Genomic DNA, 70,673 nt, shown 5'->3' on the forward strand with positions numbered 1-70,673 from the left:
TTGCTCTATCACGCCTTATTATCTCCAGTTTCTCACTAAGCCTGACACTAAGCTGGCAGCCAGAAAGCCCCATCGAGCCTTCTACACCCATCTCTACAGCGCCAGGAGGATGCAGGTGTCCACGCTTGTCCAGCAGGCCCTTGACTCGCTGAGCTCTCTCCCCATCCCTTGGTTTTTATTATTTTTATATTTTTACATTTCCTCTCTGTGTGTGTGTGTGTGTGTGTGTGTGTGTGTGTGTGTGTGTGTGTCTGTGTGTCTGTGTGTCTGTCTGTCTGTCTGTCTCCGTAGAGATCAAATAGATCTCCTAGAATTGGAGCTATAGATGGTTGTGAGCCACCATGTGAATGCTGGGAATCAAACTCTGGAGAGACAGCCAGTGCTCTTAACCACCGAGTTGTCTCTCCAGCCTCTATAGTATTTATTTCTTTAGGTTAGAATACAAAAGTATTGGGTATATTCTCTCTCTCTCTCTCTCTCTCTCTCTCTCTCTCTCTCTCTCTCTCTCTGATTCCCACTGTCCTTAAGATCTTATCTCAGGCTGCAGAGGTGCTCAGTGGGAACGGGCACTTACCCCCAAGCTTCGCCCCCTGAGTTCGACCCCTGAACACACACAGTGGAAGAGAACTGGCTCCTGGAAGGTGTCCTTTGACCTTCAAACACCGTGGCACATGCCCTACCCCACTACACAAAATAAATAAAAATGAAAAAAAAAAACCTTTTCTACCCACTTCTGATTTCCCTTCTAACTCTGTGATCTACAAACACATACTTAAGCCCACAAACATACATATTTTAGTCTCTTCATGTGAAAGAAAAGACATGGTATTATTTGTACCCCTAAACCATAATTATTTCTTTCCTTTCTTTCCCTTTTCATATACGGTCTTATTACTTATGTAGCTTTGGCTGTCCTGGAAATGAAAGAGTTCCACTTGTTTCTGCTTCCTGAGCACTGGGATTAAAGCGTCTGCTACCACATCTGGCTGAACTATAGATTTTTTTTTTAAACAGCTTCATTGAGATGTAGTTCATACATCATATAGTCCACTTAATTAAAGTAGAAACAATGCTTTTAGCTTTGAGGGTTTGGTTGGGGTGGGGACCAAGGGAGTTGTTTTTTGTTTGGGTTTTTTTTTTAATTCAACTATGTAGGATACAGAAACTATCATCACTGTTCTTCATTAATGTTCATATTTTTAGGCTAGCTTTCTGTTTTGTCTAGTTTTGTTTTTGAAATGAGGTCTTCTATATATGGGGGCTGGACTTGAGCTCAAGACTATGGAGAATTACAGGTAGGGAACTTCCATCCATCTCTTTTATTTAAAAAAGGAAGTATTTATTTTATTTATGAGTCCACTATAGCTGTCTTCACTTACACCAGAAGAGATCCCATTACAGATGGTTGTGAGCCACCATGTGATTGCTGGGAATTGAACTCAGGACCTCTGGAAGAACAGTCAGTGCTCCTAACCACTGAGCCATCTCTCCAGCCTTAAGGGAGGTTTTTAAGAAGAAACTATGCACAGTAAAAGGCCTGTAAAATCTCTCACATGTTTTGAAACTAGACCTCATCAAGACAGGTGAGTGGGGGCTCTAGATTTAATCCCCAGCACCAGGAAAAATAGACAGAAAATGCCCTAAGATCTTCAAAATGTATTTGGTTTGTTTCAGGAAAGTTTTAGTGTTTGGATAGAATTGGAGTCTAGAAGAATCATGGTGGGGAAGCCCTGGATAATCTGATTCGAGGTATCTTCGTGCATCCTCTTTTCTATGATTCTCATCACACTCACTTGTAAATGGCACACACAGTGAAGTCAATACTGGGCTCTCCCTGCCCTTCCACCTACTTGTGCAGAACTACCTGCTTGGTCTTTCACAAACCCAAGCCAGATTCCTTCAGCTAGACTACCAGGGTCCCACCTCATGCCAGCTGGTCATATAAAGAAAAGGAAAGGAAAGGAAAAACAAAAACTAAACAAAAACAGTGGACCCTTGCCAATACTGTGGGGGCGCCCATCCTACTTTGCAACAAGCCGCAAAAACACCTCCCATTTGGCTGTGGGAGGGCTGGCTATAGGTTTCAGGGCTGAGCCAATGAAGTATCAGCCAAATCCGGAGTACGTTGCGCCAGAGCCAGGTGTGGGAGAATCCCCAAGCAGCCACACGGGTGGGATCAGGTTATGAGACATGGGTGTGGGCTAGGTGGTGAAGCATGAGAGGCAAGAGCAGGGAGTGCGGGTGGGGCCAGAGGTGGGCCAGGGTGGAGGAGGCAAAGAATGGGGCTCTGCCAGGGCTTGGACACAGTCCTCAGATTGATGGCAGTGGCTTAGAACCCCGTACAGGCCATAGTCGCCCCTGAGAATCTGAGACATACAGAGGAAAACAGCGGACATGCTCAAACGAGCTACAACTTCTACACAGGAGCTTTCTAGAACTAAGAAAGCCTATCTGAGGGTTAGGACTATGACTTGCTAGGCTAGATAAGTTAACAGAAAATTTTGAGGGAGAATAAATCTTAGAGCAGCATTAAGATCTTAAGAACGTGTTAAATAAGAGGCCAAGTTGGGAGGGCATGCTGGAAATCAAGGTCAAAGTCCATTTGTTCCCCAAATGCTTTGTTTTCAGGGGTTTTTTTAAATTTAACTTTTTATTTTATGTGCGCTGGTGTTTTGACTGCGTGTGTCCCTAGAACTGGCATTAGAGATAGTTATGAGCTGCCAGCATTTCAGTGCTGGGAATTGAACCTGGGCACTCACGGTTCAACTATGTAGGATACAGAAACTACCATCACTATTATCCACAGTCAGTTAACCCCTGCACTCTCTCTCTTTCCAGCCCACAGTTCTTGTTTTTGAAGGTGTTTGAGTTTGTGCAAAGTTGCAAACTTGTGGGCTTTTTGTTTTATGACGAGGTCTTGCTATGAAACCCAGGCGGGCTTCAAACTCTTGGTTCTCCTACCTTTGCGCCTCCAGGGTTCTGGCATTACAGGGCTAGAGTCAGCACGCACAGATATTTGGCTTACTTCACTGTCAACCAGTGGCTCCTTCTTTCCATGGATGGTTGTGTCCTTGGGAACCCACAGGTTTTTATTATTTGTTGGTTTTTCTACAGAATTGCTTGAGAATACACTGCAGAAACTAAAACAATTCATCCTTCAACACTTGAAATTCTTAAAAACCAAATTCTTGTTTGACCCCAATATAAAGCTCATGTGCTTCAAGTTAACATTAAAGCATTGGTATTATATAATATAGACCCCATATTAAAGTTACCCCAGTGAGTGTCCTATTAGCTGTATTCTTATCCCTCTGTCACATACACACACACACACACACACACACACATACACACACACACACACACACACACACACACACACACAGAAAGAGTTCCCGCTTTTGTTTTGTTTTTTTTTTTTTGTCTTTTGTTTTTGAAATAGGGTCTACATAACCCACACTGGCCTGAAACACATCACAGAACCTAAGCTATGCTCCTACCTTAGCCTCCCGACAGCTAGGATAACAGTCATGCACTACTCCACCGGGCTTGACCCATGACTTATTTTAAGATATTCATTCTTTGTTGATTTTGAATGATAAGAGCAGTAGAAATAGTGTGCATGGCTTTCCAGAGTTCCGAGCAATAAAATGTGTATGGTTTTTATTTTATTTTATTTTGGACAAGTCTCACTCCACAGTCCAGACACACTGGCATCAAACTCATGCCAATCTGCCTGTCCTGACCTCCCACGTACCAGGGTTACCAAAATGCCCCCACACCTGACTGCATTCTCCCCATAAAAAAGTAAACAAAACAAGATTTTACTACGTAGCTCAGGCTGGCTTTGAACCCACAATCTACTACTCAGATAGGATTGTAGTGTGCAGTCTCAGGGGTGGCTCTCAGTTCCCTTTCATCAAGAGCAGCACCTCAAGATTTCTTTTTGGTGTGGCACTGTTATTTTTTTTTTTTTTTAGCAGTGTGGACTGGATGTTTTGCTGAACCACCCCTCAGTTTGGCTGTGTCTGGTTGGATGCAGGTAGAACTTTTTTGGCAGGTGTAAGTGGTGTGTCCTTTCTCCATGAATCACACAGGTCAGTTCGTCCCTGCATCTGACCTTCAGGGTCCCCTTTGTAACCAGCATGATATCTGTGGGGCAGTAGCACCATGTTGATTGAAGGCCTCCAGCTACAGCAGGCACTGAGTGACCTGGTGGTGACCACCCAGCCCAAGCCATGCCTTCAAATTGTTTTCACAGGAAGGGGACAGATGGTAAACCAGGAGAGAACTCATGTCAAGTGGATGAGTCATTGAGAGAAGTATCAACTTCAGAGAAAGTGGCCTTTAAGGAGTTGAAAAAAAAAGCCAGTCATTTGTGGGGTGGCAGAGGTACCCCCTGGCCAAGCTCAGAGAGAAGAAGGAACTGAAGATGGACATGTGATGCTCTCAGGGAAAGAAAGGTGATAGCGTTTAATAGCAGCATGAACATGTAGTGTTTTAATATTGAGCACTCCCACTTTACATGGTTTAAGTCTCTGCATAGCTCTGTGACATAGGTGCTGGGTTGATGCTACAAAATTTGAAGCACAGAGACGTTGGGTCATTGGCTCAAATCAGCATCACTTGTAAGCTACGGAACTGGGACTTGAACCCGGATAGTTAGGTATATAAAGAGGGAACATGGTCTCATCTAGAAAACAGTGGTGGGGGTAATTAGAAGTCAGAACAACCTGGGTTGGGAGAGGAGATCCTTGTTGATAAAGAAATGGACAGGAGGGGGCTGGAGAGATGGCTCAGAGGTTAAGAGCACTGACAGCTCTTCCAGAGGTCCTGAGTTCAACTCCCAGCAACCACATGGTGGCTCACAACCATCTGTATTGGGATCCAATGCCCTCTTCTGGTGTGAAAAAAAAAATATGGACAGGAGAACAAGATAGTCAGGGACCCCAGGAAATCAAAGACTGTTCAAAGCTTGTATGTTCACCAACCCTTAGTCTCTCCTTCGAGGCCGAACTCCTCACTCCCCAGTTCTCCCTCCTCTCAAACAAATAAACAAAAATGCATATTTACAGTCTTAAATTATGTCCCACAAACGACTGGTTCAATACAAAGGGAAAAAAAACCAATAATTTTATGGGGAAACTACCCAGCGGACTCTAGTTTAACCAAGTAGCCTAAAAGATGACTCAGTGGGCTACCAGGGGAATTGGACGGGGAACTGAGAGGATAGGGTAGATCTAGTAGTAGACTGGTTCTGCATGGAAGTTCTCTGCCTCTTGGGGTTGAAGGCGGGGAAATCTGTGGATAGCAGGGTGGAGTCTAGAGGGGGAAAGAGGAGTGAGGAAGGGAGACAGTTTGAGGTGAGGATTCTTGGGTTTAAAGCAAATCAGCTCAGGGCCAGTATAGGAGGTCTTGGTGGTTGACACGAGGTGACTGGACTGAGGGGCGATGCTAAAAGCGGCGCTAGTCGAGGGCAAGGGCTCCTAAGGGGTGACCTGCGGGTGGGCAGGCAGACTACCACTCTGCTTGGCGGGTGGCGAGATCGCTGAGGGGGCGGGCGCCGGCCACAGTCCCCCGGCACTGTAGGGGGCGCTGTGGGCAGGGGCGGGCTGGGGCTGGGCGGTGGCCGCTCCTGGCGAGCTCGGCCCCTTTTCCGGGTTTCCTCCGCCTCCTCCTCCTCCCTCTTCGCCGCCGCCGCCGCCGCTGCCCCTCTCCCGGCCGGTGGCTGCCGCTGCCGCTGCCGCTGCCGCCACCACCGCCTCTGGGGGCCGCGAGCCGAGCGGAGGCCGCCGCGGAGCACGAACCCCGCCGTCCCGCCGGCTGCCGAAGGCCCCGGGCCGGCTTGGCCGGCGCCTCCCGCGCCCCCGGCCCGAGCGTCCGTCCGTCCGCCCGCCCCCGCGGGCCCGGCCTGGCGCGGACGCCCGCCGCCGCCGCGCTCCTCCTCCTGCTCGGGCGGTCCGCGGCCCGCCGCTTCCCGCGCCTGCCGCCCCGCGCTCCGCGCCGCGCCGCCGCCGCCCTCGGCGCCCCGCGGCGCCCCCCGGTCCCGCCCGCCATGCCCGGCCCGGCCGCGGGCAGTCGGGCCCGGGTCTACGCCGAGGTGAACAGCCTGAGGAGCCGCGAGTACTGGGACTACGAAGCCCACGTCCCGAGCTGGGGGTAAAGCCGCCGCCGGCCGCCCCCCGCGCGAACCGCACCTTGCCGGCCGCTCGGCCTCGGGGCTGGCAGGGAGGCCCGACCCCGGCCGCACGTGTCCCCGGCCTCTCCTGTCCGCCCGGCCTCGGTCCCCGGTCCCCGGCTCAGCAGCCGGTGGGGAGAAGCGTAGGGTCAGGGTGGGGGCGGCCCTTCCTCCTCACACTTTGGGCTTCCTATGGGATGGGAAGTCCATGTCTGTCCTCTTGAGCTGTTAAAATCTCTACCTTTTTACTTTCTGAAATGAGGCTGGGAGGGAGGAACATTTTGAACATGGCCCCCCTAGAGGGTGTAAAATGGGAGGCAGGTGCTGTGGAGCCCCGGGCAGGCGGGCACCCCAGTACTACCAGGGGGATACCTTGCTCAGTCCACTTAACAGGGCTCATAAGGCCTCATAGCTGCCTTTTCTCCCTGTGCTTAGAGTCAGTGAGGTTAAGAGCTCTGCAGAATGACGGGAGCCAAGCTTCTGTGTGGCTTTCATTTAGAGAATGAGTCGAGGTGTGATGTCAGGAATACTTTGATTAGCTGGACTTGGTGGATGGATGTATAGTGGACATACGCTTGCTTAATCCCAAATCCTGGCATTTATGTACAATATCTCTTGCCTTTCACAGTAATCAAGATGATTACCAACTGGTTCGAAAACTTGGTCGGGGCAAGTATAGTGAAGTATTTGAGGCCATTAACATCACCAACAATGAGAGGGTGGTTGTAAAAATTCTCAAGGTGAGTGTACTACAGCGGCATGTAACCTTTTACCCCCACAGGGCCAAAGGACCAGCTATTCCAGAATAAGCGGCTCCAGCTCTTGTGTATCTTCTGCAGCACTCCTACCCCATTTTTCCTGTGAGCTTTTGAGAAAATGTGCAGGCTGGTCTTAACGCTGACTTTGATAGGTCAGGAACACTTAAGGTGTAAATTCTGAACTTCTCAAACAAATATGTGAGAGGGGTTGTATCTGATATGAAACAAAGAGATGTTTGCAAGAAAGAAAAGCATTTGCATGTATCATGTCCGTGTAGGGCTCCTAAAATGTACTAGTTACTCTCTGCTCCCAGTTACTCCAGAAAGAAAGTTGTCCAAACAAAACATAACTGGGGTCTTCTCAGAGATAAGTTTAAAGCCAAAAATGCAGGGCAACTCCCCCCAGTTGATAGTTTTGTTTCATTTAGAAGTAAAGTTTCAGGTGGGCTGGATATAGCAAGCCATCACTAAAAGAGATTCGGGGCAACAGAAGAGTACATTTTAGCCCCTGAAATAGTAACCGGAACAAAACTGTCTCAGTGGCAAGACTAGCCCTCTCACTTTGATAATGATAGGGCTTTTGTTATCACTCAAATGAAGACATGATCTTAATGAGCATGAAGAGTCAGCCAAGTTTCTGTACAGGTGATTGGAGATTAATTAGTGCTTTGTAGGTTGTACAAGAAAGTGATCCTTAGGACCTGAGCGGTTCTTCATGGTTGTCAGGTCATTTAATGCATATGCATGTCCCCTTAGGATCTGAGCAGTTCTTCACGTTGTCAGATCACTTAACATGTATGTGTGTCACTCGTGAAAGAAAGACCGCTGGAGAGTGGTAGTACTTCACCTGATTTTCACAGTGCCCAGTGGAGGTTCCCTGAACAAAATGGATTGAAAAGCTCATGCCTCAGGGCAGTCCTCATTTAATTGTAGTGTAGATTTTAGCATCGTGTAAATCATCTTTCAAAAAAAAAATAGCTGCTGCTAACGTTCCTTACCATCCTAGCCTAGTGACAAGGAGCAGCACTGCTGCTGAGGCCGGTGATGCTGCCACTGCTGCCCAAGGCACTGGTACGAGGAGGAAGGAATGATGTGGAAGGCAGGGAGCTTGGCCCACTAAGTATGACTTGTACATAGGAGGTGTGTAGTTACGGATGGGTGTGTTTTAAGCAGAGAAATGTTTCCTTCAGGGAAACATTGCTGGAGGAAGCCATACAATTTCATTACTTACATAAATGCATTTTGAATAGAAGTTACTTCAGATGTTTTCCCTTTAAGGAATAAGCAAAACAAGCATTGTCAGGAACATCCATGTTCCGTTGTACATTTGGAGGATTGAATTTGCCACGTCTAAAGCAATTTAAGGGAAATGTCTCAATGTCTGTGCAATAGACTAAGTGCAGCTTCCTGAGGTGTGTTTTGAAGGGAACAGTGCTCAGGTGTTTATGAGTCCCAGTGTTTAGAGAAGCATAGTTATTACTAGTTTTTGATTGTTCTCGTAAAGATTCAGAGGTTGGTTGCTTGATAGTTTTTCCTCTGCTCTGAAGAGTCTCTGCATATATTTTACCACATCCAGTATGGAAGCTGCTTTAAATTATTTTTACAAATAGCCTAGGTACAGAGAGACGTACCTGCCATGGTGCTGTTTGAAATGGCCCTTCGCCAAAACTCTTCTTTCCGATTTCTTCATACCTCTGAGTGTTCATTTCAGCACTGGGCTGCAGGATCTTAGCACTGAACACAGTAAGTTTCAGGGTTCAATCATGAGGTTTGGGAAACCCTTTTTATGCTGTAGATCATGAGGTGTTTGGTTCTCAGAGGGCAGTCCGAACCCTTCTACTCCTTTGTCAAAGTCCTGTGGCATTTCTGTATAGATTTTATTTATATTTGAAGGATAGAGTAAGAAACCCCTAATTAATATTGTGGTTTTGTTCTTATAATGGATTTGAAGTATTATTTTTCAAAAAGAACAGAGACTTTATCCAAAAGTTATGCTTATTACTCAAATAAGTTCAAGTTAGGACTAATGCCTACTATTGTGATGTTTTGTTAGAGGAAGTTAAGCCCTTTGCAGTGCTAGCTGCTCAGTTTGGGGCAGTCTGGGAAAGGTTTGCTTCTCTTACAAGCCTGTAGTAGTTAACCTGCAGGGGGGACGAGTGTGCACTTGGTGACTGAGACACAGGGCACAGACTTTAGTGACACTTCATAACAGTTTTTGTCATTCTGCCACAATTGGATGCATAGTGATCATGGAGGGCTTTTATTTCATTTATCTTGCATGTAAGATCTCTAAGTATTTGATTCGTCGAGGTATGTTTGAGCCTATTAGAGGGCTTTATAAATTTAAAAAGCTGCTAGTGAAAGTTTTGTGATTTTTTTTTTTTTTAATAAGGTAATACTCTTACTTCTTTAATGTGTCTGTGAAAAAGTGAATTATGTGTGGAGGTCTGAGGTTAAATCTTAAAAACTTTCTAATGAATAGAGAAGTCATGCCTTTTATTCTTTTGGGGGGTGTCCAAAAAAATTGTGTTAATGAGAAAAGGAAATGATTTTTTTAAAGAATTTATTGATGCAACAAGGTAGAAGGCTACTTTAGTGTCAAAAGCAGTTGATTCTTTTGTTCCTCTCTAGTACTTAGAAAGGTGTGCCCAAAGTAAGATTAAAGCATCAGTGAGCACGGCTTGTGTGCATGGATGGCAGCTCTTCCTGGGGTCCTCAAGAGCTTTCAATTAAACTGCTGTTTCTTGAGTACTTGTCAAGAGCAATACTATTTTTTTTTTTTTTTTAAAAACAACCAAAGTGTTTTGAACCAGTGCTGCAGTGACTTAGAAATTCTCACATAAGGCTCCTGTTAGCAGCTTTATTTTACATTATAAACATATAAATGGCTGTCCATTGCGTTCCTCTCTCAAAATTCTTTTTTTTTTTTTTTTTTTTTTTTTTTTTTTTTTTTTTTGGTTCTTTTTTTCGGAGCTGGGGACCGAACCCAGGGCCTTGCGCTTCCCCAACCCTCAAAATTCTTGAGTAAGGCAATGGTAGTATTAAAATTTGTCTTAAACATGTCTAACATATTCATAGTTTTGTTTAATGTGTTGGTAAGACTAGGTGGTTGCTCACTGGTAGAGCACTAGCTAGCAAGCTTGAGGTCCTGGATCTCGTCCTTACCCTTCTTCCACCTCAAAACACGGCAAAAAAGAATAAAATTTTGTGTTCTTAAAAGGAAGATTGGCATTGATTACAGCTCTTTAATAGTGATTTAATGCTTGGCTGATGACCTTTGTTATATCCAAAGATTGTGTCTTAAGATGAAATGCTCCTTCCTCTGGGCCCTCTCTGTCTAAGGGTAGGTCTCTTACTTCATTTAAGCATGCGTACTGATATATCTCCATAAAGAGACATGTTAATAAGCTTTACTTTTTTGTGAATTCTAGTTTTAGCAAATGTTTCATAGTATATGAGAGATTATTAAAGGGTATTAATAACATACAGTGTTAGAAATTGTGTGTGAACTGGCCAGAGTTAGATGTAACGTTGACATTATAAGGACGTACGTAGAGAGCTAAGCAGAATCACAGAATATACCTTGTAGAGTGCAGACTGATTTCCTTAGGATCACAGACTCAGTGTGGCACTGTGAACAGGGATCTGTGTGTCGCAGAGGAAGTGGAGATGGTAGGTGGCTGACTTATCGGTAATTCTGAGTTGTCATGGAACAATAGAAGGGCATTCCCTGGAAGTAAGAGGGAACCGTCTCTGTTTGGAGTTACTCCTAAAGGGAATGGTTTAGAATTTGGGTTTAATGAAGACTGAATTTGAGTAAGTTCTGTCTTCGTTCCCGCAGAAGCATGCTTGCTGCTTTGTCTGCTCTCAATTTTAGGCCTTGGTGGTGGGTTTTATTGTATTTGTTTCCTACTTTTCTCTTTTTTTCCCTCTTGCTTGCTTGATTTGGGGGGTGGGGTTCATGTGTGGAGTCAGAGGATGACTTGCAGGTGGTTTCTCTCCTTCCCTACTGAGGTCCAAGGACTTGAACTCAGGTCGTTGGCAGCCAGGGCTTTACTTGCTGACATCTTGTTGATCCCTCACCAGTTTCTTTAGAGCAGTGGTTCTCAACCTCCCTAGTGCTGTGACCCTTTAATACAGTTTCTCATGCTATGATAACCTCCAGCCATAACATTTTTATTGCTACTTTATAACTGTAATTTTGCTACTGTTACGAATCATAATGTAAATATGTCTGTGTTTTCTGATGGTCTTAGGTGACACCTGTGAAAGAGTCATTTGCATCTCCTTTTTGACCTATAGTTTCTCTTAAGTCTCACAACAATTACTTGCCAGATTTTGGGGTGTATAGTTTAATCCCTTTAATACATTAGAGATAATATGAGTGTGAATCGTGTGTGAAGAGTATATAGTGATAGGAAGTGCCCATCCTTGTGTGTGGCTCAAGGCCTCATGAAGCATTTACAGCCTGGCTTATGGGAGTGCCATCTACCGATTCACAGTCTAAGCAGACTGTTAACCAGGTGAGAAGCAGAGCAGGACGTGAGCTCCACGCTGTTGGTTTCTATCCTCCGGCTCTTTTCCTCTCCCCTGTAAAACGGGATTCTATGATATAAAGGTAGAAGGGTGTGTGGCTCATGTTGTCATAATCTGTAGTGTTTTTCTTCCCAGAGTATGCCCGGAGAATAAGCGCCCTGAAAGTTAGATGTCAGGTCTCATACTTAGCTCTTTGATGCTTTGGATAAACTGTAGGAAGAGAATTAATTTACCTCAGAAGATTAAATGTGCTTAATAAGCTTGGTGCTGAGAGAGCAATATGATACAGTAATAACAATGTTACAGTTGAACTAATTGAACAATTTTAAAAGCAAAGCCAATAGTCAAAAGTGTTGTAACATTAACTTGGTGAGGTTAAAAGGCCTGCTCTACGCTTTGCAACACCCACCTATTCTATACATTGAATATAGCGTAAAATTTAACCACCGTAACCATTTTTAAGTGTTCAGTTTGTGGGATTAAATGAGTTCATAATGTTAGGACCATTGCAACCATCTATCTGCATAGCTCTTTTTTTTTTTCTTTTTCTTTTTCTTTTTTTCGGAGCTGGGGACTGAACCCAGGGCCTTGCGCTTGCTAGGCAAGCGCTCTACCACTGAGCTAAATCCCCAACCCTGCATAGCTCTTTTTATCGTATAAAACTGAAACTATACCCATTAAATGATGCTTCCCCAGTCCTCTGTCTTCCCAGCTCCTAGCAACCACCATTTGTTGTTTGGCTACTCAGGTATCTCATAAATGAAATCATAGATCTGCTTGTGACTGGCGTATTTGACTTAGCATGCTGCCTATATGCATATGATTCGGTTTCGGGTTGGCTAGGCACGCCTATAAGCCCAGCACTTCAGAAACTGAGATAGAAGGGCAAACCTAGGCTTCAGTATAAGACCCTGTTTCAAAGAAAACTAAAAAAGAAAAATTAATTTCCTTCCTTTTAGGGGATAAGTAATAGACTTTTATCTATCCATCAATGGCCAGCACTAAGCTGTTTCCACACGGTCACTGTGGTGACCTGAGCTGCTTTGAACACAGGTGTGCAAAGCCTCTTTGAGCACATGCCTTGCTGCTTTTGGGAATATATTCAGAAGTGCAATTGGTGATTTATATGGTAATTTATCTCCCTATTCATGTATAGATGGCATCTCTTAAGTGGCCTAGGCTGGCCTTGAACTTCCCCTGTACCAGTCCCACCACTGCTAGGATCACAAGTAATGTACCATCACACTGCTAATTCCCTTTTTAAAATTAGTTTCTTAATGCATGTTGTTGTTATTGGGATTTTATTCTTTGCCTTTAGCATCTTTTATTCTTTAGTTTTGAGAATAATTCCCCTCAAGGAATTGGTAGTGTGATTAGAATGATGAGACTTGAAAGATTAGAGGAAAAGTTGCTAGCTAATATTTTTATGTGGGTCAAATGTAGTGGTTTTCAAAGATGTATGCAAATGAGGACATCCATGCCAGCCTGGTTAAGCCTGTTCCGTCCTCCATCGTTCTTCATTCCTGGCACCCATTATCGACTATAATTCTTCATCGCAATGGATGGATGAAGGCCTTTGTTCAGCAGGCATTGGTTTGATAGTAAGATCAAAGTTGGTGGCCATATTATTTCCTGTCTTGCATTTATCAATCTAGTTGAACTTGGAAATAAATTTTAAAAGGGCTTTGCCTTTGATACTTTCTTTAATGGATTGAGGTCCTGGTCACATGCCATTGGTAAGCAGAAGTTGACAAGCAGAAATGCAGTTGATGCTGTTAAAATCCACGGCACTGGCTCTGAAGGAGTAAAGCTCTGTGCCGAGTAGGAAGGTAACGGGGTTTGCCGGCTTTGTGCAGTGTGTTACCAGCTTATGTTTTGCTGCAGTTTTTTTTTTGTTTGTTTGTTTGTTTTTTTTTAGATCTGGGCCACTTTGAACAAGGGTCTTCCAGATGGCCAGCACTGCCCTGCACGTGCAGAAAACCTTTTGAACAGACACTTTGTCCATTTTTCATTTTCTGAGCATACATCTAAAACATTTTAAATGTTAAACAAGATTTTTGTCCTTAAAACTTTGTGTTTTTCTTTGCTTAAAATATTTTTTTAGGGGGTTGGGGATTTAGCTCAGTGGTAGAGCGCTTGCCTAGCAAGTGCAAGGCCCTGGGTTCGGTCCCCAGCTCCGAAAAAAAGAAAAAGAAAAAAAAAATATTTTCTCAGCACACGTGGTAGTAATAACCTCTGATCCTGGCACTCCGGGGGCTGTGGCAGCAGGGTGGAGACTCAACCTTTTTTGCTGCTTTTTCTACTTTGAGTAGAATATTCAGTTCGGAAAACAGCTAAACCAATGCCATTTGAATCTTTGAAACAGATACCATCTGAATTACCTAGAAAAATGTCTGAGAGGTCTGGTAGCATGCTTGGTGATTTCTGCCTGGGGGCAAGCGGGACTGTACTCTGTACATGAGAGTCGAAGCATCTGTATTTCTGTAAAACTTTTAAAGGTGTCAGCAGTGTCAGAGGTGTCGCTCTTGTCTTCACTGGCCCTGCTGGTAGAATTAAAGGATCTTATTCACTCTCTAGGCTGTAATGGTTTGCGTCTGGAGTCTTCTTAGGCTTGGGCCAGTGTACGGAGCAGATGGGGCTACTTGCTGCCTTGGGCTTCGGAGGGGTCTGTCCTGGGCTGGGGGTCACTTTCTTTTCTGAGTCGTCTTGGTGTCTGGCAGCATTTGAGGACCCCAGCTGCTGTGGCTCCACTGGACCATTCCCAGTCTGGTCTGGATAGGTTTGGGCATCAAGGGTGCTTGGCTGCACTGTAAGTTCTCTCAGACCTGGTGAAGACAGTTCAGCCTTGTGCGTGTGAGGAGCTGCATGAGGCTGGAGAAAAAATGGACTACTTTATTGTTAAGGCAATTGTGGTGGCAGTGGCACCAAAGCAGCTTGTGTACTGGCTGTCCCTGTGAGTGGGCGCTGTCAGAAGCAGGAGGACTTTTTTGGTTGAAGATTTTGTCCCATAAATAGACCACACACAAACAGATTTATGTAGACAAGTATATGTTTTCAGATGTGTGTACATAAATATAGTATGCTTAACGTGTTTTTTAATGACCTGTTTGAGAGTAAATCACAATCATCCCTAAGTGTTTCAGTATTTTTCCTTAAATTGTGATTTCTCATATAGTTCTACAGTATCATGTTAAAAAGTAAGAGTTACCATTAACCCAGTACTGTTTCCTAGTCTGTGGTTTTATTTACATTTGCTAGTTCTTCACTCTTTACTGTAAGAAAATCACAGCTTGGAGTTTCATTCATTTTCTTCTTTAAATCTGAACTCGTCCAGAAGTTTTATGACATCGGCATATTTGAGACTTAGAAGCTACTTGACATTTATGTTTCCTTCCCTGGATGTTTTTAATTGGGTTTTATTAGCATTTGATTTCTCCCCAACATTAAAGTCCTTGATTACAGAGACCAAGTGCGATTCCTAGAAGAGATGGGTAGAACACAGTAGCCAGATCTCTCCTGGGAACCTTGACACAGTGGAGAAAAGTGTCATGGCAGCTGACTTATAAGCACACAGCTGTGTTTGCTCCCAGGTGGATGCTGTTGCAGGTGATACTGTTCTCTCCCCAGTCTTTCTCCTCCTGATTGTGGATGTGGTGTGCAGGTGTCATGGAGAAGGCCAGAGGACAGTTCTGTCCTGGGCTATCCTTCTCCACCTTACTTCCTTAAGCCAGTATCTATCATTAAACCTAGAGCTCTCTGTTTATTCTGCTAGGCTGGCCAACCAACAAGCTACAGTCAGGCCTGGCTTTTTTCATACATACTGAGGAGTCTGAGCATAGGTCCTCATGCTTACACAGCTCTTGTCCACTGAGCCACTTCTCCAGCTAGCCCACCTTCCCTGCTCTTACTCAGAGACATGTTTCAGTTATCAACCTGTATCGTCATCTCTGAGCTTTAAAAAATTATATACATGTGTGTGTGTGTGTGTGTGTGTGTGTGTTGTATGTGTGTTGAACACACAGAGAGAACACGGGGAAGTCAGAGAGCAAATTGTGAGAGTGGGTCTTTCTGCCTTTGTGGGTTTGAGGGATTGAGTTCAAGTCATCAGGCTTGGTAGCAAGCACTCTTGACTCACTGAACCATCTTGCCACCTTCCCAGCCCAAGGCTCTTTAGGTCTTATTTTATCATTCATGAAAGTCCATGGGCCTCTCTTTACCTTGGTATTATGATAACGGTGCCTTAACAATAAAGTAGTCCATTTCCTTAGCTCAGTCTCTCTCTTGACCCACTTGAGAGAAAAGCCCAGAGAAGAGGGTGCTGCAGGGCAGTCAGGTTACCAGGCCTGAGTCTTGTTCTGTTAGCTGAGACCTGGGGGAATAACTCCTCGGCTGCTGACCCTCCTACTTAGAGGCTTCCTGGGGGTCAGTGGACTTCCTCCTCAGTCGGCAGGCGGAGGTCAGAGAGTTAGCATGTGCTGTACACTTACTGGTGTGTCCCTTACTGTCTGTCCTGAGTGAGTTATAAATGTCGTGCTTGCCTTTTCAAAACTGCTTTTCTTTATTAACTTCAGACAGGAAATGATACACATACTGTGAGTGTTTCTAAGAACTTACTTTTCCATCTTGTAGGTTGGTGCCTTAGCAGTTAGCAATCATTGCTGGATGAGATCAGCTTTCCCCTTTGCTGAGCCAACAGCTCTCTCTCTCTCTAGGAATGAGATCTATTAGGAGAGTTACTAGCTCTGAGCTGATTTGATTCTAAATCTTAAGGAAGTGGGAGTGGCAATAGGAAATGGGAGCCAACAGTTTGGAAGCAAGTTTGTAACTTAATGTCAGTGAGCTAGTTCATGCCCTAAGATACAACTACATCTAAATTGTGGGAGAGCAGGCGTCTAGCTACTTTCTTTCACTTTTTCCATTTGTTCATGGTCTGCGGCTGTTCAGAACCATGACACATTTGGCAGTAATCCAGTAAAAATGCATTTATTTTTAAAATACTACATGAATGTTAAAGTTTGCTAAATGCCCTAGATATAACTACTTAGGGAGATTGCCACATAAGCTATAAACTAAAATGTTTAACCTGAAAGATTATTATAGGAAAGCTCACTTTCTCTCTTCTAGTTAAGCATATTCTTTAACACAACACAGTACACAGCAAACAATCTATGCTGTTGCCTTAACATTGATTAAAGTTGTATTTATTATGTTAACTTCAAAAGGAGTCTCACTTCTGATTACTCTTGTGTATTTAAGCCAGTGAAGAAAAAGAAGATAAAACGAGAGGTTAAGATTCTGGAGAACCTTCGTGGTGGAACAAATATCATTAAGCTGATTGACACTGTAAAGGACCCTGTGGTAGGTGCCTGGTGGCTGGGGCATGTGCTAGTGGATTGGGGTGGGCTGTTTTTTTTTTTTTTTTGTTTTCTCGGAGCTGGGGACCGAACCCAGGGCCTTGCGCTTCCTAGGCAAGCGCTCTACCACTGAGCTAAATCCCCAACCCTGGGGTGGGCTGTTTAACACCCAGGACCTTGTATGGTGCTGCATAATGGGCTGGTGGCACTGATAATTACTACCGAGGGGGTTTAAAAACCATGCAAGAGCCACGCCCAGTGGTGATAGCCCCGGGAAGCCCTGCTTTTGTTCTGTTTTTGAAAGCTGCTCACTGCCAGTTTGCATTATCTTACGTCACTCTAGTAGCTTGATCTTGGGAGTATCTATGTTGATTCTAGTGTAGAGAACTAAGCATGTCTCAGATCGCTAGTCCTTTGAAAAAGAAGCCTTACTGTTTCATATTGCTAGTCTTTAGTTCAGCACCTCATGTTGTATACATACGTATAAAAATATCTACGTATTTTTACAACTAAAATGCTTCATTTGGGGCAAGATGGCTCAGTGGGTACAGGCACTTGTCACACAGGCCTGGTGACTAGAGTTTGATCCCTAGGAACCATGTCAGAGTAGAAAGGAAAAGCCTGCTCCACAGAGCTATTCTCTGACTCCACATATGTGCCATGGCACATGTGCCGTCATACGTACGTGTATATACATATACACAATAATAAAATAATCATAAAACAGTCTCAATTTCTACCTATCTTAGGGTGCTATTCACTTTTTCCTTCCTCTAAGGAAGAAGCTGGCAGTATTTGCCTAGGCTTTGATCCTTGAGACCACCTTCGTGTCATTTGTGTCTTCTTGCTGTTGTCCACCTGCTCTGTCTGATTATCCCCCTGTTCCCCAGGAGAGCTTCATGTAAGCTCATCTGAGAAGCAGGTCTTTGCTTCTGCATGCTGAGGACACCCCCATACTCTAACGCAGGCCAGGGGCTAGGCTAAGTACTTGGCTGCATTGCACCACTTAATCCCTGATGATCCAGGGGCAGGGGCTCGTACTGCTCTTGTCGACATCTTACTGTAAGGAAACAGAAATCAACAAACATTAAGTCATTTGCCCACCTGCACGGTGATAATATAAGATAAGAAAATATTTTTCTTTTGGAACTTGATCAAGCCTGAGAAAGGTGGTTATATACAAACTCGTAACTGATTGTCACTAAATAATATATCTATCCTGCTTAGTTCAAATTGATTACTAGCCCAAAATTACTTAATGTTCAGGTTAAAATGGGTTTGTCCACTTGAGAATATAAATTCACTCGTGTGTGTGTGTGTGTGTGTGTGTGTGTTTGTTTTAATGTTTGAGATAAAAATGGATATTGCTCACTTAAAGAACACACACACCATATATATATATAGAAAATGTAGATTTAAGGATATAGCTGGGGGTATAGCTGAGCTGTCTAATGGCAGAAGTAGGCCTTGAGTTGGATCCCTAGAACTACATAAATTAGGCAAGGTGATGTGTGTTTGTAATCCCAGCACATAGAAAATGGAAGCCAAATGGATGGTCAGAAATTTAAGGTCATTCTCAGCTACATAGGGGATTTAGGGCCAACCTGAACTGGACACCCTGTCTGTGTGTGTGTGTGTGTGTGTGTGTGTGTGTGTGTGTGTGTGTGTGTCTCTCTCTCTCTCTCTCTCTCTCTCTCTCTTACACACACACACACACAAACACACACACACTTTAAGAGATGGTATAGGGGGGTTGGGGATTTAGCTCAGTGGTAGAGCGCTTGCCTAGCAAGCGCAAGGCCCTGGGTTCGGTCCCCAGCTCCGAAAAAAAAAGAAAAAAAAGAGAGAGAGAGAGAGATGGGGGTTGGGGATTTGGCTCAGTGGTAGAGCGCTTGCCTAGCAAGTGCAAGGCCCTGGGTTCGGTCCCCAGCTCCGAAAAATAGAAAAGAAAAGAGAGAGAGAGAGAGAGAGAGAGAGAGAGAGAGAGAGAGAGAGAGAGAGAGAGAGAGATGGTATAGGGACTAAGCCCAAGGGCCTTGTACATAGAAGACAATAATGAGTCAGTAACTGGTGAGCATCCCCTCCCCCTACTTTTTCTTCTTTCCCCTCTCCCTTCCTCCCTCCCCCCTCAGTTAACTGAAGTTACTGATACCTGGCTTAGTATTTGTAACTTGTTAACGTGTGTGTAATATATGAGTTAAGCAAAAATTGAAGACTTGAAAGTGGTTAAAAGCACACGTTATCTTCCAAAGAACCTGACTTTTATTCCCAGCACCTGTGTCAGGTAGCTCAGAGCCACCTGTAACTCCAGCTCTAGAAGGATCCAACACTTGGCGTCTGTGGATAGCCATACTTACCTGCACATAGCAAACACATACACATTTAAACGTTCTTTTCTAATTGATGTGGGTTTGGAATGGCTAGAGACACCTCAACCCCTGGATTTGAGAGGATTAGCCTTACCCGTGTCTGCAGAAAGGTCAGGTTCTTGATGAAAATGTTAGAATTGTTTGTTCTTGGTGCTACTAGAACAAGTAAAGACCTGTGTGTGCCAGGTCGAATCCCTAAGAACCGTGAGCTAAAGTTTTCAGTAGTAAAGATTTTTGAGATGAGTTCGTATTTCTATAACCCTAAAACCCCTGCTTTTCTTCCAGTTTTAAAACAGTTCTTCCAATTAGCGTGGTTTTATTTTGCCATAGTAAACATGACATTTGATGCTCTAGATTTCTACAAGGAAGTATTAAGCTGAACACTTAACTGGTTTCATTAAAGACTGTGGTTTTGTGTGGAGAGTTTGTGTTATGTGCTCTGTGCTTTATGCATACGAGTAAGGGGTGCATGTGTTTGGAGGCCAGAAGTCTTCATTTAGGCTGAATGCCCATTGAGCTTCTGGGATCTTGTTATCTCTGCACACTGGAGATTACAATACCCAGCTTTTGCATGGTGTGGGGGGATTTAGACTCAGGTCCTCTCGCTTTCACAGCAGGTGCCCTTAACCACTGAGCCATCTCTCCAGCTATACTGCTTTTAAAAGTTTGCTTACACTCATGGACCTCTGAGCCCAGATGATCTTTTGTAAACACTGTCAGGTGCATTCTGTTTGCCAAACCAAGATGAGTGCAGCTCTTGAACCGGTGGAGACTTGGGGTACTGCTGAGAGTAAATCTTACCAAAATCACCACTGAGCTGGTCAGGGCTGCTGCTGAATCATGTGGGGCAACAGTCTTCCTTTTTAAAACTAAACATCCACAGTTACACAGTAGTACTGTGCCCACTGAGCATGGCTGGGCTTTGACAGTATTCACCCTCATGCCAACCCCTGCCCCTCTCCCACTTTTCCCAGTTATTTTGAAGCAATCCAGACAACATAAATACTTCAAAATTTAAATTTAAAAAAAGGTTCTCAGGAGATTGTTCAGTATATGAGTACTTGGTACTCCTGCAGAGGGCCTGAGCTTAGTCCACTCACAGCTGCTTGGGACTCCGGTTCCGGGGATTCCAGTGCCCTCTTCTGATCTCTTCAGAGTTGGACACACAATAACAAATCTATAAAGACCTAGGCTGTCTCTGATTGGGAATCCCTTTTTCATCTGTGAGGTTTGAGGGTGGGACCCTGCAAATTGCATTTATTACTGTCTGAGTATCTAAAAAAAATCACTGTTCTCTCTTTCAGTCAAAGACACCAGCTTTGGTATTTGAATATATCAATAATACAGATTTTAAGGTGTGTATGCTTCTTTCTGGCATGGGGTTAATGGGGGTAGGAGGGAGTGGCTTGGGTACCATTTGAACTCTGAATCAAAACAGTCATGGATGTTGTTACTGAGTCCCATGATAACTGAATTCGAATAGTGCAGACCGTGGTTGGGGTTCTTAAATCTGGACTTCATTGTCCTTTGACTTGCTTCCTCCAGGAGTTACTGCACTGTGGAGTCCTGTGTGAGATGAGACGTGATGTCTCATCTGTAGCTCACTTGTTTTTATACAGGGCAGTTTTAGTGGATGCTAACTTTGGTTTTCATGACATCTGCCATTGTTGAAAGAAAAAGATAAGTGAAAAGAGAACTTCTGTCAAAAGAGTCATTGGATCGAAGCTAAATGTGTTCGTATACACTACAGCGTGGATAGCAAAACTACCAAGTTACTGTCATCAAAACCCTTGTCCTGAGATACTTGTATTGTCTTATATTTGATCAGAGTATACTATTTTAGGCTGAAGGGTGTTTTGTTTCTATCCATAGTTTTTATATCTTTGGGTCTAAATATCCCTGACCATCCTAGGGCTTGCTCTGTTGGCCAGCTAAACCGAGAGATTCTCTTGCCTCAGCCTACAGAGTACTGAGATGTCCTCAGTGTTTCCCAGCGTGCTCAGCTGAAGATTCTTTTAAGAGACTGTTTTAAGCACTGAATGATTTTTGAGACACTCTATCCCGGGTTACCTGGAATTCATCGTGGCCTTTGTGCCTCAGTTTCCTGAACACCTGGGTTATAAAAATAAGTAAGCAGCCATGTGCAATTTTAAACTTGGTTCATGGATTTGTTTATTGTCTTTATTCATGGAGCCTAAAAACATGAGCCTAACAGTGAGGTTTCTGGTGTTAAGACATAAGGAAAGAAAGCCCTTTTTAGAACACAGTTTGAAAACAATATAAAAAAACAAAATAGTGATACTGATTTCCAGGGGCCTGAGAGGACTTGTGGGTGATCACAACTCTGGCAGGGAATCAGACACTGGTGAGTTGTTGAGGCAGAGGCGAGAGATAACAGCATCTCGTCAGATAGTGGTGTCCAGCATTTGTGTTGCAGGTGAAGTGAAAGAACCTTATTTGCACATGGGATTTCCTTAGCTAATCTAAGAGTATCTGATAAAAACTAAAAAGATACATTTACTTAAAATGAAGTAGAAAACTTTATACCTTTCCTGTATGTAACAAATATTTTTATTATAACTACTTTACAGGTAAAATCAATGAACAGCATTTTGTGTTTCTCGGAGGTGGTATCTGCCAGGTTCTGTGGGGAGTTAACAAATTCTAATGTCCTGGAAAGCCTATTTCTCTGGGATCTGAACCTTTAAAGGAGGTGTTCTGAAGACATGGATAGTCTTTTAAAGAATAGCCTTTTGAAGAATTTGCTTTTAAAGAAATTATGGGGGGTTGGGGATTTGGCTCAGTGGCAGAGCGCTTGCCTAGGAAGCGCAAGGCCCTGGGTTCGGTCCCCAGCTCCGAAAAAAAGAACCAAAAAAAAAAAAAAAAGAAAAGAAATTATGGGGCCCAGTCATTTTTGAAAGTTGCATATTTGAGAACATCTTTTATCCTCACATTTTCACTATAATTCTGTGTCGAATTCCTGATCTCTTCTGTTTTGAAGAGTTTGTTCCAGTGTCACACTGGTGCCATTCCTGTTTGATATAAAGATTTCTCTTTCCTTTTTCTGGAAGTGTTTAGGAATTTCTCTTCATTCCCAGTCTTCAGAACATTCAAGCGTGTGCCTTCCTTCCTGTGGGCACCTTCCTTTCATCCTTCTTTCTGGATTCTTTCTGAGCTTTTCCCATCTGAAAGCTCATGGCTTTCCATATTTTCTGTGTTCTTTGATTTCTCCTCCCTTTCTTCTTCTCACTGACTAGAATATAATTCAGGTGTTAGACTTTGTATTTAGAAGTCCATTTCAGTCTCTGAATTTTTAAAAATAGAGTTCTCTTACACTTTATGTAATACCTGCTCTCTCATAGAGATGGTTGCTGCTTCTCCCCGTGCCCTTCTTCTCCCCATGTTTTCCTTCACAAGTTCATTGTCTGTGACAGTCGCTGCTACTGTTGTGGAGTGATGCTCTGAGAGGCAGTCCCTCCTGTCTTGAGGATACCTAAGCTGTTGCGTCTTACTGGTCTCCAGTTGAGTGCTATAGGGCCTCCTCAGGCAGACTTCAGTGACGCCGGTGGGCTGGCTCACAGCTGCTGCTGCTCTCTTTCCAGCACAGCTGGGTCTGTCCCCTTCTGGACCTTTCTGTGTTTCTTAGTGTGTGCTTATGGGCTCCTCACTGTTTGCCTGAACTTCCAGCTTGTTAAGTTTATGATGTCCATGAACATGCTTTCTGGCTTCCAACTGTTCTTTCACTCCCAGTTCTGGAGTCCATCCCTCCCAAGCCTGTAACTTTAGAGGACCTGCAGGTGAAGCAGAGGGATAACCATGCTATTTTGGCCAGCCTAAAAGAACACTAAATATCAGGTAGCATGTGTGTTTGGAAGGGTGAATGATGGCTCTTAGATGGTTTATCTTCTAGATAGGATAGCAGGTCACCAATTGGCCATCTGTTCGTCTTTATGTCCTTAAGAAGGATTTTTTACTTTGTCCTGTATGTGCTTTAATGAGAAGGTTTGGTTTTCTTTTTCATCATTTCCCTTGTATTGTGAAGTATATTAATAATTGACTTCAAATTCTATCCAAAGAGTATTTGTCCTGGCTGAATGCCAGGGCGAGGAGGCATCAGTGACTCAGCGTCTGTGGTTGCTCGGTGATGGGTTCCCTTAGCTTGCACAGGGCTCTGGATTCCATCACTAGATAGTAAAACAGAAGCAGCAATGCAGTGTGCACAGCTTGTTCAGTAATATTTATTGGACAATTGGTAATCAGCTTTGATCTGTAAGTTTCCTTTCATTATAGAGACATCTCATTTTGATATCTAGGTTATATTACGTCTGTAAAGTAAGTTTGGGTAGTTTTTTCTCAGTATAGTCTCTTAAACCTGTACACACAGTGTATAAATCTAGGTGGCTCTCTTCCTGATTTCTTGTTTGTTAATGTTAGCTGACAAGTTTTAAAATCAAAATTCAAATTTTGAACTTTCGGGTTATGGGTTTTCTCCCCAGACTTTCCACACGGTGGCCACTATCGGCCCATTGCCCAGGTGGGCCGGCCAGTCAGTGTTTTGGTCTTGCTGTTCCAGCCCATCGCTAGCTTTATCTTTCTGCTGAGTCATCTTGGAGTTAGTTGGACACTGTCATACTTGGTTTTGAATGTGCTGTTACTGGAACTGAGCATTTTCCTATGTGGTCACAGAATCTAAGACATTTAGTTATTTACACTGTAAGCCATCTACTATCATACAGCTATGCTCAGTAACCATTGTCCCCCATTTTAGAGATATACGTTTGAGAGCATATGGTTCAAGATCAACTGGGCATTTCAGAAAACCTTTGTTGGTTCCTACGTTGATTGTACTTGTGCCCAGAAACTATGATCTATCCAGGTTGCGCATCCCTTGTCTAAAAGTTTCAAGTGTGGAGTGTTTCACATGATTTTTTTAACTGTTTAAAATCTGGAGTAGGCTGATGTGGTGGTACCACTTAGGCAGTAGAGACAGGTAGATCTCTGTTTGATGCCATCCCGGACTACAAGGTGAGACCCTGTCTCAAAAGAAAAGGTGCGAACTTGCTTGTGGTCTGTGTCTCTGAAACACAAATGGATTTTGGCAAATGTTGTGGCTGGGGCCTCCAATCCCAGGGCTCAAACGGCAGAGCCAAGGGGGGTTTGAGGTTAACCTGGGCTACATGAAACCCTGCCTAAAAATAAAATTAAGTAAAACCCAAATACAAAACCATGAATGAATTTTATGTTTAGACTTGAGTCTAAGAACCAAGATATTTCATTATGCTGATGCAAAGATTCTAAAAGCTGAACGTTACCTGACAGTAGAAACACTTTGGTCCCAAGTACCTCAGGGACCCAGCCTGTGTAGTTCTGGTTCTTTGGAACCTGTCAGTGTTCACTGATTCTAATGCGGTTAGTTCTCTGTGACCCTAACTCATTTTTCCCTGGTGTTTGATTTCATGGTAGAGGTACTAGTTTGGTTAGTTCCTCATTTAAAACCACCAACTGTTCCTATACATCAAAGTTAATAGTAAAAGAAACATAGTAGCCCTTAAAAAGACAAAATTTTTTTTTAAATGGCAGAGTCATCTTTGAGAGTTAAGAGCGACCACCTTACAGCATACACCTCAACTTGAAAGTCCTCTAGAGTTGGATATGGTGGCACACACCTATCCCAGTGCTTGGGAGACTGAGTTCTAAGTTTAAGGCCAACCTGGGCAAGTTCTAGGTCATCTTGAACTGCATAGGAAGATCATGTCTCAGAATAAGTCTAAAGAAAAAGGTATCTGTTGAGACATGACAGTTTTCTGTGCATTAAGTAAGAATGTTATAAGGGCTGGAGAGATGGCTCAGTGGTTAAGAGCACTGCTCTTCCAGAGGTCCTGAGTTCAATTCTCAGCAACCACATAGTGGCTCACAGCCATCTGCATTCCTGGATAGCAGTAAGTGAGGCCCAGGGTGACCATTCCTTGAGTGTCTATGAGTTTGCATAGGAGACCTCAGGCCTAGTTAAAAATTGCAGTGTCTTCCATTCTCTTCTTCAGACATTAAAAGCCCAAGGTAGATTCAACCAGGCTTCTTTAAATTACTTGTGTAGTAGAACTGACTTCAGGGAAACAGAAGTGTTGTTGAGACTTTGAAGCTGAATTGGAGTAAGAACTTTTTTTTCTTACTACTTTCACTTTATTACATTTGCTGTGTGTGCATGCATATACGTGGGTCATAATGTGTGTGTGGAAATTGGACCTGTAGGAGTCAGTCCTGTTTTGTCCATGGGTCCTGGGGATCTTTTTTTTTTTTTTAAAGATTTACTTATTTATTTTATGTATATGAGTACACCATAGCTGTCTTCAGACACACCAGAAGAGGGCATCAGATCACATTACAGATGGTTGTGGGACACTATGTGGTTGCTGGGAATTGAACTCAGGACCTTTGGAAGAGCAGTCAGTGCTCTTAACCACTAAGCCATCTCTCCAGCCCGGGTCCGGGGGATCTTACCCAGGTCATTGGGTGTGGCAGCAAGTGCCTTTACTTGTAAGCTCATAATCTTCCGGGAAACATACGCTTGGCTTGTTTTTAGTAAGTCTCTTTATGCAGATGTGCAAAATGTTTGCTTCCTGCCAACATTCTGCAGTTGCTTGATTAATAATTCTCTCCAGGTAGCTGGAGGGCAAGTAGTTCTTACAGAGTTTCTCTTTCTAATTTCCCATGGAAGGTAGGTTCTGTTTGTTCTGCTGACTGGTAAGCATTGTAAAAGCAAGTGTGGAGGGGCTAGACCTGCTGTCTGTCCTGCTGTATGAGGACTTGACTTGAGGGTTTGGTAGAGAAAATGGGTGTAGGTTACAGCTGTGCAGTGGATCCATGATGTAGGGAAATGGAGAGTTCAGAGATCCCTGAATCACCTCAGTAGTGCTCACCATCAGCTAAGGGCTCCTGTTTCCCTCGTCATATGTGCAAAGCCAGTTACTCAGGCAACATGAACATAGAGCTCTAGGGAGGAGACAGGTTTAAGTTATAAGTGAGGATTTGCTTCTAGAACTCCAGATTGCTGCCAGTACCTGGTGCTAATTCTAAGGCCACTGAGAATCTCACTGCTGTGAACTGCAGCATGTGTGCTGCAGCCCATTTGGGCATTGCATATCAGATATTTACGTTACAATTTATAACAGCAGCATACATACAGTTATGAAGTAGCAGCGAAATAATCTTATGGTTGTGGTCATCACAACATGAGAAATTCAGGCTGCAGCACTAGGAAGGTTGAGAGCCACTGTTTTAGAGGGAGATCATGGCATGGCCTAGGATTCAAAGAAGGGAGAGGCTCTTGTTTCTCTGTAGCAAGCTGATAGGATGGTTTGGGAGAGGAACACTGAAAAGGGACAACGGAGGGGCAGATACATGTTGGTGTCTTCAGAGAGGGTGGTTCCTGGAGCCTGCTGTGGGGATTGTAGCAACAGCTATTAAAGGAAGCCAGGCTGCCCTGGAGAGGCCTTAATTAGAAGCCCAGGTGGTTACTTGGCCCAGATGGAGCTTAAATTTCTCCCACCAAGAACTGAGGGGGGAAAAGGAGGTCACAGTGAGTGGTGGCTAGCCATTCGGGGCTTTGTAATGGAATAAATCCAAGCACTGTTGTGTAGGTAATGTCTTTCATATTCAGTTAAATTGGTACTGGCTCGAATAATCAGAAATACTTTGTGACAGCCCAAGGACTTTTTTTTTTAATGTCTTAGGCCCTTTATACTATGATTAATATAGATAGTACATGATAAGAGAAGAAAAGCCTTTTATAGATTAAAGGTTCAAATAAAACAGCCCATTGGTTTTCTGCAAATAAAACCTAGCCCTGTGATAGTTTGTAAATTTGGTCTTTTTTCTTTTATGGGCTATTTATTGACTTCATGGCTCATTTTAGCACAGCCTGTACAATGGATCTGTCTCACCCAAGTTGGTGTCTAAAGCTTAGACCTGTACATCCTGGTTGCAAGTTGTGACCATGTACTAGATAAGAAACCTGCTTTGAAGCACAAGACTGGTTAGACAAAACCTTGGATTTGGTGATTAGGAAGCTCAAAGTCCCTGGCATAAATGGTGAATGAGTGTGGTTGAGCACAGCTCAACTGTCAAGGGCTGCCCAGGGTTGAGGCCCTAGCAACACAGCAGCTTTTGTGGGCCTGAGCCAGCAGCTGAGGCCAATAGAGCTGCATATTCCTACTACGCTGGATGGGCAAGGTATTCTTCCCTAAAAACCAAAGGGTTGGGGGTGAGGGCTTTTCTTCTGTGCCTAAAAAAACCCTTTTTATTAGTTTCATTATCATTTTTGTCAATAAGTGGTTTTACTTTCCTCTTATAGAACCATAGTGTACATTCATTCTTGAAGGGACTACACTCCTTGAAGGGACCATGGTGTACAAGTCTTTTTTTCTATAGAGTAAAGGTCTAAAGCCATTCCAACTCACTTTTTTATTGAAAGTGCTAATGAGGTTGACAGGAAAGGAGCCTCACTTGGACTTGATTATCAAAGGTGATGCATAGTGTCTGACTGGGCTTGGGGTACTTTAGTGGCCCAATACTCTTCTCCAAGCCATTGAAATTTATTTCAAACTCCCATGGGGTGGATCTCTGGATTGTCCAGTAATGAAAGTTTTCGTGAGTATGTTACCTTGGCTTGTAGTCATGTTTGACACTGTTGTCCTTTTTTTTTTTTTTTTTTTTTTCAGATGCCCTATTAATCCTTTTTAAAAAAAAAAAAAAATCAGGTATTACCTGTGAAATCTTTTTCAGCCTGGAATTGTTTGGTGGAGAACAGAGCATAGATTTTTTTTTTTTTTTTTTTTGAAAAGTCTTGCCATCTCCAAATGTCTCATTTTTCTCCTGTTTCTCTTTACAAAATATTTTATCCCCCTAACACTGCTTTCAGTCCCTGGCGTAGTTTTCCCGGATGTGCTGTGTGTGGGGTGGGCTCTGCTAGCTGTGCACTGGAATATGTGCACAGTTCAACAACTTGGACCTCACAGCGGTGTGGCTGTGGCCATTGAAGTATTTCCCAGAATTCTCTATTGACAGTGGAAGTGTTGGACTCCTCATCTTTGCCATTCAAGGCCAGGCAGTGAACTCTTGGGTGTCTGGAACTTAAGCACTAAGATTGCAGGGGGAGGCCAGTATTTAGAATATCAGAGTACAGTCAGACTAAATTAACTTTCTGCTTTCTGAACTCTGTTTCAGCAACTCTACCAGATCCTGACTGACTTTGATATCCGGTTTTATATGTATGAACTACTTAAAGTAAGTGGCATTTATTAATGGTGCTTTTCCCCCCAGGCTTGTTGTTCTTTTGAGAAGATTTTAGAAGTATAGAGAATTCAAGCAGAATATTTCTTAATAGAGAGCTTAGTGAGACTTAAGTTGTGATGAGAATACTATTGTGACGCCTCACAGATTTTCAATAAAACTTGGAAGATTGGCCATCAAGGGGTGCAGGGCCGTTATATAAAGCTCACAACCCCTCATGTGTGGCTCTTGTTGGCAGTGGGGTTTTTTCTTTGTCAGTTAATTAATCCTAGTTTTCTCTAAGACAAGTGACCGCAGACGTAGAGTTTTTTTAAAAATGGCTTTTCGTTGCTCATAATTTCTTGAGTTGGCCTGGCAATTTTTCTTTTTTTTAGAGTCAAGTCTACCTGACTGAGGAGATAGTCTACCTGACTGAGAAGGAGACAGTCTACCTGACTGAGAAGGAGATAGATAGTCTGCCTGACTGAGAAGGAGACAGTCTACCTGACTGAGAAGGAGACAGTCTACCTGACTGAGAAGGAGACAGTCTACCTGACTGAGAAGGAGACAGTCTACCTGACTGAGGAGATAGTCTGCCTGACTGAGAAGGAGATAGATAGTCTACCTGACTGAGAAGGAGACAGTCTACCTGACTGAGGAGATAGATAGTCTGCCTGACTGAGAAGGAGATAGATAGTCTACCTGACTGAGAAGGAGATAGATAGTCTACCTGACTGAGAAGGAGACAGTCTGGGTTGAGCTCATTCATATACCTATATGACATGGGCTGGGGTTGCTGGAATAGTTGAGGTCCTGTCTTCAAGTAACAGTACGAGAATGGGAACTGCTAAGTCCGTCCTGTAGCTGGCCCTCAACTTCAATGAGTACAAAGTATTCGTGGGTTGGGTTTTGTTTTGTTTTGTTTTTTCCCGGGGTGACAGGGGTTGGGGGGGGTGCAGTTAAGGCAGGGTTTCTCTCCTGGAGCTCCCCCTGTAGACTGTGTTCTGGGGTATCCTCAAACTCAGAGATCTGCCTTCCTCCACCTCTACCTCCTGAGTGCTGGGATCAAAGCCAGTTGCCACCACCTGGCAGTTCCTATTTGTTGATGGGATGTAAGCCATGAAGAGGGATGTGTACATAATTGGTGGCAGACATTTGAGCTCATCTTCTTTTTTTTCTTCAAACTGTCATTTAACATCTCTTTCTTGTATGAGAATATCTGTCCCTCACCTCAAGCACTGACTAGTTTGAGCAAGGGAGAAGTGCTGGGTGAATCTTCTAAGTGACTTATAAATACCAAGTCCTGTAAAAATAGAGGCATTATCAGTTAACAGTGAGTGTTCTCGCTTGTCTTGATGAGCACTGCAGGAGAGCACTGTGAGCCGTTTAGGGTAATGGATCACAGAGAACCTGATAACAACTTCGAGCTCCCCAGAAGTGAGTCATAAATGCGGAATTGGCCAGCCATGGTGGCTCACAGCTTTAATCCCAGCACTTGTGAGGTAGAGGCATGTGGATCTCTTGAGTTCAGTGCTTGCGAACCTCAGTTAAGAAAATTGCCAAGATGTGGTTTATATGGGAACTGAAAAGCATTGCTCAAACAAAATACCAGGTTTTGGGGCAAGGCTAGACTTGGGGGAGTGGAAGTTTGCAGATCTTGCTCCCTGAAATGTTTTCCTTAGAATTGCACTGAGTGATCTGCCTGTCACTAGAGCCAGAATTCTGGGCTTGGGATTCACTAGTGTCTGCTGAGCTCTGTGTCAGTAAGGATAAACCACTTGACCTGGCCACCTCTCCTGAGAAAATATAGTGGGAAGAAGTTTGCTGTGCTGTGAGCATCCAGCTGTCCCTTTCCTAGAGGTCTTCCCAGAAAGTCCCATGCATGCACTAGGAGAACCACTGTGCTCTTCTCACAAAGGCTCATTTAGATCGGCTTTCCAGTCTTGTATATTTTAGCCAGCACAAGCTGAATGAAGACAAAACCTAGCACATCTGAGCTCAGTGTTGGTGGCCATGCTGTTGTCCAGGGATGGCAGTGATCTACCTCTTCCTGCTAATGAGGCTAAGAATCCCAGTGGACACCTGAAAATAGATCTTTCATGTCTGCGAGCAGAAGCTGTAGCAGATTTTAAAACTGAAGTACTCTCAGGGAATATACAGGCATGTTAGAAACCCATGGTCTGTCGGGCCGGCGGACCCTGCCAAGAACAACTAACTGCTGATTTTTTCTCTTTTTTTGACTCAGCCTTTGGTTCCGTCGTGTGTTTTTCACACCCCAGGTATCGTCTTAATTAGATCTTTGACAACACTAGGTAAAGTGAAAAAGATCAACATTTTTTATTATAAAACAGGAAATATCTAACCTCAGTGAAAATGAAGATGAAACTGAGACTGAAGGCCATGGGTGACTGCTCAGTGACTACCCCGACCCAGGCTTTGTGTGATCTGACTCAGATTTAGGGCCGTGTGCCCTCACGGACCCTAGTTTAGTAAGACAACTGCAGAGATGGATTTGGGTGGGAACTAGGAAATCCTGGGTAAGCAAATACCACTTGAAAGAAGGCACGGGAGCACAGAACCTTGCTACATCGGTTAAGTAAACCATCCTTCCATTTCCACGGTGTTAGATTGTAAGGCCTGCAGGCAGATGTCCTTAAGCAAAACTAAGAGTTACGTTATCTGTATGACGTGCTCAGTATCCTGGCATAGCTGGTGACAAGCTATAACTCTAGATTGTTAACTTTGCTGCCTAAATGATGTGCAAGACTGGTAGAGAAGTTATGGTTGGCCAGAAAATGCTTTTAGGCTCCTCCCTCCAGTATTTCCTTCTTCGGAGATTATGTCACTTGGAGTTACTTTTGGTTATAGCTGGAGTGGCTCAGCTGACACTAGTAGGTCAGCGTCAGGTGTTCTGCTAACATTCTTTAGTAAGGAGTAAGCCCCCATGTAAAGAATGTTCTGGCCTCTGACAGGAGAGGGAGAAAGAGAGAGAGAAAAAAGCTGGATGTGGTTAGTATGCCTGTAATCCCAACACTCAGGTGTCTAGGCCGGGAGGATATTGACTCTGAGGCCAGACTGGCTGGGTACAGAAAGAATAGAACTGTGTAGCATTAAAAAGGAAAAGGCGCATTAATACAAATTTAAAGATAAAAGATTTAAATCAGCATTGCTTCAAAGGCAACCTAAATATAGACTGACTAATAAACACACGACAAATAATTTGTTTCTTCACTAATAAGGAAATACAAATCAGAACTACATTACATTAAGATACTACTTTAACCCACCTGAATAGCTGTTATTTAAAGAAGGAAGTGACAGTCGTTGGCAAGAGTGTAGAGAAACTGGAACCGACATGCATTGGACTTGAGAAAGCAGGCGGCTCCTTAGAAAGTGTAAAGTTCTCATACAGCAAAGCACTTCTGCCCCTAAAAATCTACCCAGGATAAATGGATGCATATCCCCCAGATGACCCACATGGTCCTCACAGCTGCATCTTCTCAACAGCCACGGTAGAAACAGCCCCAGTGCAGCAGACGAATGTGCTTATACAATTACTCAGTCTCAGAAACCAGTGAAGGAAGGGACAAAGGACCGTGCCGTGGAACGTCCCTCAGAAAACAAAATCTCTAAATCGGTTAGCCCATCCAGCCGTGGCTGAATGTCACTTGGTGTGGGAATTAGGTCCTGAGAGTCCTAAAGTTTGGTAGCAGTGGTTACAGGACTTTCAGTTTACTAAAGATCACAGTCTCTCAGCACAGAAAAGCTTTTTATATTGATTCTATTATAGGAAATATTTTCTCCCAGAATTGTAATGGTGGTTCTTAAAAGCTAAGTGGCTCAAATTTTATATTTAATTAAAATGTAAATGCTTCTCAATCTAGAAAACTCACGGGGGCTGGAGAGATGGCTCAGTGGTTAAGAGCACCCGACTACTCTTCCAGAGGTCATGAGTTCAATTCCCATCAACCACATGGTGGCTCACAACCATCTGTAAAGAGATCCGGTGCCCTCTCCTGGTGTATATGAAGACAGCTACAGTGTACTTATATATAATAAATGAATAAATTTTAAAAAAAGAAAAAGAAAACTCACATGCTCAAGTCTACCTTATTAAAAGTTATATTAGGGTGTTATTCTTCAAATCCCACACTCTGGTTTCTCATTCCCTCCGTTTTAAGGCCACCTTCAGCATGGCCATTGATGCCCCTTTCTGCTAGCGCCAGCTGTAGTGCCCGCAGAGAACATTTTTTTTTCTCTTAAAGGCAGTAAGCTGTCCTTTTTGAGACTATATTCAAGTTAAAGTGTCACAAATAATGTGTTTGAATTGGGGGCGGTAAAGGGTTTGCTTACTTTTTTCTCTGTGCTTTCTTACCTACTAGGCTCTGGATTACTGCCACAGCAAGGGAATCATGCACAGGGATGTGAAACCTCACAATGTCATGATAGATCACCAACAAAAAAAGGTACCAATCCAGCCAGGCAGCACCGACCTTTGCTGAAGGCTTAGGGAAGACCTAAGCACTGTGCTATCTGTAGACACCATGCAGTCTGTAGACCATGCTGAGTCCTTAGACTGCATTACTGTGACTTCTCTAGTCTCCTGTATTGGTTCCTACCAGAAAGTACATGGTGACCATGCCTTTAGTCACTGGTTTTATTTTGGCTTTAGTGTTCAGAGGGCCTTAGGAAGAAACTAGAACAGTGGCTTCTACTTCACTTCTTCATGATCACCCAACTAACCTTAAGAGGTACACTGGGGTCCCTCTACTCTGGCTGTCACAGGTAGAGCAGTGTACAGTGTTTCTGCCTGGAACTCCCGTTAAGAGCTATGATTGACAGGGGATGTGTTCCATGTCAGTAGCACGGAGCCAGAAACGAGGCTGAGCTCTGGTGATCTGGAGAGAGTAAGACCAGGGTAACTTAGGGGAACTCAGAACCATTCCAGGTACTCTGCTCCAGCAACGGTTTCATCTGCAGGTTTTGAAGTGTAGTCCCCAGGGTATACTGTATGTGGTCCAATACCTGTGTAGTGGTACTCTTGGCCTTGCCACTGGCGTGGGCATCTCCAAGTGCACCTTTCACAGTCTGTTCTGTATTGTCTTTCTCACAGCTCCGGCTGATTGACTGGGGTTTGGCAGAATTCTACCATCCTGCTCAGGAGTACAATGTCCGAGTGGCCTCGAGGTACTTCAAGGGACCAGAGCTCCTTGTGGACTATCAGGTGATCGTGTCAGGGAAGCTGTGCTGAGCTACTTCTGTATTGTCTTAGGGATTTTACTGGTCTGCTATGCAGCGGATACATACAAAACCCAGTTATTATTCTACTCAGCTACATTAAAATTTTTTCATTATTGTGTGTGTGTGTGTAAGCTTACTTGTGCTACAGCCCACATGTGAGGGTTAGAAGACAGCTTGCCAGAGTTTGTTCTTTCCACCATGTTGGTTCTTTGCATAAGGATTAGGTTGTTGGGGTAGGTAGCCTTGGACACTTAGTCTGTCAGCTGAGCCTCTTAACTTCTTACTGCCTTTTTTTTGGGGGGGGGTGGCTTTTAGTAATAAAATAGTAAGAGAAAGGGTGAGAGTGGAGCTTGTGTATATGGCCCTAATGCCTCAGAAATAGGGGCTGATCTTCAGAAGTCAGATGGGTACTAGAAACTCTTACAAAGGGTTTCTAACCATCCTTGACTAATCAACCATTCTTACTGCCTTCAGATGTATGATTACAGCTTGGATATGTGGAGCTTGGGCTGTATGTTAGCAAGCATGATATTCCGAAAGGAGCCATTCTTCCATGGGCAGGACAACTATGACCAGGTGAGCAGATTTGGTCACTGTTATGTCACAAATGCTGAGAAATAACATGAGCCATGAGTGTCACTCATTATATATGGCTACTGTGTAAACTGATGAGTTGCTCAGAATTTTGTCTGTTTGTACGAGATCCTAAAGTGTGCAGACATTTGTTATCCATGCTGAACCTTCAAGATGGGTCTAAGAAGTACGGTACCTCTTTGTTGCAGTAAATCTCCAACCCCAACAAGCCCATGCACAAAACACACAACTCAGTCACAAAATGTATAAGTCGCACGCCTAGGGTGGCAGATCCACCACTACACCACTCTATTCCCCAGCTATGCGATCCTTTGCTACTTACGACTTCTCTGGGCCATGTGGCTTTGTTCCATCTTTCTTCCACCTCCTCTTCCTCTCCTTCCTCTCTTCCCCCTCTCTAAAACCTCCAGCCCCACCTTTCCCTTCCACTGCCCAATCACAGGCTCTATCCTTTATTTGACCAGTTAAAATGGGGAGAAGGTTCACATGAAATCACCTGAGTATGTGGTCCGCTCCTCCTTGGGGCAGCCCCTCTTGAAGCAGAATTAACATCAGAATACAAACAGCACCAGGACAACCCACAACATTTCTCCCTTTATGTTCAATTAAAAAGCCCTTTTTTTTCGCAGATAAAAATTGAATACAACTATAATGTATAATTAATGTAATTTATGAAATACAAGATATACTTGATACCCAAATTGTCATATATGTCAATTTAGATAAAGCCATCTATCCTAACTTAAAAAGCTTACAATTTTATATCTGAATTATGTCCTGGTTTTTAGCTTGTCTGAAAATCTGAAAATCATCCTCTCAAATCTATTATCATCTCTCTCAGTGTTAAACAGCTTGAGTTTGCTATGAGACTATAACTGGTCTTCAACCCTGTCAGAAATCCATGAATGACTTAAATAATTACCTGAAAATATTGGAAGCACAAAACATAGTTTCCAAAAACTTAGCCAATTTGTAAAGATAGCCGACTACCTGGACAGTTTCTCATTCCTCAAAATGTTGGAGCATCAGTCTTCAGCCTTCGGGCCAGGATCACCTGACAGACCTTGGTAAAGCAGGATTAGGAAGGACTGCTCACCCTGACAGACCTTTGTAAAGCAGGAGTAGGAAGGACTGCTCACCCTGTCTTGGCAGAGCCCTCAGTTGACTATTGTTAGTGTGTCCTTTCCCTGGACAGTATTTTTGTCTGTAGATGAATTGAGGCAATTTTTGCCCAGTGGCTGTCTTGCCACAACTAGAATAACTCCAATGATGCTCAATTTCTTCTTTTAACCAAGAAAGGGTGCTGTCAGGAGCAGATGTGTTTCTAGTCAAATGATCTTTGATAATGAAATGGCCTTAAATGTCAGATTCTGTGGATTTTTGACATCTTTGAAGACGATGTAAAGTATATTTGAACTGTTAAACCTTAATTATTCTTAGTAATTTCTTAATTATTCTTGAGTAAATTAAAAACACTTTATTATAATTAAGTCAGAATATAATATAATCATGAGTTTACTTTCTGGCCCTTCGCTCGTGTTACTTAGTCATCCGCAACAGTTTGTAACGGCTGTTAGCAGGACTGGGTCCAAGCTCTGTGTTCTTTGAAGAGTTGTACAGGTTTAATGTCTGTCAAAGAGTAACAATATTAATTTTAAGTCTTGCATCAATATAATAAATTTATATCAGTGAAAACTTTAACTCTGTATCAATCTATAAATTATATATCTGTAAAATTACAGCTTCAATTTGCATTAATCATAAGGGTTTCTACCCACGTCAGATATGGCTGTGTAATGTGATAAACTGTCCCTATGACAACCCACAGCACCTCTTTGTCTAACAAAATCAAATTCTTGTCATCACATAACAATGTCCCCAAAGATACTAGTATCTAAATACGTCAACCCTTTACAAGCAGCTTAGAAACTTGGATTCATGTGAGACTTGTGTCCTTAAGTTTTTTTGTTTATCTTAGACTCAGGTCTCTGTTAAGTTCCTAAAGATCTGAGTAACATGGAATCTCCTGATTCCCAGGTCCGGCTCAGTGTTCTCAAAAGGCTCACAGAAAGCCCTGTGGTTGGCGGTTTGGTCAGTTTGTTTTGTGTTTCAGCTTGTTCGAATTGCCAAGGTTCTGGGGACAGATGACCTGTATGGGTATCTGAAGAAGTACCACATAGACCTAGACCCACACTTCAATGATATCCTGGGACAGTAAGTAAAAAGAGAAGGGGTCGGGGAACGGGGAGGAAGGAAGGATGCACCTTGTTGGAATGTTAGATAAAATCCAGTTTCTTTTCCCTTTTCTAACATCAATATTGATGTTGGTTGCTATGTAGACCAGAGCTAGTCTTCAACTCACAGAGAGCTACCTGACTTAGCCTTCTAAGTGCTAGGACTCCTACTAAGAAATGGAAGACAAACGGGGTTGGGGACTTAGCTCAGTGGTAGAGCGCTTGCCTAGGAAGCGCAAGGCCCTGGGTTCGGTCCCCAGCTCCGAAAAAAAAGAACCAAAAAAAAAAAAAAAAAAAAAAGAAATGGAAGACAAGCCATGTGTGGACATGGAAATCTCTAATCCTCTAATCACAACACCTGGAAGGCTGAGGCAGGAGGATCATTGAACTTGAAGCCAGCCTGACAATCATGAGATCCTGTGCAAATAAATAGAAGACAAAATCATAATGTTACAGGGGGAAAAATGTTACTCTGGTTAAAGCATGTACTTAAAATTTTTTTAAATTACTTCTTTCTGGTTTATATGTAAGCGTGTTTTATCTGTTTACGTGTACATACCATGTGTGTATTGATGACTGCAGAGTCACAATAGGGTTTTCTGAAACTGGAGTGAGGGATGGGTGTGAGCCACCATGTGATTGTCAGAAATTGAACTCTAGAGGAGCTGACGCCATTTCCCCAGCCCTGAATATATTTACTTTGGCGACAAATCTGGGAAAACTATGTTTCTTTGAATAAGAAATGAACAACTGATTTTTCTGAATTAAGTTTTACAATAAATACTAAGGATGCTGAGTTTTCAGGTACAGTAGATTGTGTGGTTTAGAGTTTTGTTTGTTTGACAAGGTCTTGCTGCACAGCCCTGGCTGGCCTCAGGCTGAGTGCTAGGATTGCAGATGTACACCACCATGGCCAGCCCCACTGCAGCATGCTATAAGGAAATGCTTGCCTGGCGTCTTCACACATTATTATAGGAAACCACTTGTTTCTAGAGCCAACTCTCTCATTCTGTCCACCAGGCTGCACTCATAGTTGGGAAAAAAACGGGCCATAAGAATAATCCAGAAAGATTGAACCAATTCTCACTCAGATGTAGAAGTTTTAAACAAATTCTGTTTATCTAATGATTGAGCAGTTTGGTGTCAGTACATCGTGGTTATAACTGGGTGTGGGGGGGTTGAAGAAGCGTCAGTTATATGAAGTGGGTGCCTCCAAGAATGAGCTTCAGCTGCTTCACACTGGTTTAAGGAGTCACTGGTGTTGGGTCTAGTAGAGGAGAATTTTTTGTGTAGTTTAGTCTCAGAATAGTAATGATACACTGTTTTTCTTAGGCATTCACGGAAGCGCTGGGAAAACTTTATCCATAGTGAGAACAGACACCTTGTCAGCCCCGAGGCCCTTGATCTTCTTGACAAGCTCCTGCGGTACGACCATCAACAGAGATTGACCGCCAAAGAGGCCATGGAGCACCCGTACTTCTGTGAGTTTTTGTTTTGTTTTTAAGAATTATTATGTATGAAAGTACACTGTAGCTATCTTCGTGCACACAAGAAGAGGTGTCAGAGCTCATTACAGATGGTTGTGAGCCATGTGGTTGCTGGAAATTGAACTCAGAACCTCTGGAAAGCAGTTGGTGGTTTTAACCTCTGAGCCATCTCTCCAGCCATTGCCCCCCATGTGCTTCTAAAGGAAGCAATGTGTGAATAAGAGGGCTCTGAGGTGAGGGAACAGGCAGGTGTGACAACTGGACTCTGACCTTTGACATCTTCCATAGAGCACACGTGCTCCTTCTGGACCTGCTTATCGTTTGAATGTTAGTAGTTCTCCCCATTGAAATTTCACACACACCTTACCCATGTACTTGAAGAGGTAGCTGAGTCTAGTCATGGAAGAGGCTGAGAGAGATGAAGTTGAGTAGACTTAGTTCTCTCTGAATCAAGATGAACTCTGTCCTGTAAGGCTTCTGTGTGTTGTTTGACTACTATGTGTTCTTTTCCTTTTTACCTCTGGAGTTAACTAATTCCTAATAATAACTAACACGAAGAATATGTTGCTACAGTTTCAAATTTACAGCAGAAGTTTAAGGACAAAAAATATACAGGGTCAGGTTGGGGATTTAGCTCAGTGGTAGCGCTTGGCAAGCGCAAGGCCCTGGGTTCGGTACCCAGCTCCGAAAAAAAGAAAAGGGAACAAAAGAAAAAGAAAAAAAAAAGAAAAAGAAAAAAATATATACAGGGTCTTCTCTTTCAGCCTTCTATGGCTGAACAGGCAACATTCAATTGTCTGCTTTCTAATTTCCAACACAGAGCTGCTTTTACCCTATGGGGTTGGCCACTGTAAGGATATTGGTATAGCCCGGAGTGGTGGCACACACCTTTAAGTCGGCCGTTCAGGAGGTAGTCAGATCTTTGAGGCCTGTCTTTAATTTAAATAGCCAGGTAATCCCAGAACTCGAGAGGCAGAGGCAGGTGGATCCCTGAGTTCAAGGCCAGTCTGAACTACAAAGTGAGTTCCAGTATAGTCAGCCAGGGCTACACACAGAAAACCTGACTCAAACAGAAACAATGAAACAGAAAACAATACTAATGTAAACTCATAAGGCACGCATATGCATGAGGACTGTACATTTGAGGCCATCTAAGGTATGTAGTGAGATCTGTCTCAGAAATAATAATGAAAACAACCTGATGAAGGTTCCATCCACATAATTCATTATTTGATTAAATAAGCTCAGTATTTGACTGCCCCTTACAGTGGCTGCCTGCCATTGGCTCTTTCATTCACCTTTTCACACATGCTTGTCACTGTATGACACTGGTACTCAAGGAAGGAATTGGTATAAATTTGAACAGTGCTAAGTTAGAATTTCTGTGCTTTTCAGCAGTTGGGTCTATATTCTAAGGGAATAGAAAAATTACCTAGAAAAAAATTCCCCGGGGTTGGGGATTTAGCTCAGTGGTAGAGTGCTTGCCTAGCAAGCGCAAGGCCCTGGGTTCAGTCCCCAGCTCCGGGGGAGGGGGGTTCCCCAGTGGGCATGAGGCCACCGTGGCTAAGCTGGAGGATCATCGGGGTGAAGAAGAGTGAGTTCAGGGCTTCTCTGAGCACCTTGTAAAACTTCATCCCAAAATCAAATGTTCAGTGGGAGGTGAGGAGGTGACTTGGTGGTAGATTGATTGCCATAGCATGTGTGAAACTGTGGGTTCTAGACCCTGCTCTGAGGGGGGAAAATAAGGAACTATTTCCTGATCCTGGCTTGGTGCCTGGTTTTGTTTTGTTTTTTTTTTTATAACCCGGGTCCCACATAAATGTGTCTGTCTTGGTACTGTGGAAAAAGAAAGGCAGTTGGCTATTATGGTGTTCTCTCTATAACCTCAGTGCTTGTGCTCATGTGGGAAACCTGTGCTCCTCTCTTGCAGACCCGGTGGTGAAGGAGCAGTCCCAGCCTTGTGCTGAGAACACCGTGCTTTCCAGTGGTCTCACCGCAGCACGATGAAGCCTGGGGAATCGACGGTAATGCGGCACTGATGCTTGCCCATAAAAACCAACCACCAAACAAAAACTTGAAGGAAACTGCAGTGTGATAAACAGAGATTCTAATCCTTCCTTCTAAAGGCAAAGAAGAGTAAAGACCTAAGTCTGTCAAAGCAGGAACTCCCCAGTAGTCTGCAGGGCGCTGCGCTGTGCAGTGTGGCAGAGCGCATGGTTCAGGATCTGAGGGACTCTCCCTTTGGAATGCATGGGAGATGAGAAGCTCGGAGTTGTTGTACACGTACCTGCGTTTAACTGTTGAATTAACCTGTTCGGTCAACAAGCTCTGATATCTGACTTCCTATCTATTCCATTGTGGTCTGATTTTCTTCTGTGAGAATTCAGGCTCAAGTTTTAGCAAAAGTCAGCAGTCTATTCTGACACACCAGCCTCATTTACAAAGAAAAAAAAAAGGATTAAAACAGTGACAGTATTTTTTTTAAGCTCTTTTACAAATTCATGTGTTCTGTATTTTTTTATGACACGAGCTCTCCAGGAAATGTACCTCATTCCTGCAGTTTTCTTCTAAGTGTATTCATTTGGAAGCAAACTGCCATTGCTCTCGCCATGTCCTCTTTGGTGTCAGAAGATGGCACTATAAATCTCGAGATGCCATGTACAGGTCCCAGGCTCATTAGATGTTACATGCTGTGTGCATAACTTGGGGCTCACCTTTATTGATTTGCCTAACTCTTAAATCTTGTTGCCTTTTTTTCTTCTTCTTTTTAGCTTTTTTCCCCCCACAAAGGAAAACCTCACAGTTTCTCAGCACATCTTTGTGAGGGTGCTACCTTAATGCACACTTTAATACAAAGACTGTCTTTGTTCACAACCATAGCTACAGCTGGAAGTTAGTCTTCAGGCAGCTCAAAGATGGAGGAAACTGTTCTTTTAGGATTTGTTCAGGAAGCCCTCACAGGTGCAAAAAGACACACACCATCTTCCCTCCATTTAACCTGTGACAAACAGATCTGGCTGCAGTCAGGATGATGGGCATTTACAGCTCTGATAGGTCATACATGAATGCGATGGCAAAGAAGTCTCTTGCATGCAGGTGCTGGCTTGTGGGTAAGGCCGTCCTGTGACTCCTGCAGCTGGCTGGAGAGGGCTGGCCATGGCTTGCGGGAGGAAGTGGGGCTCCTGGAGCAAGTGTCAAAGCTTTAGATCCACCATGCTAACCCTCATGTTAGCAAAAGCTAATCTGTGTATTGGTTTTGTTTTGTTTTGTTTTTTAAATAGGGCTGATTTCATTCATGGGATTGGTCACTGACATGGCTTGCCCTAGTCCCCTCTCCTTGGCTACAGTCACGCCTCAGCACTGGGGACCTAACATGCTTGAGACATCCTCCTCATCACACTTAGGGTTTCTTCAGTGACTATTTCATAATGCCATACATTTTTATAAGGTTAGATTGTTTGTTTGAAACATCTGTTTACATTCCAAATTCCAATAAACTTGTATTGGTATTGGTAACAGGTCCATTTCTAAATGCAGATTCTATTTTGTTGTTTGGTCTGTGGGAACTTAAAAAGCAAATGTAACTCTTCTCTTGATAGTATGGAGTTGAGTTTATAGATTAGAATAAGATCTCGGCATTTGCTGCCAGCACTGATGACCTGACATAGGGGAACCTACCCCATGAGCTGTCCTCTCCCCACACAGTGCTGTGGTATGTCACACACAATAAATAAAGTTTTCAAAATCTTCTTTAAGATCCTTTATAAACCAGGACATACATTCAGTTAAGGTTTTCCATAGAGCTCCTGCCTTCTCATGTTGCACCTCTGTGTTTCCATGTATATATTTGTTCTTCCTGAGAATTGGAAACATAGCATGGCTGAGAGACATGGCCCGTGTTGACATACAATGGGGATTAGTATGGGGGTTGTCATGTGCCATCACAGGAGCCTGGATCCTTGGTGGTTAGGGGTTCCTTTTCTGTTCTCTGAAACCATCTCCTTGATTACCCAAGCTTCCTTCTTCTCTAAGTTGTTCAAGAGCTTGTTGGAGGGCCTCAATTGAGCAGCATTCCCACCTTTTTGCCCCAGGTCCTCCAGAGACAGTCCAAACATCTGGGAAGAGAGGTTGGCCACGTTCCTCTCCCCACCCCCTTGACATACTCTGGGAGCGAGGTCTGTGAGTGGCAGCCCAGCAGGACATGTTTGCAGCAGTGACAGCATTTCACCTCTCTCCCACCTTGGGCTTGAAATGCTTACTCCCTCTGAGCCTGTACTTGATGCTTAGGCTGACCTTCCCCAAACCGCAGTATCTAGTGGGCCTCTTTGACCTGTCTCCAAACCTACCTTGGTGTATATATATCAGGTACACCTTGGTCCATCCCCCTGGAGATAGTACCTGGGTTTTAAAGAGTGTGTGTGAGTAGGGGTGGGATCCGTTCTATTCAGACTAAGCTAGTAAATTTGCCCACCCAGTGTCCTTTTCAGTGAATTTTTTTTAAGCTCATCTCAGTAATTCTCTTTTGTTTGTTTCATTACCTTATTACAGATTAAAAGTGCCTATGACAAGGACTTAATTATTTCCTAATGAAAAGCAAAAATACCCCACAGAGACCTGTGGGGAGCAGGGTATTGTTGCACTGTCATCTCAGGTATGCCTGTGTTGAAGAGCGTGCCCCTGGTGTGATGACAGGCAGCTCCAGGGCTGCGTTCAAATCAGTTTCCTTGGCATCCACAGAGTGACCACAAGGTTCCTGGACTAAAAGCCATTCTGAGAATTAAGTGTGTTGGTGACAGTTTGTTCTTTTCAGACTCCTGTCAGCCGACCTGCTCCTGTCCTTGTAGGTGGCTGGTAGAAGCCACTGCCATGGAATGAGGCCATGTTTTACTGAGGCTTGATCTGGAAGAGCAGAGTGTCCAGCCAGGTCTTGTGGACCTTACCCTAACATGGCCATGCCTCAGGCACATGGGTTTCCTAGTGGGAAAGAGGGTTCTCTCAGTCTAACTATTGAGAGAAAGGAGCTGGGAGTCCTTGAAGTTTAGAGAAGGTGGCTGTTGGGGACAGGTGAAAGAAAAGATCCAGTAAGAAAAATGTCGTAAAGGTGGGTCTTAAAGAGCTCATACTTACAAGTATGATACTACGGGACACTAAGTTCCTGCTGCAAATGCCTGGACAGTGCCCTTGGCCTGGGTCCAGTGGCCCTTGAGAGGTTGCCAGGGACCTCAGGGAAACAACCTAGGTCTCCAGGAGCATGCGAATGTGTCAGCAGAGCTACTTGGGGCACAGGAAGGATAGAGTTTATATGTGCACTGAGAGAAATATAAATATAGGAGCCCAGTTAACTTTCTGTCAACACCATCTTAGGTTCCCTGACACGGACAGAGGACAGTCTCCTGCCCACAAGTTACTAGATAAGAGCTGGGGAGAGGTGGTTGCAAATGCCAGCCCTTCTGAAAGCAAAAGCAAGCAGGTCTCTTAGGCACACAAGAACCTGAGTTTGTCGGGGAGTTCAATCAATGAAACTGTGTTCTGCCTTTAAAAACAAGCCCCACCGGCGGACAGTGGGCAAGGGAGTGGCCAAGAGTGCTTGCTTTTGCCGCCATGTGGGCGTTCTCGGTTGTAGAACCTAGCAAGGTCGGATTATACAACAGACGCATACTTTTGTGTCGACCAACAATGTGCTACAAATGTGACACTTGACCCTGAACTGCATGTATTGGGGACTTTTTAGAAGAAAAAACAAACTTTGAATCAATAAATTAACAGTTTTTCCACCTGGTGGCTCTTCTTGCTGTGAATGATGAATTGGGGACATGGCAAGTTTGGATAATCTTCAAGAACCAAGGAGCCTTCTGTTTGCAGGAAAAAACACTGCCTGTGTTGTGGTCTTTTTCCAAAAGAACACTACAAACCCAGTTCCTCAGTGTAGCCCTGGATGACTGATGTGGTGCCGTGTCAAATTCTGTTTAAATAAATAAAATTTATGTTGACAATTCCTGACCTTCTCAACTAGGAGACAGTTGCTTCAGACCTTAGCTTGCACTTGAGGTGTGGGGTGGGCCATAAACTCGGAGCTTTGGAGACCTGTGGTGGCTGAAGCAGTCACTTCGGTGTGGAGATTTCTCTAGGAGTGAAACTAGTGGCATCACTCAAGACCCCTGCTTCTCAGAAGTAGCTTGATGACTAACCTTGGGCCCTGAGCTCAGGCATTTGTAGAAGTCCCTCTCCACCACTACGTGCAGCACACACGTGGGTGTGTGTGCCTGCTGTCATGTGGCTGATGGCACAGGTCTTCCGTGATGTAGTTTTTTTCCCTAACTGATCCCCCTTGATTGGAGAAGAGCTGAAAAGCTTGAAGGCTGTGTAATTTCTTAACATGCGTGGGCAGCCTTGTGACTTTTAAGCAGTGGAAAGAACCCTTTCCCCAAAGTAACTGAGACAGCTTACTAGATGCCAAGTGCTTTCCACATTGTGATCAATAAAATCCTGTCACTGGCCTCTCAACCGCTCACTTTACCACGATGGGTATGGAGGAGACCAGGCTGGACAGCTTGGTTGTTTGCAGAACCCAGTTGAAAATTTGAGCCCACTTGCAGCCCTACAATGATAGTGGCCTTTTCCCCTGAACAAATACCAAGTCCTCTGATTCCAAAACTCAAGACCTCCTCGGTAAATGTGTCAGATCTGAGAAATGGGCTGGATCTGTTGTCTGGCTTGCAGGATGGTCACCAGGCATCTGCCTAAGCACCTACACTTGAAGGACAGGGCAGAATAGATTGTGACATGTGGCCAGAGTTTCTCTCAGAAGGTCAGGCCGATGGCTACCTTTGTTGGGGGTCAAAGAACAGGAAGAGGATACTTCAAGGCCTGGGCTCATGCTGCGAGTGTCCCATCAAGTGTCGTGGAGAAAACAAGCTTACATCTTGTCCCCAGCCCTGTCCCAAGTGGCCTACCTCACTCTGGCTCAGATTGATTAATGCCCTCTTTCCCCTCCTCCCATCTCTCCCCAGGTCTGTTGCGGTTCCTCCCACTTTTCCATAAGCAGAACAAGAACCAAATCAAAACGTCTTAACGCGTGTAGCGAGATCACGTCCCGAGAGCAGACACAAAATGGTGGCAGGCTTGGCGAACAGGAACTAGACCACCCGAAGGGCAGCCCACCACCGTAAATCAGACCTCACTTCCGAATGTAAAAGGTTCACATGCCTTTGGCTTCCTGTTGACTTCCTCCTGACCCAGAAAGCATGGGAAATGTGAAGGGTATGCAAAAATGGTTGTTGGTTACTGTTGCTCTCCGTGCCCTCGACCCATCCCGTGGCTGCCTGTTGCTCCAGCAAACCCCAAGGACTAGCTGACCACAGACCACAAATGGGATGGGGGCAGTGTATGGCATGGTGGGCAGTTACATATTATTTTAAAAGTATATATATTATTGAATAAAACGTTTTAAAAGAAGTGGATGGAGCGTATTCAGTGTGGAAGGGGCCATTGACCAAGACCTGTGGACAGAGAGGACTGAGTCATCAGTGCACTTGTGCCAAGTTCTAACTAGAGGGAAGCAGGGCCAGGGCGGCATGTTGTCAGACAGAGTGAACAGTCTGGCTTCTACATAGGCTGGGAGAGCTGGGCCGTGTCTTGACTGCAGTCCCCATCGTGTGTCCACCCTTACCTCTTCCAAATGAGTGGCTCAGTATTTGAGGGGGATAAATGCCCCCATGGTGACTTCAGGAGAATGCTGTAAGCTGCCCTTTGCAGTTTCTTTGCTCATGCCTCAACATTTCCTATTACTCAGTTACGCCTACTCCCTTCTGAAGAAATGCCTTAGTCCTGGAGGCAGGTTGAAATCTAACCAATGGGAAGGAGGGATCAAGCCACAGCTACTGCTTCCTGCCCTCATGCTCCCTGGAAAGATAGAGGAGAGCAATTCTCACATGTGTGCATGCGGAAGCCGTTAACAGGAAACTGCCAGTTTACAGAGCCCTTTCAATGTCCTCCGAGGATTGATCCCAGCACGGCTGTGCAGGTGGTGTAAACACAGCTGGGGGTCGGCTAGCCACTGGCCATTCTCACACTGCCTATGGAGCACAGAGGCCCTAGCAGGTTTGGGTGCCAGCTTGCTCCTCAAAGGGCCACTGTCTCTGGACTCATCTGCCACTGGTTCTGAATGCCATGTGACTCTGAGTGTGAACACTCACAGTATTAAAGTGATTATGTGGGAAGGAAATAACGGGCCCATGAGGGCCACCATGCTGTCAATGCCCTTTGAACCCATTTCCATCAGATCCAGTCAGCTCAGCTGGTGTGAAAACATACCCCACCCCACCCTCCAGTGGACACCAGCAAGTACCCTCCAGACCACTGACCATAGACCAAAAAGCCAATGGGCTACAAGTACCTTGCCTTGGTTTCTTTTTGTTTGCTTGCTTGAGGCAGGGTTTCTCTGTAACCTTGACTAACCTGGGAACCACTCTAGACCAGTCTGCCTCTGGAGTGCTGGGATTAAAGGTGCCTGCCTTGCCCTGGCTTACTGTTCTCAAGCTGTCTCCAGGGAGCCTTGTCAATGCAAGGCTCTAGAAAGTCCAGCATTAGTAGCTCATCAGTGTTCTTGAGGATGTACACAGTGGGTATGTGCTTCCTCCACAGACCTGTGCACAGTCCAGGCCCTGTGCAGATGTGCAGGGTCTCTGTGCTGGACAGACGGGTGTGGAGATCCAGCAGTGCTCATAAAGAACTCGGAAGGTTAACTTAATCCTTGGGCTTTTCCTGCTTTTTAACCCTAGTTCTTTGTTTCCCACCGTGGAAGTCATACTTTTCAGAAATCCCAGGCCTATCAGATAGATACTCTTGGGTTTTGTGGGTGGCAGGAAAGGAAAAGACGGAAGGGAAAGGGAGCGGAAGGGAGGGGAGGGGAAGTTTTCACTTGGTTTTGACTTTGAGGAGAGCACCTGGACCCTACTAACCTGAGAACCCGAGTAGCCCATCCACAGCACACATGGTTGTAAGAGAACCCTTGCAACTTCATTAGTCCTGAATGTCTTTTCTGACTGCTTGTAGTTAAAAAAGAAAAAAGTTCAAATGTTATCGAGAGTTAATAGTTAAAACCCCTCCAAGCCATTCTGTTGCCCAGTCTGATCTGTTGTTTTTTGGTTTTTTTTTTTTTTCATTTGTTTCTATAAACCCTTATTGTCATCTAAATTTACAGTGACTTTCATGGGATGCGAATGTAAAAAGAATGATTTGTTTTCTCCAGTGTTTCCAGTTGACAGTAAAACTCCGAGTCAGCATGCATACATCTGCCTCATCTGTTTCCATGGCTACACGGTGTTCCACTGTGTGCTGTGCCAGAGTTAAAGCAGTTCCTTCAGAGATGATGGCTGTTTCCAGTTGTTCAGAATCGCTAAATGAGCACCTTTGCTCCACATTGTCGGTGGGGTGTATGTAGGATAAAAATTACTTTTTAAAGGGGTTTAAAGGACTTCAGCTTTCCCTTTCAAAATCTGTATTATATGTGTGCGTGCACGATGGGCTGGGGTCGGGCTGGAGGAGGGTGGGGAGGACCAACATGACCAGAGGTCCAGGAGGTGGAAAGGATGGACTGTTCTTCCCAGAATGCAGTTTCCAGGGCTGTTAACAAAAGATGCCTCTCACATGTGTTTTGCTAAGAAGCCAGACTCAAAAGGCTGCCTCCTGAATGATGCTGTTTAAGGAGGATGCAGAGCAGACCTCGATTGTCTGAGTATAGTGTAGCTCCAAAGTGTTAGCATGACATCCTTTCGGGGTACTGCAGCATAAATCTGAGGTCACATGCTGCCTTTGTCAAAGCTATCCATCCAAAAGAGCTCATCTTCCTGATAATAAACTTGTAAGCATTTTTTTGATTTATCTATTTATTTCATGTATGAATTCACTGTAGCTGCCTTCAGACACACCAGAAGAGGGCATCAGATCTCATTACAGATGGCTGTGAGCCACCATGTGGTTGCTGGGAATTGGACTCAGGACCTCTAGAAGAGCAGTCAGTGCTTCTAACCACTGAGCCATCTCTCCAGCCCCATCTTATTTTTGTCCCAGGTCCTCTCACTGAACCTAGAGCTTCCTTATTTGCCTACGCTGGCTGGGCTTCGAGCCCCAGGGATCTCCACCACCCAACTAGAATTACATGTGTGGGCTGGAGAGATGGCTTAGTGGTTAAGAGCACTGACTGCTCTTCCAGAGGTCCTGAGTTCAAATCCCAGCAACCACATTGTGGCTCACAACCATCTGTAATGAGATCTGGTGCCCTCTTCTGGTGTGCCTAAAGACAGCTACAGTGTACTCATAGATAATAAATAAATAGATAGATCTTTAGAATTACATGTGTGTCCCACTAGCACCCAACTCTTTTTTTTTTTTTAATGTGAATTTTAGGGGCCCAAACTCAAGCCCTTATCCATGGACAGAAAGTACTCTACCAACTGGGTCATGTCCCCAGCCCTCTAGAGCTGTGTCATGATGATCAATTATAATTGTTTTATAGCTACAAACAAGGTGTGGTGTGATACACCTTCGTCTAAGCTTCCATGGGTCAATAAATTAAAAACTTAATAGGTGTCAGATGTGGTGGCACAGACCTTCAATCCCAGCACTCTGGAGACAGAGGCAGGTGCATTGCTATGAATTTGAGGTCAGCCTGTTCTATACAGGACAGCCAGGGCTGTGTGGAGAAACCCTGCCTTACAAACAACAAAAACATTGGTTGATGTAGGCTATGTGGTACACAGCTGTAGTTCTAGCACTCAGGAAGCTGACACAAGAAGATTGAGAGTTTGAGGCCAGCCTCAGGTTCATAGTCAAATCCTGTTCTGGGACACAAACAGCAAAGAAACCTTTAATTGATTCATCAGTTGCCTCCAGGCATGGCTCCAAGGACTTGGACCTGACTGGGGTGTTGAGGGAATGAAGAAATGACAGAGACAGAGAGCTGGGATTGGATGGGCGGGGCTCTCTGCAGGAGAAACCGTTGCACCGAAGCTCAGCCTGTTTATCACACACAGTTGAGAAGAGTCATTGCAGATAAACAAGTGCTCATGGCATACGGCTGCATAGAGGACACAGGTTTGGCTAATGTTGGTAGAAATGGTCTCTGTGGAGGAGCAGTGTTTGGGCTGTAAACATCTAGGGAAGGAAGCTATGGTGGACATTTTCTACACACACTGTTGATGCCTACGCTGGACCAGAGGAAGGCTTTGCCATTCCTCCGTGGGTTCGAGGCTCTGGGGTTCTTGACATGGCAGTGCCTGTGTCAATAGCATACATCCAGACAGGATTTCATTTACCATGGCCTTTCTCTGCTCCCTGCAGCTGTGAATGCTGAAGACATTGCTCCCATGCTTAATCAAGTCACCTTAGACACTTCAAACTTAGACCACATAATAACCTGTTTTATTTCACAAGCACAGCAGCTAATGAAAAAAATCTCCCAAAGCCACTCAGATACCAACAAACCTAAGTTTAAACTCATAAGTTGGAACTGTTAAACATCCATTGTTTACAATTGCAAATTTAAAACCACGGGCATTTCAAAAAAAAAATTGAGCGTTTCATATTACCTCCAAAGTCTCAGACCCTGTAATATGTTATCATCCTTAAACATTTCACACATCTTAGATAAGCCTGTCCCTGTCGTCAGAAACTCACTCCTCAGTCTGTCAGATTACTGAGATCACAGCTTTGGTCTGTCTACTCATCATAATGTCTGTCTAGAAGCTGAAGAGAGATAGGTCCTCATCTCCCAGGGGACCTGAGTTCAGTTCTCAGCACCACCATCAGGTGACTCACAACCACCCATAACTCCAGCTACCGGGCATCAAATGCCTCTTCCACCTCAGTCACCACCTGAACACACATGTGGGAGCACGTGACTAAACACACGTGATTAAAAATCAATCATTAGAAACTCATGTCCACCTGTTTTAATATTCCAACATGATACACCCTGCCTCGGTTCTAGCTCAAAAGAGGTTAATGGTCAGAGATCCCAGGCCGATCAGAACTGTGAGTTAACGAGCCAAGCCTGTGTCATTGATGGCATCTGTGAGCATGCTCCGTGATACTCTCCCTGAGCTGCTTTTAATGTGCAGATTGGCATCTGCGGTGCTTGTGTGCCTGCTGCCTGGATCTCATTGCTTTACTTCTATACTGCAGTTTCCCTCTCATTGATAGCCTCTCTTTTTTTGTGGTGTGGAGGGTCTGAACCCAGGGTCTGCTGCTTGTTAGGAAAGCACTCTACCACTAAACCACACCCCCAGCCCTCTTGCCTTTTTTTTTTTTTTTTTTTTTTTAAATATTTAGCACTCTGCCTGCATATGTGACTGCAGGCCAGAAGAGGGCACCAGATCTCATTACAGATGGTTGTGAGCCACCATGTGGTTGCTGGGAATTGAACTTATGACCTCTGGAAGAGCAGTCAGTGCTCTTAACCGCTGAGCCATCTCTCCAGCCCCCCTCTTGCCTTTTTATTCTGAGACAAGATCTCACGGAGTTGCCCAGTCTGATCTGTATCCAGGTTGGCCTTGAACTTTTGATCCTCCTTCCTCCTAAGTAGCTGGGATTACAGGCCTGACGCACCAGCCCGGGCTCTTGATGGTCTTTTTATCTGACTATGTTCTAATTGTGTTGGTCATTGCTGTCGTTGATAATACCCAGTTATCAACAAGGTTTCCGACGCTGTGCTGAAGGCTATAAAATATACATACGAGAACTACAGTGTCAGAGGCAGCTGGAAAACAAGAATGACCCCATCTAAAGCTTTGTTCTGCGAAAGGCCTCATTTAGGTAAACTTGGCTTTTATCTTTGAAGTGAATGTTAGTGACAGAAGTGACCATTCGGTTCTCCATTCAGTCACCCAGTGTTCCTTCAGTATGGAGTGCCTGCCGCAGCAGTAGAAACTGACAGGGCCTGGGATACATGATCACAGCCAAGCATAGTGCATCCCTAAAGGGAATATGTCAAAGCCAAGCCATTCATCTACATTCTCCTGCCTCTCACCAGCAGGTCGCTACCTCACCCGAAGCTGTGATGTAATGCTTAGTAAGGCGCACCGTTGCTCTGAAGGAGCACCATGAGCACAGCAGCCCGGGGAGGAAAGGGTTCCTTATTAAAAGCAGCAAGGGAAGGAACTCAAGCAGGACAGGAACCTGGAGGCAGGAGGTGATACTGAGGCCATGCAGAAGTGCTTGCTCCACATGACCTGCTCAGCCTCCTTCCTTCCAGACCGGACTACTGGGGCAGGGATGGTACCACCCACCAGGGACTGGGCCTTCCCCAGCAATCTCTAATTTAAAAATGCCTTCCCGGCTTGCCTACAGCCGGATCCACTGGAGACATGTTTTATCAATTGGGGCTCCCTCCTCTCTGATGACTCAGCCCATGTCAAGTTGGCATAAAACTAGCCAGTACACATAGTAAGTCAATATGTGTATAAATATAAAGAACACCACACACAGTCCACACAGATATTTATTGCAAATGAGTAGCTTGGTGAAGCACTGCTTTCCTCTGCTGATTACCAAGATGCCAATGGTGTCCTCGTTTTTTAGAAAAGATTTATGTATATGAGTACACTATTGCTCTCTTCAGACACACCGGAAGGGGGCATCATATCCCATTACAGATGGTTGTGAGCCACCATGTGGTTGCTAGGAATCGAACTCAGGACCTCTGGAAGAACAGTCAGTGCTCTTAACTGCTGAGCCACCTCTCCAGCCCAGTATCCTCATTTTTAGCTGAGAAGACTGCATAGTTAGCAAAGAAACCTGGTACAACGCAAGGCTCCGACAGAAGAGAGGTGGCTCAGTGGGTAAGACAGTGTTTGCTGCATAAGCATGAGGGTCTGAGTTCAAATCTTTGGAGCCCATGAAAAAAAGTCAGGCATGGCTGAGAGCACCCGGAACCCCAGAACTGTGCAAAGTGGAGACAGGAGGGTTGGTAGGGTTTGCTGGCTGCTAGCCTGGTTCCAGTTTCAGTGACAGACCCTATTTAAAGGGAATAAAAGAAAATGACATAGCAAGATGTCTAATGTCCTTGTCTGTCTTCCCACACACACGTGTGTGTATAGCTCATATACAGAGAAAGAAAAGGACACTTCACAGAGCTTCTGTGGGCAGGCAAAGACACAGTTTACCCCTGATTCAGGTCCATCAGCTGAGCGAGGAGGGACAGAGACAGGCCCCACTGTGGCCTGGAGCCTCAAGTCCAAGACTGGGTCACTGACTCGACACGGAGTGCATAGCTACTTCAAGTGGTGGACATCTGGTTTGACCCGAGGAATATACCTGCGGGCAACACAGAGCAAACTCATGGGTCAAGTTCAAAACTGAGGGCAAGGAAAGGAAAGGAATGAGAGGTGAATTACTATTTAGACTGTCAAGTGGTGGACAAATAAAGAGGGAGAAAGATTAGGGCATGGAGAATGGGGGTCTTGGCACAGTGCATCAGACAAATTGCCTCTGGAAAGTACACTAGTAAACCGAACAGCGTACCTCAAATGCATGTTACCTGGAACCTCAGCACATAACCTAATTTAGAAAGAGGTGGGTTTCTATGTGGACTTGTGGTGGTTTCAGAATGGCCCACAATGGTTCATATATTTGAATGTTTGGTTCCCCGTGGATGAACTGGTTGAGAGTTAGAAGGTATTATAATGGGACCCCAGATCTTAGCACAACTCCATGAATGATGCAAGTGCCATTCAGACACGGAGACAGAACCACCTTCCAAAACTAAAAGGAACCCATCAAAGTCCATAGTTCTGGGAAAATCCCAAAATGTGCTAACCTTGCTTTTGGCTTCTGTAGTTCTGCTTCTGGCTAACCGTTCTTGCTAATTGAAGTGTGTTAACTCAGAACATGGATTTTATGCTTAAAAGCTCACCCTGAGGAGAGCTCAGACCTCTCCTGGGATCCTGATCCCAACACTTAACAGCTGTACACTGGCGAATGAAGACTTTCTATTGGCTTAACTCATGTCCGAGCAGTCTTCTCTGGTGACTAGCCCATAGCAGCAGGACTTGTTGGAGGATGTGTGTCACTGCGGGAAAAACTGTGAGGTTTCAGAAGCCTGTGACGAGCTTCGTCCCATTCTCTACCTGCTACCTGTGGATCAGGATGTAAGCTGTTCTCTACTGCTCCAGGGCCATGGCTGCACCACACTCAACAAAATGATGGCCCTGGACTAACCCTCTGGAGCTAGAAGCGAGCCCCCAGTCACATGCTTTCTTATATAAGCTGCTTCGGTCATGCTGTCTCTCTACAGCACTAGAACAGGAGCTAAGGCAGTAGTTAAGGATCTCAAAATGGTGTACTGGATTCAAGGTGGGCCTTAAATCTGACGGCGAGTATCCTTATTAGTGGATACAGAAGAGAAGAAAGCAGCCGTGTGAAAATGAATGGAGAGTTTTTATATTACCGTCAGCCAAGAATTACTCAGGCCAGGAAGGATTTTTTTCCCTCTAACATCTTCGAAGTTGAGTGGCTCTGACAACACTGATTTTGGACACCCCACCTCCAGGACAGAAAAAAGTTCTGTTGTTTTGGGTCACTGAGGATGTACTATGGCGTCTGTGATGGTTTGAATAAGCTTGGCCCAGGGAGTGGCGCTATTAGGAGGTGTGACCTTGTTGGAGTGGGTGTGTCACTGTGGCTTTAACACAGTCATCCTAGCTGCCTGCAAGCCAGTATTCCACTAGCAGCCTTCAGAGGAAGATGTAGAACTCTCAGCTCCTCCTGCACGATGGCTGCCAGGATGCTGTCCTGCTCCCACCTTAATGATTATGGACTGAACCTCTGAACATGTAAGCCAGCCCCAATTAAATGTTGTCCTTATAAGAGTTGCCTTAGTAATGATGTCTGTTCACAGCAGTTAAACCCTAAGACAGTGAGTGTCATTTGTCGTGGCAGCCATAGGAAGTATGAAAGTAAGTTTGTTTTTTATTTTATTTTATTTCCCTTTTTAGACAGGGTCTATGTAGCCTTGGCTGTCCTGGAACTCGCTCTGTAGGACTAGACTGGCCTCAAACTCCGAGATCCGTCTACTCCTGCCTCTGGAATGCTGGGTAAAAGGTGTATACCACCAAGCTCGGCAAGACACTTTTGTTAAACAAATCTATAACAATCTAATCTTTTTTTAAAGATTTATCTATTTTATATTGAGTACACTGTAGCTGTCTTCAGACACACCAGAAGAGGACATCAGGTCCCATTACAGATGGTTGTGAGCCACCATGTGGTTGCTGGGAATTGAACTCCTGACCTCTGGAAGAGCAGTCAGCGCTCTTAACCACTGAGCCATCTCTCCAGCCCTATAACAATCTAATCTTAGGGGTTGGGGATTTAGCTCAGTGGTAGAGCGCTTGCCCTGGGTTCGGTCCCCCAGCTCCGAAAAAAAAAAAAAGAAAGAAAGAAAAAAAAAAAACAACAACAACAATCTAATCTTAATCAAAATTGAACAATAAATTTACTGTAAAATCTGAATGGAAAAATAAAACCCCATGAATATTAGACAAACTAGTGCACTGACAATTCTGGAATTTTGATCTCTAAAATAAAAAACATGGAAATATTACAAGAATGTGCTTTCTTTTTAATCCCAGGTGTGGGATATGGGGCCGTTTCAGACTGTCCACAGCAGTTGACTATGATTTGCCTCTTGCTCTAGCAGAGGCGTTGTTTTGTCTGCTGCAGATAGAATTCTGGGAGATTTTTCAGAGGCTATATAAATGCTACGGCCCAAAGAGGCAGGGTTGGTGGTTGGTGATTGGTTGCTAGTAGTTACGCTTAAAGAAGAAACAAAAGAAAAAAGAAATTAGATTCAGAGTCCTTCATCCTTCTTTATCTCCTCTCTAGTCATAGGGGGTGAAACCAAGAGCAGGGGGATAGAGGGTGGGGGGAAAAAGAATGCACAAAATAACAAAGACCTGTTACAAACTAGCTTTGGAAAAATAGAAAATGTTTGCCCTGTTAGATATATCAAGGTACACCACAACACTGACATAAATGTAGTCTGTATCGGTATAAGCACTGCTTTCTTTTTCCCTTTGGATTTTTCAAGGCAAGGTTTCTCTGTAACCCTAGCTGTCTTGGAACTCACTGTGTAGAACAGGTAGGCCTCAAAGTCAGAAAGCCATCTGCCTCTGCCTCTCTGCGCCTCTGCCTCTCTCTCTGCCTCTCTCTGCCTCTGCCTCTCTCTCTGCCTCTCTCTGCCTCTCTGCCTCTCTGCCTCTCTACCTCTCTACCTCTCTGCCTCTGCCTCTCTCTCTGCCTCTCTCTGCCTCTGCCTCTCTCTCTGCCTCTCTCTGCCTCTCTGCCTCTCTGCCTCTCTACCTCTCTACCTCTCTGCCTCTGCCTCTCTCTCTGCCTCTCTGCCTCTCTGCCTCTCTGCCTCTGCCTCTGCCTCTGTTTCCTCTGCCTCTGTTTCCTCTGCCTCCTCTGCCCCTTGAGTGCTGGGATTAAAGGCCTGCAACTGGCGTTTTGTATAAGCACTTTGAACAGGAGACTAGAAGAGAGAGCTCAGAAAGAGACAGGTGTAAATATGGAAACTTATTATACACAAAAGTGGTCTTGAAAACCACTGAGAAAAGGAGGTCTCGGACGTGCCACTGACAGAAATGGGTGGCCTACATAGGAAAGCAAAGCTGTCAACGCCACTCAGCAGCAGATGCTTCTGAGGTGAATGCTAGGCCTCACAAACCAATAAAGGATGAAGAGCCTCAGTGGAGACGTGGGTAAAAAACACAAACGAGCAATTAAAAAATAAAGTCTCTGTGTGTGTGAGAGGAGGGATGTGTGTGTGTAGGAAGCTCAGAGAACAAATTGAGGCAGTCACTCATCTATCCTGTGGGTCAGATCCTCAGGCTTCGTGACAGGTGTCTTTACCAACGAATCCCTCTTGCCCACCCCAAATAAAAGCAATTACACACCTGCGAAGAGGGGCGGGAGAGACGGCTCCGCGGTTAAGAGCACTGGGGGAGGGTGCACAGACATCCATGCAGGGAGAGACATCCCCATACACATATAATAAAAACATAGAAGTGACTTTAAATTAATTTTAAATGCCTATGAAAAGATGAGCCAGCCTAATAGTAGTCAGAAAGTGAAAAAAATAAGCCAAAACAACATGTACATAGTTCAGACCTGCAAATTTTAGAAAGCAGACTAATGGTTGTCACTATACGCATTGTCTGTGGGAACGTCAATGGCTACATGATTTGCAAGAGCCATTCGGTCCAACTGGACCGTGTTTATTCCTATCTAGTAACTCTGGAGCAGACACACAAGCCAAAGAAGTTCTCATCCGGGTTTTTAAGGGGAAGATGTATAAAGATGGCCATTCCTGGGGGAGGGGAGAGATAAATGCAGATGCCTGGCTGGGAGGACAGTGATGGATTCCACACGCACTGGTCCAGAGGATGGATCTTAGCAACCACAGCCTCTGAGGCTGTCTGCACACATTAATATGTGATGGGATGAGGGCAGATTAAGGAGGACTGGGCAGGTAGCCATGGGGACAATATACAGAGGCATACAATTATTTCTGAATGGTGATATTATGAGTGACTGTAATGTTACTTTTTATAGCTTCCTCAATAATCTGTATTACATTAATCAGAAAAAAAAAGCCATGAGACAGGGTTCAGAACCTCCTGAGGAGTTCAGTTATTACCTTAATTATTTATTAGTCATTCCGTTTTCTATTTCCAGACTTAGTACTGGTGAATTATTTCTAGAAATAACTTACTTTTTCTAAGATATCAAGTGGTTAATTATATGCAACATTTAAATCACCATAGAAACTCATACGCCATCATTTCTTTCTTATGTTGAATCGTTTTCCTCCTGAGGATATTCTGAACAACTTAAAAACAAGTTATAAATTATTCACTTGGCTTAGAGTACATAAAGAATCTCCAGATATCATGCAAAAATAAATTCCATATAACAAGTTTCATTTTTATACAGTAATAGATTCACATATTTTTCACGATATCTAGAAATTCTGGCTGGAGTACTCAAAGTTCTGGTGTGAGGGTTGAGTGAGTTAATGCAAGGTAAGGCGCTGCCTATACCTGTCACACAGTAAACGTGTAAACTTTGCAACTATGATCGTTAAAATTGCTAAAGTGATTGCCTTTGCTTCAAACTCTTTAAAACGAATCAGCTGGGGTTGGGGAATTTAGCTCAGTGGTAGAGCACTTGCCTAGCAAGCGCAAGGCCCTGGGTCCCCAGCTCCGAAAAAAAAAAGAAAAAAACCAACCAACCAACCAACCAAACAAACAAACAAACAAACAAAAAACCCGAATCAGCTATTGGTTCAACTGGACCAGTCCAATTGTGTTTAATTTTTATTAATTTTCGCTTATATCTTTTTTTTTAAAGATTTATTTATTTATTATATATAAGTACACTGTAGCTGTCTTCAGATACACCAGAAGAGGGCATCGGATCTCTTTACAGATGGTTGTGAGCCACCATGTGGTTGCTGGGAATTGAACTCATAACCTCTGGAAGAGCAGTCGGGTGCTCTTAACCGCTGAGCCATCTCTCCAGCCCAATTTTCGCTTATATCTTAATGTTCAGGCTTTCTTGTTTTCGGATCAATGCATTTAAAGAGATGTTTTCCCCAGGGTATTGCTTTCACATCGTCTCACTCACCGTGACTTGATAACTAAAGATGATGATGTAAATAGGGCACTCAATACTGATTCATTAGCTTACACATTCTTCTGTCTCCTGTTCTCCTGGGCCAACCCACATTTGTTTTTTGAGACAGGGTGTCTCCGAGTCCTGGCTGTCCTGGAGTTAGTTATGTACTCCAGGCTGGCCTCAAATACAGAGAACTTTCTGCCTCTGCTGGGATTAAATCCGGTGCTAGGATTAAAGTCTGGCATCAACACACCGAGGGTAATGCTTATCTGTACTTGGCACAAAGCCACCTTCCTTACTCTTCCCGCCCTTCAGGGGAGGTGTCTGGCGTGACTCCACCCCTCCACACGCCTCCCGGTTCCCATGACACCACGCAGGCACTGTAAACACGTGCGGTAACTTCTTACGTCTCCTTCCGCTGTTCTGAAGCAAGTCTCGGCTGCAGTGGGGAGGGGCGGGGAATAGTCCCTTGGCAACCGAGTTCCGCTCCGGAGGGGGCAGGAAGGGGCGGGCCTAAGGGCGGAAGGAACCGGAAACCGCTCTTTCTGCGGTAGGACTGGGTGATGCGCCTCCGGGAGGCGGGCCCAGGCGTGCGGAGGGATCCGTGGCTGGCCGCGGCGGCGCTCCGCCTCCTCTCAGGCAGGCTTGGCGGCGCGGGCGGCAGTTGCTGTGGTTTCGGTGCTGAGGTGGCTGTGTGTTCACCGAGGCTTGCGGATCCGCCGCTTCCCGCCGTCAGTGGCTGCAGCTCAGTGTCCTTCCTTCGGACCGGCGGCACCCTCTCTCTTTCGCCGTTCGGTTCCGATTTCCAGTCCCGGGCCTAGGGCGGCTGCGGGGCCGCGGCTGGCGAGATGTTCAAGAACACGTTCCAGAGCGGCTTCCTCTCCATCCTCTACAGCATCGGCAGCAAGCCCCTGCAGATCTGGGACAAAAAGGTGAGCGATGGGGCGGGGTGTGGGCGGGGCACTCGCCGCCCACGAAATGGTGTGGCTACTGAGCCTCGGCTTCCTGGTCAGTAGAATGGGTGCAGGGTCCACAGCCTAGCTTGAAACGCATAGTCCTTTGATGAAAGACATGCATGTGTTCGCTGATACCAGGCATTGTGCTGCCCTCTAGACAGAGGGCCTCTTTCCCGGGCATCCTGAGCACCGGCCAAGCCAGAGGTGTTCCGGTCTCATTCATTAGCCCCCTCCATTTCATTGACCGCCGATAGCCTGACCTTTGGAACTTGGCTGCGAGCTTTCTTTAACTTAGAGTCCGTACTGTTCCTCCTGTACCGGCTTTCTCCGAAAACTGCACAAAGGTGATTGTTAGAGGCTTCTCAAGAGCCGCAAGTGCAGACCCAGTGTCAAGCCTCCGTATTTTTATCTAGCCGTCCTCTGGAATGGATGGTATCTTCGTTTGCCACATGAGATGGTGGCCTTCCCTGCTCACTTTTGGAGATGTTAAGAGCTAGCAGAAATGCCTTGGCGTTTCTTTTCTCGTGAAGATTCGTTTTTTTTTTTTTTTAAATACAAAGTGGGCACTCTAATGCGGAAGCCAGGTGATTTAGGGAGTAGCTTTAGTTCTGCCCTCGGCGGGGGAAGATGGAGAGAGGTGGTGTTCATAGAGATGTATATAGAATGGGTGGAATAAGTCAAGATTATTGTTAGTGGAACGAGAACAATGCAGTGTCTTTCCTAATTCACAGAGGAGGGCTTTGAGGCGCATAGTGGTTGACAGAGTACCTGACTTGCCTTCAGCTTGTCACTGCTAGAGAGTCGTGTGTTCTGAGGACAGTTTTGAGAGAAGCCTGTTGGAAGTATCGTGTCATTTGGCCAAGTCAGTTGAGAGCTCAACAAGATCTGGCCTTTGGTACGTGAGCAGTCTGACCAACTCTTTCAGATCCATAGCCAGAGTTATGTCAAGAGTATGGCGTAGGAAGCAGACCCTTAACTTCCCCCATTCTCCTGAGTGTTTATTCATTTTGAAATGAAGCATCAGGAGTTCTTAAATCAGACCTCTGCACCGAGAACCCAGAGCAAGTCCACCTGGCAGTGTTTGGAGGAGGATGCTCACCAGCTTGGTATCTGGACAGTTACGATGGGAGAGAAGTGTCGAAGCTTCTCTCAGAGGCATTCATTTCCCCCCTGGTTTTGATCTGAGATGTGGTTTATTTTTTTTTTTCAAGCCCGACTTTTTGACTGGTCACCATGTTTACACATGGCAGAGAAAGCAGAGTAACCATGGTGCGCTCGCTGTGTCCCTTAACAACGCCTCTAAAGGGCCAATGGTACCCTGATGACATAAACACGTAAGAAACATTGTTGGAGCAGAGTTACATGGAGCAAATTAAACAGACATTTTGGAAAGAAATTAGTTATGTTTCCAACTCTTGTTTGGATTTGACAGACTTAGCATTTAAGGGAGAGGTTTTCTCCAGTTGAAGCAAGAGGAGGCAAGGATGGAGGGGAAGTTCGGCCTCCAGGTTAGCTTTGCTGTGTTCAGGCCTTTCCTGAGTTAAGTTATGAAGTTCCCAGTAACTGGGAACAGTCCAGTCAAGGAGACCCTGGGAACTGGTCATGTTTATCGATCATGTTTATCAGGGATTTACTGAGCAACACCTGAGTGACAGGCATTGTCTACGGATACAGAATTGAGGGGGAACTGCCCTTTTCCTGAGAAGTAAGGTCTGGTTGTAGGGTAGAGGATGATAGGGCTGTCTGTTACCTACACGTGGCTTGGCCCTTTGCCAGTAGACACTACACACTGACTGAGGACTATTTTGGGTTCCATTTTGATATCACAAATATTTACTATTCTGACTTTTGCATTTGTGCACAGAGAGAATGCCTACTTGGCTTCCATAAAACAACAATCTTGAAGGATTGGGTATAGCATCTGCTTAGGCTTCTGAAATTAAGACGGTGCAGTCATCGTCCCTTGGCTTTTCCTCTCCCAAACCTCTAATGGCTGGCATCTGTCTAACTAGTTGTCCAGGCTCACTCACTGGCCCCTCCTTAGAAACAGACTCCTGCATGTGAAGGCCATGAAGCTCTCTGCAGTGTAAAACCTCCCGCACTGGTTGGTGCTGGCTTTCACCCCAAGTCCACCCACATCTTCCTTGGTCTCCGGCTCAGTGCAGAGGAAGCAGTACCTCTGGTGCTGCCTTGGCCCTGCAGGCTCAGTTTGTCAGCTCCCAGCCTCTGCATCCTCCTTGTCACGCTGGGACTTACTTAAGATCTGAGACAAATCTTTATTGGTTTTCAGACCAAGAGCTCAGAAAGAATCAACAGGCTCTTATAAATTTATTTTTTTAAGATTTTATTTTATTGTATATGAGTACACTGTAACTGCCTTCAGATGCACCAGAAGAGGGCATCAGATCTCATTACAGATGGTTGTAAGCCACCATGTGGTTGCTGGGATTTGAACTCAGGACCTCAGGAAGAGCAGTCGGTGCTCTTAACCACTGAGCCATCTCTCCAGCCCCCTCAACAGGCTCTTTAATGTTGCTTGACTTCTGGAACCACCAGATCCGACTGTCGTTATTAAGAATGTTAGGGCTGGGTGGGTACAGCTTTAATCCCAGCACTGAGGAGGCAAGGGCAGAGGAGTCTCTGAGTTTGAGTCTAGCCTGGTGAATACAGCGAGTCCTAGGGTGACTAACCAGGGTGACCTAGTGAGTTATTGTCTCAAAACAAAAATAAAAAACAGAGTGTTCCTCATCCTGCACTGTACTGCATGAGCTTCAGTCCTCTTTGCTGCTGCGCTGGAAGTCCATGGGACTGGCTTGTGTTGCTACTAGAAGCCCATCAGACTGATTTGTGAGTTCTGCTCTCTCTTCTCTCCTCCCAGCTGCTGATGTTTCTCCATGGAATGTGACTTTATCAGAGTCTGTTGTTGATCTTGTTAAGTGGTCATGATGCCTGGGTCCCTGTTTCTCATTTTAGGAAAGAATAAAGTCCCTCTCCAAAGTTTAAAAAAAAGTCACTACATTTTTGTTTAGTGTGTGTGTGTGTGTGTGTGTGTGTGTGTGTGTGTGTGTGTGTGTGTGTGTACATGTTCTTGCCTATGCCCACAGAAGTCAAAGAACCAGTTATAGGAGTTAGGAGTCAGTTCTTTCCTTTCACCATGTGGGTTCAAGAATTGAACTCAGGACATCAGACTTGGCTGCAATAAGGTTTATCTTACTTACTTTGCTGGCCCTAGACTCTGACTTTTAATTTAATAAATCTTGTTGATATGTGCTAAATCTATCTGGCCTCCATGAATGGAACTGAGTGTCTTTGGATAGAAAGAGTAAAATGATTTTCACTTTCCAAGGCTGTCTTTATTTTTATGAATAATATCTTTTACTGTAACAGGATGGAAACAGTGGGTTCCGTTTACTTGTGCCCTTTCAAGAAACACTATGAACAAGGTGCTGCTGGTGCTCACCTTTAATCCCAGTAGGCAGGTGGATCTCCGAGAGTTTGAAGCCATCCTGGTCTACAGAGTGAGTTCCAGGACAACCAGGGGTACAGAGAAACCCGGTCTGGAAAGAAAGAGGGAGAGAGAAAGTGAGGGAGTACAAGAGAGGAAGAAAGGAAGGAAGAGAAAGAAAGACACACTGTGGTACCCAGATTAGCTAAAGGGATCATTTGCATGTGTCTGGAGCTGCCTGTCGTGTGTTAGTACTTGTAAAAGTACTGCAGGTGGAGAGCAGCCCAAGGTCCCTGCGGCTGAGCTCTGACCACAGTTTCCCACAGAGGGCTCCCTCTCCCTGTTTTCTGACTTGGAGCCAGGTCCCTGGCCCTGGGCACATACTTCCTGCTGCAGGAGACAGCTTTAGGGGCTTAATGTAAGTCGGGACATGTGTCAGTAAGAGGACATGCCAGATGGCTGAGGTTTCAGCTGCAGAGTGAGTGAGTGCAGCCAGAAAATGAAAGTGGGGGAGGCGGGCAGAGGGAATGGTGCAGCTAATGTGTTATTTTTGAATCACTCTGTAGAACTGTGGAGATTGGCCAGCTTCCTCCCTATCCCTGTAGTATTATTTTTCCCTCATCTTGACCCTCTTCCCTAGGGCTTACACAGAGAAGGGGGAAGATCAGTGTTCTTTATTAGTTGCCCAGCAACCATGAAGAGCCTGGGAGAATGACTGAGATGAGCTGAAGGTTTGCTCCCCTGGTGTCTGGAATCCGAGGATCACTCTCGTCTCTAATTGCCAGTGCCTTGGGTTCAAAAGCTGCCATATACTTTGTGTGTAGGATGATGGGCCAAGGTGCACAGGGATGAATAAGAATACAATATAATAACGTTTACATATGTCATTATGAAGTCCATTCATTTTCTTCCTTTTTTGGGTTCTCATGAGTAGTGTGTGTGTGTGCATGCATATGTGTGGGGTGTATGTGCTGACGTGTTTGCTTGTGGAAGCTGGAGGTAGACATAAGCTGGCTAGGTATTGAACCCAGACTGCCCATCCCCACCTCCCAGTGCTGGGGTTATAGGCAATGCATTGCCTTTCCCGGCTTACGTGGGTGCTGAGGATCCAAACTCAGATCTTAACAATGTGCCCAGACTGAACTGGAGTTAGAAGCCTAAGGTAGCGATCCTTCTGCCTCAGCCCCCTAAGTGCAGCCACTGTACCTGTTAAACCTGTTACTGTGCATGCTGATAATAATTTTGTTGCTTTTTAGCTGCTGTGGCAGAATAACTTAAGGTAAGAAAGTTATTGTTTGGCTCTTGGTCTAAGGAGAAAGTAGGAGTAGGGAGAAAGGTGTGGCCAAGTTCGTGGTAGCAGGGACAGGCATCTGGGACTCCACACCTATGAAGATCAGGAGTCAGTGAGCAGAGAATTTTGACACTAATCTTGCATTTCTTTTTTACTCTTTAAATCTTTTATTTATCTATATTTGATGTTCATTAGTTTGTTTATTTATTATTGTCCATTGGTTATCTCCACTTGGCGTTTTGCCTGCATGTATATCTGTGTGAGGGTGCCAATCCCCTGAAACCAGAGCTGCACACAGTTTGAACTGATATGTGTGTGCTGGGCCAGTGCTCTTAACTACTGAGCCATCGCTCCAGCCCCCATCTTTTCTCCTTTTTATTCAGTGATGGAGTCTGAACCGAAGATGGATTGGTACCACCCACATTTGGGGTGGGTCTTCTCTCATTAAACTTCTCTGGAAGCACATAGCAGACATCCAGAGGTGCGTCGCTATCACGCTGACTTCAAAGGTTGAGGGATCTCTGTGCGTGCGTGCGTGCAGAGTCCTGTGCACGCGCCTGGTTGTATTTATGCTTACCAAGTAAGTGCAGGTTCCAGCAGAGGCTGGAAGCGCACATCAGACCCCAGAACTGCAGTACCATGGTCAGGAGCCACGTGAGTGTAGAGGCCGAACCTGGGCTCCTCTGCCAGGGCAGCAAGTGCTCTTAGTTGCTAAGCATCTCTTCAGCCTATGACTAAGTATTAGAGAGAGGAGAGTAAAGCAAGAAAGTGTTCATAGGCCATACTCGGAGTGTGAGCATAGATCGTGAAAGAATTCATGTCATAAGCTAATTCGAGGAAGAAGTAAAGTGAAACCTGCTTCCACCTAAATGCCAGAGAATGCATTTATCTTCATCCGAAGGCCAGGCCTGCCTAGTGAACTCTGAGCTGAGGAAAGGAAGTTGACACTTTCTGGGGCCATACATCTTACCACATGTGTTTTCCAGAAGCTTCCCAGAGGATGGGGGTTACTTCCTGAAAGGCAGTGACAGCCTGGTCTGTTTTGTTTTGTTTTTGTTGGACACAGGGGATTACTGTGTAGCACTGGCTAATCTGATATTTGCTGTGTCCACCAGGCTGGCCTCAGAACTTACCAGACTATCCTAGTTTGCAAGGTTTACACCCATGCACTACCACAGCTGATGTAGTCATTTCTAGAGGGGATGGGGTGGAAACCCTGCCCAAGAACCACTCCCTTCTTCCAGAGCCTAGAGAAGAGGCTTTGAGAAGTCTCCTGTCCTTGAATGCTCACATCCCCAACCACCATCTGCACCCCACTCCATTTTTCCAGCCAGTTTGTATTTCCAGCCCTTTGAAAGGGGCCTTATAAGGGGGGAAATATTTGTTAGTGAATTACTCACTAACAATCAGGCTGGCTTGCCTCTGGATGAGAAGAGGCCTAGGGATTCTGGAGTGCATTCTAGCTCCCTCTGTTGGCCTCTGCATGCTTTGGAAGCCATTGTTCCCTTTGTAAGGACTTAGTGGGTAAAATTTGCAAGCTGTAAACTTAGGGAAGGACAGAAGGCCACTTCCTCCCTACAAGACCTGGCTGCGCTTTCTGAGCTGGGAAGATCTCTTGTTGACTCTGGATGGAGAGCTTTTCGGAAGCGGTAGGACTGAGGCCATTTGAAACAATGTTGGATAAATATCAACATGTTGCCATAGTAGACTTGAGAGCCTAAATACTTCTTAGTCCACTGCTCTTATAGCTGGCTTTTTTTTTTTTTTTTTTAGAAGGAATGTGTGTGTTGTTGGGAATAACTAGTGTATGTTATAAATTAATATAGCATTTCATTGGAATGCTCTTATCAGTGTGCTATACCACACTATTTGGAAATAACTTTTTGACAGATTCTTCCTGATTTTCCACAGGAAATACAGGAGAAATCTTGCTACTTTGCTTGGGAGTATTGGGGAAGGAGGTGGGCAGTGCTGGCATGTTCTACACAGACTTGAGCCTTTGTGCTCTTAATCTCTTTTGGAAAGTAGCCCAGAATTCAGAGCAGAAGGGCATTGAATGTGGCCAGCTTTGTTTGAGAAGCATTTCAATGTGACATTTGTGTCTTGACAACCCAAGAACTGCTCCCCATTGGCAGAAATGAGAGGCCCATCTAGCCCAGCATTCTGTGCCTGAGAATGGCACTAAAGGGTGTGTTGTAAGAAGCATTCTTCATGCTACTAGTTTCATGTGCTTTCTGATGGTCCCATGATCTCCAGTGTCCTATAATAGTCTACAGTCGATATGTTATCCAGGAATGTTTAAAACCCTCCTTGAAGCTATTCAAATGTGCCAGCTCTTAGGGTGACAGATTCCAGAGTCAGCACATATTTGAACACTTAGCTTATGCCTCACACGGAGCTGAGTGCTGAAGAGGACCCTAAGGATGGGTGTCATTTGATCTATTCTTGGCTGAGCCTCACAGATGTCACCTGGGGAACACTGCACACAGTGGGGGTAGATTTAGATTGACTCACTGATAGAGCGGACAGAGACTGATGGTAAAGCCCAGAGCAGAATTTTTATAGTCTGTGTTGAAAAAGTATTATTAGTGCCCTCTCCCTATATACAAATCTAATAGAAGTAAAATTATAATCACCAGGCTGATTAATGATCAAAAACAAGGAGCTTTGAGTCAGTCAGGTTGAGTCACTGACTATGCGGCCAACTCAACCCCCCTTTTTGGTTTTGGTTTTTGTGAGACGGGGTGTCTCCGTGAAGTCCTGGCTGTCCTGGGACTCGCTCTGTAGACCAGGCTGGCCTTGAACTCACAGAGATCCACCTGCTTCTGCCCCCTGAGAGCTGGGGGTAAAGGTGTGCACCACTAGTGCCTGGCTCAGCCCTGCCTTTGTTTGTTTGTTTGTTTGTTTGTTTGTTTGTTCTTTAGTACCCAGAAGGTTTGTTTTCTTTCTCCTGCAGCCTCTCCCACCCTCGATTGATCTTTTCCGTAATAGAACATTCGGCTCTGTGTCTCTTGTGCATATTAAGTGCTTTGGATTTAGTGTTCAGAAATGTTTGTTTGTGAAAAGGAATTCATATTTAATGAGAGGTCCTCATATTCTGTGTAGTTTGTATATCTGTATATGTATGAAGTGCTAAATTATGTGTCTAGAGAATATAATTGAAGAAAGTAAATCAGAAAATGGAGAAGTCACTTGGCTGAAAATGAATGCCTGTACATGATATGGGAAAGACCTGAACTTATACTTGAGAAAAAAAACTATATAAAAGAAGGTAAAGAAAAAAGTAGGGATAAACTCGACACACACACACACACACACACACACACACACACACACACACCCCTTCCTTGAGACAAGGTCTCTGTGTAGCCCAGGCTGCCCTGTAACTCAGAGCAATCTCCTACTTGAGCTTTCTAGAAGTAGACACCAACAGGTGAGGCTTGGGACAGGGTCTTTCTACATAGCCTTAGCTGTGTTGTAACCCAACTATATAGACCTGATCATCCTCGAACTCACAGTGATCCACCTGTCTCTGCCTCTGGAGAGCTGGGATCAAGGCATACATCCTCTTACCCAGATGACAGTAGTTTATTAATCTTTGTGGACAAAGAAGCCATGCAGTAGTAACTTTGGAGTTTTCGTTTCTTTGAGAAACAGAATTATTATGTGAATATGTTTTCATTTTAGTCTCAAGTCTGAAATGTGGGGCTGCTTCAGACTGCACAGCAGCTGACTGATTTGTCTGGTGCTCTAGCAGGGCTGTGGTTTTGCCAGCTGCAGTCTGTGACTGTGTGATGTGTGGAGTTGTGGGGACTTTTCAGAGGATCTGTAACTACAAGGACCCTGAGAGGCAAGCTCTTGGTAGGTTGTTGGAGGGGTTGTTGTTGTTAGTTTTAGTTTGTTAAGCAATCATGAGTAAAGAAGCAAGAGATTAGATATCCTGATGGCAAAGATCAAACTTGTCACAAGGCACTAGATGCCCCTAGTCAGCAGAAATTAGTCTATTGATAAACATCTCCCCCTTTCTGACCCCTAACTTTATTTAGATCTCTCTCTCTCTCTTGGACTGGAGAGATGGCTCTGCGGTTAAGAGCACTGATTGCTGTTACAGAGGTCCTGAGTTCAATTCCCAGCAACCACATGGTGGCTCACAAACATCTGTAATGGGATTTAATGGGATTCAGTGCCCTCTTCTGGTGTGTCTGAAGACAGCTATAGTGTACTCATGTAAATAAAGCTTTAAAAAAGAGAGACTGGGTCCCCAGCTCCGAAAAAAAGAAAAGAAAAAAAAAGTTTAAAAAAAAAAGAGAGAGACTGGTCTTTAAAAAAAAGATCTCTCTCTCCTTCCCTCCTTCCCTCCTCTTTGCTCTCCTATTTAGTGTTAGATGGTTGAAAGGGTAGAAAAAAGGGGCAGAGAAGAGTGGAAAAAAGAAGAATTCACAGAGTAACAGAAGACAAGTATACTATGGTGAGCGGAAGGTCTAGGAAACCCAGTCTCCTGCTTAGGACCTGCTGTTTCCAGTCCTTGGGTACTAATTCATATCTGTGAATGAGATTTTTACCACTTAACGTTGTTGTTGTTGTTGTTGTTGTTCTGCTGTGGGTTGAATAATACCATATAGGAACTTTGCTGTTGACAGAGTAGAGAGTAAATGTTAGCTAAATCTGAATCAGGAGGGACTTTATTCCACATGGCAGGGACGGGAACACTCTCTTATACACAGGCCTTGACCTGTTGCTGCCAGCTTGTATGTTGTGAGCCTTGGGCCACTTTTCCTCAAATGCACTCAGTCAACGTTCAGAATTCTTATAAAGCTGTTGCGAAAACCTCAACACTGATGGATTTTTCACCTTTACAGGTACGGAATGGCCACATCAAAAGAATCACTGACAATGACATCCAGTCCCTGGTGCTAGAGATTGAAGGGACAAATGTCAGGTAGGTTGCCAGCTCTGTTCTCTGGACATTCTACATCAGGAGGGCATTGGCTTCAGTGTTAACAGGTGGCACAGTCAGACTGCGATCCCTACACCACTTACAGCTTATTTCAGGCAACTTACTTGATCTCCAGCTTTAGTTTCCACATCTGCAGAATGAGAGTGTTTTCCTGCAGGGTTAGTGCAGATTAAATACAGCTCTTAGTCCCATGCCCAGCTTAGAAAAACAATTAGCTGAGTGAAGAGTATGGACGTGCTGTTCTGACCACTCAGCTGCGCCCCTCCATCCTTTCCTATTTACCTTAGACAAGAACTGAAATCTTCTCTACTGAAGAACTTCCCAAGCCTTGTTCTTCAGAGACTTAATTGTTGCTCTCGGGCTTTTGTTTGAGTGGGTTTGGGTTTTTCATTTGCTTGTTTCTTTGGTTTTGGTTTTTCTCAAGATAGGATCTCACTATATAGCGCTAGCTGTCCTTGAACTCTCTGTGTAGTCTTGTAGACCAGGCTAGCCTCCCAGAGATCTGCCCGCATCTGCCTCCCAAGTGCTGGGATTAAAGATGTGAGCTACCGGGCTGGAGAGATGGCTCAGTGGTTAAGAGCACCTGACTGCTCTTCCAGAGGTCATGAGTTCAATTCCCAGCAAACACATGGTGGCTCACAACCATCTGTAAGAGAACCTCTTCTGGTGTGTCTGAAGACAGCTACAGTGTACTTATATATAATAAATGAATAAATCTTAAAAAAAAAAAAAGACGTGAGCCACCACACCCAGCTAGTTTAGGTTTTCGTTTCTTGTTTTTTTTAAGATATACTCCCTTTATATTGCCCAAGCTGCCCTTGATCTCGTGGCCTCCAGCACATTGCCATACTTGACATTAACTGTTTGTTCTACTTATTTCGAATGTGTGTATGGGGAACTCAGAATGGTGCTCAACCCATGGTGATCTGTGTTTGGAGGTCAGTGTCTTCTCTTCCTACCACGTGGGTCCTAGGGACTGAACTGGTTGGGAAGCACGCATCTAACTGAACTGTTAAGGGGTTCGCGTAGGTGATGAAGCTGAGTCCGTTAGCTGTTTTCTAGTTTTTAGTCTTGGACTGTGTGGTATCATACACACCACAAAGGAAGAAAAACAAGTAATCCGTCCCCTGGTGTTTCTGCTGACAGCACCACATACATCACGTGTCCTGCGGACCCTAAGAAGACGCTGGGGATTAAACTGCCTTTCCTTGTCATGATCATCAAAAACTTGAAGAAGTATTTTACCTTCGAAGTGCAGGTGAGGGGAGCTCGACTCAGGCTGCGTGTTAGCCTCTGGCGTGTGCTCTTTGCCGCCTCTGCTAAAGCTGGTGCTGCTCTCAGTAGAGTGTTCCAAACCAAAGTTTTATTGTGGGGTTTCGAGAAATAGCACCCAGAAAATCTAATCAATAGCTAAGAAAATTCAGGTTAGAGATTAACAGGTCCATTTGGGGAGAAAATATTTAATTTTGAGTGATAATTTCTGTTTTAGTATTTTTGAGCTTTTAGTGGGAAGGAATATGAAATCATTTTATGGTTTGAGAGCCTGCAGGCTGTGTCATATGTCATAGCAGCTGCTGTTGTCTTGACAACAAATAATATAAACTTGCTACTTCCGGGCCATCTGTCACCAGTTGTAACTTGTCTCTGGCCTGTTTATTCTCCCTGGGGTCCACACCGTGGGGCTCAGGCGCTTGTCTGAAGAGCTCATCTGAGCCTGAGAGCATGGAACTAGTGTGGCCTCTGGGTTGCAGGTACTAGATGACAAGAACGTCCGTCGGAGGTTTCGAGCAAGTAACTACCAGAGCACCACTCGAGTCAAGCCCTTCATCTGTACCATGCCCATGCGGCTGGATGATGGCTGGAACCAGATTCAGTTCAACCTATCTGACTTCACCCGGCGGGCATATGGTACAAACTACATCGAGACCCTGAGAGTGCAGGTACTGCGCCTTCCGCGCCGCACAGGGAGGGACACTCGCTAGCATAACCAGGTCATAGACACAAAGTAAATTCTACACGTAAAATCCTCCCTTTTCCCCCCCTCAAGATAGTTTATCGATTTGTGTGTGTAAGCGTTCTGCCTACAAGTACATCTGTGCACCATGTTCATGTCTAGAGGACCAGAAAAAGCTACTGGATACCAAGAAACTATCCACAGGAATTAGGGGTGGCTGTGAGCTTCTGTGTGGGTCCTGGGAACTGAACCTGGACCCTTTACAAGAGCACGTGCTCTGACCACTGAACCAACTCTTCGAATTTTATATATATGTATGCATGCACACATGCACACAAATGAATGTTTTGCCTGCATGTATGTATGCATACTACA

General features: G+C 44.6%; 2 protein-coding genes across 13 annotated transcripts in view; both read left to right on the forward strand.

Moving 5' to 3' along the window:
• Nucleotides 1–5,679: 5,679 nt before the first annotated feature.
• On the forward strand, nt 5,680–45,476 carry Csnk2a2 (casein kinase 2 alpha 2). Of its 10 annotated transcripts, none has more exons than XM_063277979.1 (12): nt 5,682–6,100; nt 6,807–6,918; nt 16,729–16,830; nt 20,500–20,550; nt 28,418–28,477; nt 32,845–32,928; nt 33,576–33,686; nt 34,178–34,279; nt 36,411–36,511; nt 37,864–38,012; nt 39,949–40,042; nt 45,029–45,473. In XM_063277979.1, exons 5-11 carry the CDS (start codon nt 28,460–28,462, stop codon nt 40,023–40,025), a joined length of 642 nt encoding a protein of 213 aa, XP_063134049.1. In that variant the 5' UTR covers nt 5,682–6,100; nt 6,807–6,918; nt 16,729–16,830; nt 20,500–20,550; nt 28,418–28,459; the 3' UTR covers nt 40,026–40,042; nt 45,029–45,473.
• Nucleotides 45,477–57,604: 12,128 nt separating this feature from the next.
• Cfap20 (cilia and flagella associated protein 20) overlaps nt 57,605–70,673 on the forward strand; it is a 14,348-nt gene continuing 1,279 nt past the window's right edge. Inside the window, exons 1-4 of one of the 3 annotated variants that reach the window (XM_039097696.2) lie at nt 57,605–58,627; nt 68,247–68,326; nt 69,491–69,602; nt 70,096–70,284. In XM_039097696.2, the coding sequence (XP_038953624.1) occupies nt 58,544–58,627; nt 68,247–68,326; nt 69,491–69,602; nt 70,096–70,284 (465 nt within the window). In that variant the 5' untranslated portion in view covers nt 57,605–58,543. The remainder of the gene's footprint in view (nt 58,628–68,246; nt 68,327–69,490; nt 69,603–70,095; nt 70,285–70,673) is intronic. The other 2 variants (NM_001399181.1, NM_001037978.2) reach the window with 2 other exon arrangements.

The sequence above is a fragment of the Rattus norvegicus genome, chromosome 19 (genome assembly GCF_036323735.1).
Source record: "Rattus norvegicus strain BN/NHsdMcwi chromosome 19, GRCr8, whole genome shotgun sequence".
Taxonomy (NCBI): domain Eukaryota; kingdom Metazoa; phylum Chordata; class Mammalia; order Rodentia; family Muridae; genus Rattus; species Rattus norvegicus.

Bases quoted from the DNA above. Each gene is read 5' to 3' on its own strand.
- Csnk2a2 (XM_039097690.2), top strand. From the start codon at position 6,056: ATGCCCGGCCCGGCCGCGGGCAGTCGGGCCCGGGTCTACGCCGAGGTG. The intron at 6,160-6,806 runs GTAAAGCCGCCG...TGCCTTTCACAG, and splicing joins GCCCACGTCCCGAGCTGGGG to TAATCAAGATGATTACCAAC. The intron at 6,919-16,728 runs GTGAGTGTACTA...TGTGTATTTAAG, and splicing joins TGGTTGTAAAAATTCTCAAG to CCAGTGAAGAAAAAGAAGAT.